The sequence below is a fragment of the Capricornis sumatraensis genome, chromosome 2 (genome assembly GCF_032405125.1).
Source record: "Capricornis sumatraensis isolate serow.1 chromosome 2, serow.2, whole genome shotgun sequence".
NCBI lineage: Eukaryota > Metazoa > Chordata > Mammalia > Artiodactyla > Bovidae > Capricornis > Capricornis sumatraensis.
In genome coordinates this window covers 4,110,395-4,182,483 of record NC_091070.1, presented here as the reverse complement: position 1 = coordinate 4,182,483, position 72,089 = coordinate 4,110,395, and positions in this window count along the sequence as shown.

Below are 72,089 nucleotides of genomic sequence, written 5' to 3'. Positions count from 1 at the left end.
AAACTTGCAGTTAAGGGAGGCAGTAAATTTTGTTTTGTTTCTTAGCTACTTTTGCCACTTGTACTTGAAAGACGCCTAACTCATAGAAAGACTGAATGCATTGTCAATTATGTGATCCATTGCCTCATACAACGTTAATGTGAAAATATCTTTGAAAATTCACAGACAGGGAGAAATTCTTCTTTCACGCTGAGCTTATTCTTATTTGGTTAAGGTAATGTCAGTTAGATAATATAGCATACTTCAATTTTTTTAGTTGCCATAATTAACGTTATAGCTTAATTTCTGGCCTGCTGCAATAAAATCTTGGTCTCAATTAGAGTCATCTTTGCACAATCTTATTTATTTCCCCATTATATTTTATTTTTTAAAAAATACACCCTCTGTGCCAATGCCTTCTACTGAAACTTACTTTAATGGAACTTTTTTTGTTTGTTTGCTTTTTACTTTACTTTTAAAAAAATTTTTATTGATATATAGTTGACTTGCAACGTTGTGTTAGTTTCTGCTGTAGAGCAAAGTGGTCGAGTTTTACATATGTATACATTCTGTTTCGTATTTTTTCCACTATGGTTTTTCATAGGATAGAGAACAGTTCCCTGTGCTGTGCAGTAGGACCTTGCTATTTATCCATATTCTCTAGAACTGCTAACCCCAAACTCTCAACGCACCCCCCCACCACCACCCCCCTTGGCAACAGCAAGTCTGTTTTCTATGTTCACAAATCTGTTTCTGTTTTGAAGATAGGCTCATTTGTCCCCCATTTTAGATTCAACATGTAAGTGCCATCATCTGGTATTTGCCTTTCTCTTTCTGACTTTCTTCAGTATGATAATCGCTAAGTCCCTGCACGTTGCCGCACAGGGCATCATTTCATTCTTTTTTATGGCTGTGTACTATTCCATGGTATACATGCGGCACAACTTCTTTATCATAAGGGCAGATGTTTAATTTTTCAGAATAAGATAGAATAAGTCCTCTAGATTTCTCCATTATTAGGAAATCTTCCCGGAGAAATGCCATTTGCACTACCGTAAAACCTTTGCATACTGAATAGTGAACATTCTGAACAAAATAACACTGGTAAAATTTAAGAGACAATCTGATTGTCAAAACTTTCCAGGAAATTACTCAGAATTATAGCAATGGGACTGCAAGATGACTCTGGACAAAATGAGCTCATTATTTTTAAATGAATAAATCAATTAAAGAAACATACTTTCTATATTAAGTTCTATATTGTCATGGGAAACTAGTGAATATATATTATACATATATACTATATGTATATATTCATACACTCCTCTATCCTACATAGATAATTGGGTTTTGTTTTTCAAACCAGTGAAAGGATAGAAATGTACCACAAGGAATAAGAGGGGAAGAAAAGGAAAGTCTGATGTCTCTTCTAGCCTCTCTTTTCACTGTGTGTACTGAGCAGGTGGACAACGGTGAAAGGCAATCCTGAAATAACAATATCAATTGCAGATTTGTTCCCAGGAAGGTAGAATAACTCCCCAGTCTCTCGCTGCATGGATAGATAAGCCTAGATGGTGTGAGCAGTGTCTAAACCCTGTATTGAAGTGATGGAGTAAGGTAATTGAAGCAGCAGAAACACAGTATGGGTAAACTCAGCCAAAAGAAGAAGTTTACTGAAAGGATAAGATGTGCAGAGGGTCAAAGAATATACAGAAGAACTAGAACTTGTATAAAACAGGCGCCTGTTTTAGTGAAAGTGTTAATCACTCAGTCGTGTCCAACTCTTTGGGACCCCGTGGACTGTAGCCCTCTAGGCTCTTCTGTCCATGGAATTCTCCAGGCCAAAATACTGGAGTGGGTTGCCATTCCTTTCTCCAGGGGATCTTCCCGACCAGGGATCAAACCCAAGTCTCCTGCATGCAGGCAGATTCTTTACCAACTGAGCCAACCAGGGAAGCCCCCCTGTTTTAAGGACCTACAAGAAATAAGTGGGCCAGTCCTCATTCCTCTTGAGGACCAGCTGAAGAGATGAATGCATCTACCATTTATCTACCCTATGTCTCTCAGATGCAGAGCTGATTCCTGGAGAGTCTGATGGCCATACTTCCCTCACTCACCCGCCCTAGGTTACGGAAGGTTGAGACTCTAGCAATGATTTGATGAGCACAGACTCTGGGAGAGTCTCTGTTTCTCAAAGGAATATCAGGGAGCTGCTTCTGAAAGACGTAGAGACGAATATTAATTAGCCCAAAAACATAATGTCCACTACACAGCCTAGGCTGACATTCAAATTGGTTTATAAAAAGAGAGGTAAAGTAAGAAGCTGACTGACGAGATAAAGACAGGTAAAGCCATCAATTCAAGTAAAACAACCCAAAGGAATGCTAGCATACCCTTTTCAAAGACAAACCCTAAGTCATAGCTTATGATGAGTAGTTATTTTCTAAGGGGCTGCTGCTGCTGCTAAGTCACTGCAGTCGTGTCTGACTCTGTGCGACCCCATAGACAGCAGCCCACCAGGCTCCACCATCCCTGGGATTCTCCAGGCAAGAACACTGGAGTGGGTTGCCATTTCCTTCTCCAATGCATGAAACTGAAAAGTGAAAGTGAAGTCACTCAGTTGTGTCTAACTGTTTGTGACCCCAGGGACTGCAGCCCACCAGGCTCCTCTGTCCATGGGATTGTCCAGGCAAGAGTACTGGAGTGGGTTGCTGTTGCCTTCAACATTTTCTAAGAGGAGAGCAGGTCAATTCTTCCTTTCTTTCTTTTTTTTCCAAATTTCCAAGATAGAGAAGCAAACACACTGTAATCTTTTTCAAACATTCAAGCCTAGAATAGGTTTACTTTCTTCAGACCCAGTCAGTGATACCAATTTTGTCCATTTATACAGCTTCTTAAGCCTTTACATCTTTATCTGTTTCCTATAAGACAATTTGCTGCCCTTGTGTGCCTAGTCCCAGGTGTTTTTTTTTTTTTCTGCCCTGAATTGCACAGATATATCCAAGTATTTCAAGGCTGTATATTGTCACCCTGCTTATTTAACATATATGCAGAGTACATCATGAGAAACGCTGGGCTGGAAGAAGCACAAGGTGGAACCAAGATTGCCAGGAGAAATATCAATAACCTCAGATATGCAGATGACACCACCCTTATGGCAGAAAGTGAAGAGGAACTAAAAAGTCTCTTGATGAGAGTGAAAGAGGAGAATGAAAAAGTTGGCTTAAAGCTCAAATTTCAGAAAACGAAGATCATGGCATCTGGTCCCATCACTTCATGGCAAATAGATGGGGAAACAGTGGAAACAGTGCCAGACTTTATATTTTGGGGCTCCAAAATCACTGCAGATGGTGACTGCAGCCATGAGATTAAAAGACGCTTACTCCTTGGAAGGAGGGTTATGACCAACCTAGACAGCGTATTAAAAAGCAGAGACATTACTCTGCCAACAAAAGTCCTTCTCGTCAAGGCTATTGTTTTTCCAGTGGTCATGTATGGATGTGAGAGTTGGACTGTGAAGAAAGCTGAGCCCCAAAGAATTGATGCTTTTGAACTGTGGTGTTGGAGAAGACTCCTGAGAGTCCCTTGAACTGCCAGGAGATCTAACTGGTCCATACTGAAGGAGATAGGTCCTGGGTGTTCACTGGAAGGACTGATGCTGAAGCCGAAACTCCAATACCTTGGCCACCTCATGCAAAGAGTTGGAAAAGACTCTGATGCTGGGAGAGATTGAGGGCAGGAGGAGAAAGGGACGACAGAGGATGAGATGGCTGGATGGCATCACTGACTCGATGGATGTGAATCTGAGTGAACTCCAGGAGTTGGTGATGGACAGGGAGGCCTGGCGTGCTGCGGTTCATGGGATAGCAAAGAGTCAGACAAGACTGAGTGACTGAACTGAACTGAACTGAACTGAACCAAGTATTTGAGGTTGTAGTATGTTTGTGATTATTTCTATTAATCAGCTGCACGTGCATTATAAAACTTACTTTTAGAATGAATGCCAGTACTACTCACATCTTCAAACCTAGAAGATGTGATGAACTTACATTATATGATAAGGCAGTATTTCTTGATCATCTATCTAATCTTAATATTTTCAGGAAAATGCTATGTCACAATTTTATCAGGGAAATAGTTTTTGCTGAGCCAGTTAGTCTTGTTACTGATTTGTTCCCCTAATCATTAAATAAGTCATAACATATTTTTCTGTTGGACACATGAACTTCATTATCTTTTATTTGTAAATTATCAGTGCTTTTATATTCACCAAGTTGTACAACCATTACCAATATCTAATTCCAGAACATTTTCATCACTTTAAAAAGAAACTCTGCACACTCACTACCCCTACCTTCATCCAGCCTCGGGAAAATGCTAATATATTTTCTATTTCTATTAATTTACCTTTTCTGGACATTTTGAAATGTCCAGAACCATAAATGGAGTTATAAAATGTGTAACCTTTTGTGCGGGGCCTTTACCATAATGTTTAAAAAGTTTGCCCCTGTTGTATCATGTATCAGTACATCACTTCTTTGTGTTTAAATAATATTCTATTGTATGCCTGTATTACATTTTGTCTACTTGTTAGCTGAATTTAGATCCTGTCCATACTTAAACTCTGATGAATAGTGATACTATGAACACCCATGTGCAAGTGGAAATATGTTTCCAATGCTCTGCAGCTGTGTACACAGAAGTCGTATTCTTGTCTCATACGGTAACTCTCAGTTCAGTTCAGTTCATTTTGGTCACTCAGTTGTGTCCGACTCTTTGTGACCCCATGAATTGCAGCATGCCAGGCTTCCATATCCATTCACCAACTTCTAGAATTTACCCAAACTCATGTTCATCCAGTCGGTGATACCATCCAGCCATCTTATCCTCTGTCGACCCCTTCTCCTCCTGCCCCCAATCCCTCCCAGCATCAGGGTCTTTTCCACTGAGTCAACTCTTCTCATTAGGTGGCCAAAGTATTGGAGTTTCAGCTTCAACATCAGTCCTTCCAATTAACACCCAGGACTGATCTTTAGGATGGACCGGTTGGATCTCCTGGCAGTCCAAGGGACTCTCAAGAGTCTTCTCCAACACCACAGTTCAAATGCATCAGTTCTTCGGTGCTCAGCTTTCTTCACAGTCCAACTCTCACATCCATACATGACCACAGGAAAAACCATAGCCTTGACGAGAAGGACCTTTGTTGGCAAAGTAATGTCTCTGCTTTTGAATATGCTATCTAGGTTGGTCATAACTTTCCTTCCAAGGAGTAAGCGTCTTTTAATTTCATGGCTGCAGTCACCATCTGCAGTGATTTTGGAGCCCCCCAAAATAAAGTCTGACACTGTTTCCCCATCTATTTTCCATGAAGTGATGAGACCAGATGCCATGACCTTCGTTTTCTGAATGTTGAGCTTTAAGCCAACTTTTCCACTCTCCTCTTTCACTTTCATCAAGAGGCTTTTTATTTCCTCTTCACCCTCTGCCATAAGGGCGGTGTCATCTGCATATCTGAGGTTATTGATATTTCTCCTGGCAATCTTGGTTCCACCTTGTGCTTCTTCCAGCCCAGCATTTCTCATGATGTACTCTGCATAAAAGTTAAATAAGCAGGGTGACAATATACAGCCTTGACGTACTCCTTTTCCTATTTGGAACCAGTCTGTTGTTCCATGTCCAGTTCTATCTGTTGCTTCCTGACCTGCATATAGGTTTCTCAAGAGGCAGGTCAGGTGTTATGGTGTTCCCATCTCTTTCAGAATTTTCCGCAGTTTATTGCGATCCACACAGTCAAAGGCTTTGGCATAGTCAACAAAGCAGAAGTAGATGTTTTTCTGGAACTCTATTGCTGTTTCCGTGATCCAGCACATGTTGGCAATTTGATCTCTGGTTCCTCTGCCTTTTTTAAAACCAGCTTGAACATCTGGAAGTTCATGATTCACGTATTGCTGAAGCCTGGCTTGGAGAATTTTGAGCATTACTTTACTAGTGTGTGAAAGTGAAAGTGAAGTCGCTCAGTCGTGTCTGACTCTTTGTGACCCCATGGACAGTAGCCTACCAGGCTCCACCGTCCATGGGATTTTCCAGGCAAGAATACTGGAGTGGGCTGCCATTTCCTTCTCCAGGGGATCTTCCCAACCCAGGGAACGGACCCAGGTCACCTGCATTGCAGAAAGACGGTTTACTATCTGAGCCACCAGGGAAGACTAGCATGTGAGATGAGTGCAATTGTGCGGTAGTTTGAGCATTCTTTGGCATTGCCTTTCTTTGGGATTGGAATGAAAACTGACCTTTTCCAGTCCTGTGGCCACTGCTGAGTTTTCCAAATTTGCTGGCCTGTTGAGTGCAGCACTTTCACAGCATCACCTTTCAGGATTTGAAATAGCTCTACCGGAATTCCATCACCTCCACTAGCTTTGTTCATAGTGATGCTTTCTAAGGCCCACTTCACTTCACATTCCAGGATGTCTGGCTCTAGGTGAGTGATCACACCGTAGTGATTATCTGGGTCATGAAGATCTTTTTTGTACAGTTCTTCTGTGTATTCTTGCCACCTCTTCTTAATATCTTCTGCTTCTGTTAGGTCCATACCATTTCTGTCCTTTATCAAGCCCATCTTTGCACGAAATGTTCCTTTGGTATCTCTAATTTTCTTGAAGAGATCTCTAGTCTTTCCCACTCTATATATAACTTTTTGAGGAATTACCAAACCACTTTCCCAAGCAGTTTTAGCAATTTACATTCTCACCAGAAATGTATAAGGGAATCAAGTTCTCTATATTCTCTCCAGCACTTGCCATTTTTGGTCTTTTTTTTAATAGCCATCACAGTGGATTTAAAGTGATATCTCACTGTGGTTTTGATTTGATTTTTCAATTTCTTAGTGACTTATGATGTTGAACATTTTCCCCTGGGCTTAATGATCCCTGGCATATAGTCTTTAGAAAGTATTCCCATTTTTTTGTTATGTTTTAAGTATGTTATTTTTATTTTGCTCCGATGATTGTGTCCTTTGCATATTGAGTACAAGAACTTTACCAGAGCACAAAGACTGACATATAGATCAATGGAACAAAATAGAAAGCCCAGAGATAAATCCACACACATATGGACACCTTATCTTTGACAAAGGAGGCAAGAATATACAATGGAGTAAAGACAATCTCTTTAACAAGTGGTGCTGGGAAAACTGGTCAACCACTTGTAAAAGAATGAAACTAGATCACTTTCTAACACCGCACACAAAAATAAACTCAAAATGGATTAAAGATCTAAATGTAAGACCAGAAACTATAAAACTCCTAGAGGAGAATATAGGCAAAACACTCTCAGACATAAATCACAGCAGGATCCTCTATGATCCACCTCCCAGAATTCTGGAAATAAAAGCAAAAATAAACAAATGGGATCTAATTAAAATTAAAAGCTTCTGCACAACAAAGGAAAATATACGCAAGGTGAAAAGACAGCCTTCTGAATGGGAGAAAATAATAGCAAATGAAGCAACTGACAAACAACTAATCTCAAAAATATACAAGCAACTTATGCAGCTCAATTCCAGAAAAATAAACGACCCAATCAAAAAATGGGCCAAAGAACTAAATAGACATTTCTCCAAAGAAGACATACGGATGGCTAACAAACACATGAAAAGATGCTCAACATCACTCATTATCAGAGAAATGCAAATCAAAACCACAATGAGGTACCACTTCACACCAGTCAGAATGGCTGCGATCCAAAAATCTGCAAGCAATAAATGCTGGAGAGGGTGTGGAGAAAAGGGAACCCTCCTACACTGTTGGTGGGAATGCAAACTAGTACAGCCACTATGGAGAACAGTGTGGAGATTCCTTAAAAAATTGCAAATAGAACTACCTTATGACCCAGCAATCCCACTGCTGGGTATACACACCGAGGAAACCAGAATTGAAAGAGACACATGTACCCCAATGTTCATCGCAGCACTGTTTATAATAGCCAGGACATGGAAACAACCTAGATGTCCATCAGCAGATGAATGGATAAGAAAGCTTTGGTACATGTACACAATGGAGTATTACTCAGCCGTTAAAAAGAATTCATTTGAATCAGTTCTGATGAGATGGATGAAACTGGAGCCAATTATACAGAGTGAAGTAAGCCAGAAAGAAAAACACCAATACAGTATACTAACACATATATATGGAATTTAGAAAGATGGCAATGACGACCCTGTATGCAAGACAGGAAAAAAGACACAGCTGTGTATAACGGACTTTTGGACTCAGAGAGAGAGGGAGAGGGTGGGATGATTTGGGAGAATGGCATTCTATAATGTATACTATCATGTAAGAATTGAATCGCCAGTCTATGTCTGACGCAGGATACAGCATGCTTGGGGCTGGTGCATGGGGATCACCCACAGAGATGTTATGGGGAGGGAGGTGGGAGGGGGGTTCATGTTTGGGAACACATGTAAGAATTAAAGATTTTAAAATTTAATAAAAAAAAAAAGGGGGAAAAAAAAAAAAAAAAAGAACTTTACCAGAAAAATAGTTTGCGAATCTATCTTTTTCTACTCTGTGGGTTTTCAATTCACTTTCTTACTGGCATGCTTTGAAACATGAAAGTTTTAAATTTTGACGAATCCCAGTTTCTTTCTTTCTTCTTGCCAGCGCTCTGTCTCCTTCTTGGGGTGGGGGGTGGGTGGGCGAGAATCACTGCCTAATGCAATGCTATGAAAATTTACATCTGAGTTTTCTTTTAAAAGTTTTATGATTTTGCTTTCACATTTAGATCTTTGAACCATTTGAAAATAATTTTGTATGTGTTTCAAATTCATTCTTTTGCACATAGAAAATGGTGGGCCAATTCTCTTCCATTTGAATTATCCTGGCACTCTTGTCAAAAATCATTTCATTACTGATTTTAGTCATTTCAGTCTTTGATTCTCCCTCTGGGTCAGTTTAGCTAAAAGTCGGTCGATTCCCCACCCCCACCCCCCCCACCCCACAAAGAGCCAATTTTTAAAAAATTATTTTTATTTTAATGTTTTTCTGTTCTCTCTTTCATTAATTTCTGCTCTACTCTTTATTTCCTTCATTTTGCTGTTTTGAGTTTACTTTGCTTTTTCTAATTTCTTAAGCCAGAAGTTTATTAACTTGATATTTCCTATACAGACATTTAAAACTATCATTTTCTCATTATTTTTGCTGCATTCTAGAAGTTTTTTTTTAATATATTGTTTCACCATTTTCTTTCATCTCAAAGCATTTTCTAATTTTCCTCTTGATTTCATTTTTGGATCATTATTTAGAAACATACTGCTTAATATCCAAATATTTGTGTACTTCTCAAGTTTTCTCAGCACTGATTTGTAATTTTTCTCACTATGATCTGAAAACATACTTTGTATAACTGTTTTTTTTAAATTTCAGACTCTTTTGTGATGTTGTCTTTATTTCTCATACGAGCCACCACTGCACTTCTACGTTTACATATGCAGAGCTGAACACGCTGCTTCATGTGGAAACTAGCTAACATTTCCAGACACTCAGTCTTGAAACTAAAAATCACTCAACACCATTTGTTGATATTTTTATGAATTACTGAGCTGTCTTATTATTGGCTGTCTTTACCTGAAAGTACAAGTATAGTCATTTCTGCAGCCTTTAGGCAATTTTAAAATGCTTCTTAACATTTGGAATATCAACTTTAGACAATAAATTCTTTGTCCACTTATTTGGTTATTCTATTTTTTATTTGTTGAGTTATAGGAGTCTTTTATATATTCTGAATATTTCCCCTCTTATGAGATATATGATTTGAAAATATTTTCTCCCCGTCTGTAGGCTGTCTTTTCTTTCTGTTGATTGTATCTCTTGATGCAGAAAAGTATTTAAATTCTACATAGTCCCATTTGTCTATTTATGCCTTTATGCATGTGCTTTTGGTGTCATAGTCAATAAGCCATAGCCAAGTTCAATGTCATGACGTTTTCTCTATTTTCTTCTGTAAGTCTGAGTTTTAGAGTTTGCATTTAAGTCTTGGCTACATTTCAAATTAAATTTCTATATATAAAATTATAAAACAAGTGTCCAACTTTATTCTTTTTCATTTGCATATTAAATGTGGACTTTTTTAGCTTCTCTTACTTGGAGTTTGTTAAGCTTCTTAAACATATATATACGTGTGTGTGTGTGTGTGTGTGTGTGCGTGCGCGTGTGTGTGTGTGTGTGTGCGTGCATATAAAATCATGTGTGGAAAGTTTTGTTTGTGTTGTTGTAATTTTCAATCCTAGAATTTGAATTCAACCCTTTATTCTGTGATTCTTATCTCTTTTTCTCTACTCTGTATTTTGTGAGACATCATTCTAATCTTTTCTTTTTATCCTTAGATGTTGCTTTTGTTAGTTCCTAGAACATATTTATAATAGTTGGTTTAAAATCTGTTTAGATAAGTCCAATGTGAAATCCTCAAGGGCAATTTCTGTTGACTATTATATTTCCCCCAGTGTATAGGTTGTATTTTCTTGTTTTTATCTTTTTTTTGATCTCGTGTTTTTGATCTAGAAGATGGAAATTCAAAATACTATAAAGTGGCGAATACAAATCTCCGATCATCCCCCCAGAAGTATTTTGTGTTGTAGTTTGCCGTTGTTGGTAGCAGTCGTATTTGTTTATTGACTTTTCTGAATTAATTCTGTAAAATCAAAATTCTTTGTCATATGTGTTCACTGAAGTGTCTGCTCAATTAGCAAATGATGAGCTAATCATCGATCAGAGATTTCCTTAAATGCTTTAAACCCACACTTTCCAGTCTGCTGAGGGCTTCTGTGTACAAGCCTTCAGATTCAGGCATGCGGTTTACAACGTTGCCTTTGCTTTTTGTTCCAGCACATGCAAAGCCTCCAGGTCAGGCAGTGATGAGAAAAATAATGTTCCTTCTGCCACTCCAGCATCTGTGAGGCTGTTGCTTACAAGGCTACCATGATTAAAAGACTTTTGTTTTCAAAACCACTTTAGAAAGGGATGGGGGCATGTTAAAATACAGCAAAGCTCACTGTTTTTATTGAGATTCAGTTATATTTCTCAAGTAGATGTTCCTTGGATTTTTTTAAGCCTTTGATTCTTTCAAGACTGTGATTCATTTTCAGAGTTCTGAAAAACTTAATTTGGACAATTTTGCCAGCCAGTATGTTCTCAGGTGGCCTCAGCTCGCAGCGACTTGCAGCAGGACCTGGGTTCCCAGCCATAGACTGAGGCTGGTGGGAGCGGTAAAAGCACTAACTCCTAACCGTCAGACCAGTGGTCAGTGACAAAGGCCCTGGTCCTTCGGCTTTGCAAAGAAGAGCTTCCACAAAGATGGAAAGTAATGAAGTGAGTAAAGAATTTATTAAGAGGAAGATGAGAACAGTGCACGTGGATAGACACTCGGGCAGACTCAGAGGGGGAGCCCCTGAATCGCGTCCTCATGGCAGCTTAAACCACTTATTTAGGACATTTCTTCTGGGTGTCCTTTGGCCAACTGTTTTGATTTGCCTGGTTCACAGTCACATTTATTATATCTCAGAATCCTCCCAAATGTTCACACACATCTCTTAGGCAAGATGGATTCTACCAAAGAGGCCTGTGGGTAGAACATCTCTTGACATCACTCACCTTTGACCCCCAAGGAGCTTTTCTGTGCATGTGTGATCGGGAAGGTCTCCTGGCTTCCAGAATAAAAAACATACGGTCTGGGCAGGGACCAGCTTCCTCCCTTAATTGTTTTGCTGTTTTCATCTTGGAATTTTGGTTCACAGGGAATGAGTCTCTGATTGCTTTACCCTGGGAGTCGGGGGTGGGCTTCTACCTCTGGCCTCAGCTATTCTCACCTTTTTTAATAAAGGGGCAGATTTTTGGAAGATTTTACTCTGTAATTCTCACACATTCACATATTTTAAACAGGGTCAATAGTCCCTTATTTAATAATTTAATGTACTTTGTTGGAGAAAGAAATGGCGACTCACCCCTTATTCTTGCCTGGAAAATCCTGTGGATTTTCTCCAGAGGAGTCTGATGGGCTACAGTCCAAAGGATCACAAATATGCTTATTGATCTTCAAACAATGAATATGTGGAGACCCTGCTCCATATTTTCCAAAGGATGAAACATGCACAGCTACATCGCTTCAAGGATCCCTCCCTCACTTACAAGTGTCACTGCAACTTCCTAGGCTTGGTTTCTGCCCAAATGGATTCTAGCGTCAATGGCTTGGGGTTTTTGATTAGGGGAAATTGTTTCCTACATTGACTGGACTCATAAATATTTTACACAACAATTTAAATTGCTTTTTGTAATAAATACTAACTCTGTTTACACTCTGAGTAAAAGAAAAACACTCTGAGCTTGATTTTAAAGGCTTTCCATGAGACATGCTCAAGCAGATTTGACAGCTCTTTTTATAAAAGTGGTTTTAACTGTCTCCCAGTTGCAATTATCATAAACCATAGATGTTCTCTTTATAACTTGGGGTTATATGTGTATGGGGAAATCATGCTCAATTACAAAGTCAGGAGTTTAAACCTCAAATTCTTAAATGCAAATTTCCCTTTTATACATATTATCTAAATAATCAGCATTTCACTGCAATAAGGCAAAAAGCACCAGATACACTTCTGTCTGTTTTCTATATGCAGGCACTAAACTTAAAATGCTAATTTCCATTGGATGAGCCTCAAAACTGATGTACATTAAATATAATACTCATTATTTAAGAAAACTTAAATAAATATTGAAAGAAAAGAGGATGTGAAGGATTTTGTGTGTTTAAATGTGTTTTCAATCTGGCTTTCAGAAGAGTTATTCATTTACAAATAAAATAGTTTATTGCTTATCTTGTAAACATATGTCCAAATAGACAAAAAACTTTTAGGAAAATCACTAATGTTACTAATGTTAAAACACACTCACCAGTTCATAAAGTACTTTGTGAAACTCTGGCTACAATTATAGAAAAAGAGCTTCTATAATATAAACATTATCAAGAAAATTTTGTTTTAAGGGAACTTCAAAGAAACAGCAATTTATAGGATTTTGGATTAAATTTATTGCTTCACTTAAGATACCTCTATGAATTCTCTGGTTGTTGTAAATATTAAAGAATTATCATCTACTGAAAGTTTATTAAATATTCTGCACATACAACTCAACAGGAAAAGAATAAACAATCCAGCTAAAGATTAAGCATGAGATCTGAATAGACGTTTAAAAAAAAATACAGATGACCAACAAGTATAAAACAATGTGCTCACAATCATTAATCATCAAGGAACTGCAAATCAAAACCACAATAAGCTATCGCCTCGCACCTATTAAAACTGTTGTCAAAAAGGCAAGAGGTGACAAGTGCTGCAAGGATGTGAAGAAAAGGGGAGACGTGTGCTGTTGGTGAGCACGCAAATTGATGCAGCCACTATGGAAAACAGTACGGAAGTCCCTCCAAAAGTCTACAAACCACTCTATGATTTCCATGATTCAGTAACTTCACTGCTGCTGAGTCGCTTCAGTCGTGTCCGACTCGGTGCGACCCCATAGACGGCAGCCCACCAGGCTCCCCCGTCCCTGGGATTCTCCAGGCAAGAATACTGGAGTGGGTTGCCATTTCCTTCTCTAATGTATGAAAGTGAAAAGTGAAAGTGAAGTCTTTCAGTCATGTCCGACTCTGTGCAACTCCATAGACGGCAGCCCACCAGGCTCCTCCGTCCATGGGATTTTCCAGGCAAGAGTACTGGAGTGGGGTGCCATTGCCTTCTCCACTGGGTATTTATCCAAAGGGAACAAAAGCAGTAACTTGTAAAAGATATAATCATTAAAATCATTAAAAGATATAATGGTCCCTATGTTCACTGCAGCATTACTTACAAAATCCAACACATGGAAACAACCTACATCCATGAATGAAGGTATGGAAAAAAATATGTGACATTTTACACACACACACATACATGCCCAGTGGAATATTGTTAATAGGCCTGGCATGCTGTGGTTCATGGGGTCACAAAGAGTCGGACACAACTGAGTGACTGAACTGAACTGAACTGCTCCTTTCTCCTGGGTCCTGGGGCACAAAGTTCTATTTGTGCTCTCTAAGAGTCTATTTCCCAGTCCTGTGAAAGTTCTATTGTGGGGTTATTGGTGACCTGCTCCAAGAGGGCTTACGCCAAACCCAGGTCTGCTGCACCCAGAGCCTCTGCCCCTGTGGCAGTCCACTGCTGACCCGGACCTCCACAGGAGATGCTCAAACACAGTTCTGTCTCAGCCTCTGTGGGGTCCCCATGTCCTAGTGCGCACAAGGTCTGTTTGAGCCCTCTGAGCACCTCTGGTGGGAATGGGGTTTGATTCTAAGGGCAAATCCGCCCCTCCTACTATCTTGCTGAGGCTTCTCCTTTGCCCTTGGACATGGGGTATCTCCTCATGGCCGGTCTACTGGAGTGCAGCCACTGCTCTTGACCTTAATTCTCCAAGCCAGGCTTCAACAATATGTGAACTGTGAACTTCCAGATGTTCAAGCTGGTTTCAGAAAAGGCAGAGGAACTAGAGATCAAATTGCCAACATCCGCTGGATCATCAAAACAGAAAGAGAGCTCCAGAAAAACATCTGTTTCTGCTTTATTGACTATAAAAGGCTTTGACTGTGTGGATCACAATAAACTGGAAAATTATTCAAGAGATGGGAATACCAGACCACCTGACCTGCCTCCTGAGAAATCTGTATGCAGGTCAGGAAGCAACAGTTAACACTGGACATGGAAAAACATACTGGTTCCAAATAGGAAAAGGCTGTATATTGTCACCCTGCTTATTTAACTTATATGCAGAGTACACTGGGCTGGAGGAAGAACAAGCTGGAATCAAGATTGCTGAGAGAAATATCAGTAACCTCAGATATTCAGATGACACCACCCTTATGGCAGAAAGTGAAGAAGAACTAAAAACCCTCTTGATGAAAGTGAAAGAGGAGAGTGAAAAAGTTGGCTTAAAGCTCAACATTCAGAAAATGAAGATCATGGCATCCAGTCCCATCATCTCATGAGAAATAGATGGGGAAACAGTGGAAACAGTGGCTGACTTTATTTTGGGGGGCTCCAAAATCACTGCAGACAGTGACAGCAGCCATGAAATTAAAAGACACTTTCTCTTTGGAAGGAGAGTTACGACCAACCTAGATAGCATATTAAAAAGCAGAGACATTACTTTGCCAACAAAGGTCTGTCTAGTCAAGGCTATGGTTTTTCCAGTAGTCATATATGCATGTGAGAGTTGAATTATAAAGAAAGCTGAGTGCAGAAGAATTGATGCTTTTGAACTGTGGTGTTGGAGAAGACTCTTGAGAGTCCCTTGGACTGCAAGGCAATCCAACCAGTCCATCTTAAAGGAGATCAGTCTTGAATATTCATTGGAAGGACTGATGTTGAAGCTGAAACTTCAGTTCTTTGGCCACCTGATGCGAAGAGCTGACTCATTGGAAAAGACCCTGATGCTGGAAAAGAATGAAGGCAGGAGGAGAAGGGGATGACAGAGGATGAGATGGTTGGATGTCATTACCGACTCAATGGGCATGAGTTTGAGTGAACTCCAGGAGTTGGTGATGGACAGGGAGGCCTGGCGTGCTGCAGTCCATGGGGTCCAAAGAGTTGGACATGAGTGAACAAATGAACTGAATCGACTTCCAGTTGCTGATAGTTGGAATAAAACTGTCCTAATTCAAGATACATTTAATTTATTTTCTAGTGAGAAAAATGGAAAAGGCTAATATTTTGAAGTATTAGTCTATGTATATCACACTTAGATTCCCTCAATTCCTTTTTCACTCTCTTATAATCCCTGTTATATTTTTGTCCAAGACACACAAGGCTTTGGTTTGTTCCAAGGAAATCTTATCATGTAGAACTGTTACTAACATCAAATTGTGTTTCTTTGGACTACATTCAAGTGAAAGTACAACTCAGAGAATACGTAACCAAAATCCTTCACCACCACCCAGGCTAGAAAAAGATGGTTTAACCTAAAAAAGAGAAACAAGGCTCAGAGGGGAACCAAGACTATTAGATGTTGGGGAAGCTGCAGCCAGAGCTCTTTGCTAAGAGGGGGAATAGAACCACAGAGAGATTTGGGTATTAAGAATGGAAGAATGTATACCCCATCCTGTCTGACTGCCTTGAGTATTGGCAAGCCTCCCTGTGTGCCTTCCCATTATGGCATTGATAAGTGGGATATGCATGACAGCATGGAGATCTCCGAGAGGTGGCTTGGAACAGCCCATGTCTAGTTCTCATACATGTTGTTGAAGGGGCTTTAACTGTCACCCATATCATCTCATTGAATCAGAGTGTTGCAGACAAGACACTATGAACCAGTCAAGTCATAGTAGTTTTTTCCTAGTAAGTAGAGTAAAGGTCATATGCCGACAATGAAATGGCAAAATATTTCTGCAGATATTGTCATAAAGTAGTTTAAGTCAATAATCAGATGCAAAGCTTGAGGACAGGATGATATGCACTCTTCCAAACCTCCAATTTAATGCTTCTGCAATGAGAAATGAAAGAAGAGCAGAATATGTTGCTTGAGTTTTCTTTCTGAAGCAAAAGAAAACATTGGAGTGGCTGTTTTCATCCCAAAAGAAGTACGAGTTTAAGATGGAGAGGAAATCGATTTATTTCAGACAAATAAAGTTACATTTATCATCTTTCCTCCAAACTCCCATGAAATATAAGCTTTGATGTTTTATACCTGTCTTTAATAATTATAAAAGCAGTCTACAGCTGCTATCGAAGACCTGCATAATGAATTTATGACAGGATTTAAATGAACACCTGATTAGATACATGAAAATATTTATACAGATTGAGTGCCTACTATGCTTCAGACATCATACTGGTCCTTTACAAATGCTTTCACTTTGTTCTTGTCCATAATCTTAAGAGATCTGCGACTCTACCAATATTAAACCTGAGGCTCAAAGAAACTGAATAATTTAAGCAAGCCTCATATAGCTTGTAACTGGCAAGGTTGGGTTTGAATGTGAGCCATTTACTTCAAAGTAGAAACTCTTTGGGATGTCAGAACACAGTCTTTCCCCTGCTAAACATCATTTGTTATCAGTTCCTACTCAAGCATGACTGAAATTTACAAGGATCTTCTAACACTCTTTCAACTTTATTTCAAGAATCCAAAGGCTTTGGCCAATGTCCCATTTCTGCAGAGGGAGCTTCTGCCTTCTTCAGCAGCTTTGGAATGAGGTCAGTTTGGGCATCAGTTTTTAGCTCTCCACTGCAAACTGAACACGCAAAACGTAGGGGCTGAAAATGTGGGGGTTTCTTTTTTTTTTTTTTTCACTCCCAATGAAAGGAGAAAGATCTACTGGATTTTTGACAAGTCTTGGGTTAGTAAAGACATTAATACTATAATGCCTCAGGATAAGTCACCTCAAGTCTTGAACACACATGTTTCTCTCATAAAGAGTAGAGATGCTGAAAGTGCATTTGGAATTAGACTTTAGGGCTGACCATAGAGTCCTCCCACTGTCTAGCTCAGGAGATGTCATTCAGGGTACTCTTGTTATCTTTTAATGGAGTCCTGACCAAATGGCATTCTTTCTGGCATTCTTCATATTTCTTATAAGTATTGTCTCTTAATCCTCCTTTACCATCACTGTAGAAATTATGGAAAAGTCTAATGGTTGGCATACACTAAATTATTCTTATCAACTGTGACTGCTGAAGCTTTCTTTTTTTCTTTTCTGCATGATTTTATGGCTATATCATTGGAAACTTTGAAGGGAAGGTCTCTGACAATTTAATTCACTCCATCATTTTTTCTAGAAGTTTCTTAGCAATTAATTTGTAATCTCTGCTGCCTGTTTTTGCTGCAAGAGCATTTCCTTAATTAACCTATGGGGATAGACATTTATTAAAAAAAAAAAAAAAGGCTGCCTTGAGAGCATTATTTCAGACTCACCACTGCCTAGGAAAATAAGAAGCTTTCTACAAAATTAAGAGAAAAGAATTTCAGGGGCTATTATTCCAATGTTAAGCATGGTCTGACAAAACAGATTAAATTGAATTGCCCACATTAGAATATCTCTTCTCTTGCTACTGATACTGAGGAATGGATTGGTAAATACCTTGATGAAATAGTCACAAAATGTAAATTTTATTGTGGAGAAAAATAGCTTGTCATAGATTGCAAACATGTTGTAATCAACATTTTACATATTACCTTTAAGACAAAAAAAAGAAAAAGAAAAACTATTTTGATGCCATACTATTATTGGTCCAAGAAAATGCTAGCCTTTTTTTAAAATCTTAGATGAAGTAAATATATTTTTCACCTTAAAAAAAATGAGACTGTGGAGAGTCTTTGCAGTATAATAACACATTCCAGTCACCATACCTGGAGGAAGGACTCCTAGAAACCTTTGAAATCTGTGGTCTTGTCAATTCAGATACTCTGTGAAAATGTTCTTAAATCCAAGAAATTTGTTTTTCTCTCTTGAGTCTGTTTCCAATGGCTGGAATCACATTTTTCCATTTATGAATGACTAATCCATTTTTTCTATAAGGGCTTATTCTATCCCTTTGAGCAGGGTAACTGAAGATATCACTAACTCTTATTTTGCTCATATTCATATAAGTATTTTGCCTTTCACGGGATTATCAAGGCAAGAATACTGAAATGGCTTGCCCTTCCCTTCTCCAGTGGACCACGTTTTGTCAGAGCTCTCCACCGTGACCCATCCATCTTGGGTGGCCTACACGGCATGGCTCATGGCTGCGCTGAGTTAGACGAGACTGTGGTCCATGTGATCAGATTGGTTAGTTTTCTGTGATTGTGGTGTCCATTCTGTCTGCCCTCTAATGATGAGGAGAAAAGGCTTGTGGAAACTTCCTGATGGGAGGCACTGGTTATGGAGGAATCTGAGTCTTGCTCTGATGGCTAGGGCCATGCTCAGTAAATCTTTAACCCGATTGTTTACTGATGGGTGGGTCTGTGCTCCCTCCCTGCAGTTTGGCCTGAAGACAAACCATGGTGGGGGTCATGGCAGTAGTGACAACCTCCTTCAGAAGGGCTGATGTGACGGCTGCTGCATTCAGTGCCCCTGATCCCATGGCAGCCACTGTCACCTCACGTGTCTGCTGGAGACTCCTGGACACTCAGGAATTCCAGCTGCGTTATTTTAAGCCCTAAAAGATGATGCTGTGGAAGTGCTACACTCAACCTGCCAGCAAATTTGGAAAACACAGCAGTGGCCACAAGATTGGAAAAGGTCAATTTTCACCCCAATCCCAAAGAAAGGTGATGCCCCAAAATGTTCAAACTACCGCACAATTGCACTCATCTCACACGCTAGCAAAGTAATGCTCAAAATTCTCCAAGCTCTGCTTCAACAGTACATGAACAGAGAACTTCCATATGTTCAAGCTGAATTTAGAAAAAGCAGAGTTATCAGAGATCAAATTGCCAACATTCATTGGATCAATAGAAAAAGCAAGAGAATACTAGAAAAAATCTACTTCTGTTTCAAAGCTTTTGACTGTGTGAGCCACAACAAACTGGAAAATTTTGAAAGAGATGGGAATATCAGACCACATTACCTGACTCCTGAGATATCTGCATGCGGGTCAGGATGCAACAGTTAAAATTGTACTTCAAACCAGCAGAGTACATCATGATGGATGAAGCACATGCTGGAATCATGATTTCTGGGAGAAATATCAATAACCTCAGATATGCAGATGACACCACCCTTATGGCAGATAGTGAAGAGGAACTAAGGAGCCTCTTGATGAAAGTGAAAGAGGAGAGTGAAAAAGCTGGCTTAAAACTCAACATTCAAAAAACAAAAGTCATGTCATCTGGTTCCATCACTACATGGCAAATAGATAGGAAGTAATGGAAAGAGTGACAGACTTTATTTTCTTGGGCTCCAAAATCACTGCAGATGGTGACTGCAGCCATGAAATTAAAAGACACTTGCTCCTTGGGAGAAAGGCAATGACAAACTTAGACAGTGCATTAAAAGCAGAGGTGTTACTTTGCCAACAAAAGTCTGTCTAGTCAAAGCTATGGTTTTTCCAGTGGTCATGTATGGATGTGAGAGTTGGACCATAAAGAAGGCTGAGTGCCAAAGAATTGATGCTTTTGAATTGAGGTGTTGGAGAAGACTCTTGAGAGTCCTTTGGATAGCATGGAAATCCAACCAGTCCATCCTAAAGGAAATAAGCCCTAAATATCCATTGAAAGGACTGATGCTGAAGCTGAAGGTCTAATACTTTGGCCACTTGTTGTGAAGAACCAACTCATTGGAAAAGACCCTGAAGCTGGGCAAGATTGAGTGCAGGAGGAGAAGGGGATGACAGAGGATGAGATGGTTGGATGGCATCATAGACTCAATGGACATGAATCTGAGTAAACTCCAGGAGTTAGTGATGGACAGAGAAGCCTGCCATGCTGCATTCCATGGGGTCACAAAGAGTCAGACATGTCTGAGTGACTGAACTGAACTGATAGTAGTATTTTAAGAAATTGTGGGAAATTATAAAATTTTATCCAAGATAACACAGTGTGCTGGAAAAAAAACCTAATTTTTTTCTTTTGTGATAATATAATTTGAAAATTAGAATAATTTTTTTGTAATAAGTATAGTATGTTACAATTTAAGCAATTTAATTTTAACCTCATCCTAATCATAGCCTTGACATTCTGATTTATTAATAAAATCTGGTCAATAAGCTAATGGTCTTTATGTTTCACTTAAAATCACACTCTGATTTTTAGAAACTTAGAGAAAAATTTTAGGACCTATAAGAAAGGTTTCTCTAAGAAACAATTTATCTTAAGTCCAGGACTGAAATACAAGGAGAGTTTTGACATTTTGAATCAGGTCCAAGGAACTGGCAGTGTAAAGCCACATGAAAATGCAAAGAACATTTTAAAGAAAAGGTTACTATAATCTTTTGCAGTAATACTAAAGATATATAGTTCACATTATGCCAGATTTAGATAGAATTACTTGGGGGAAAATGTTCTTATTCAACTGAAACTATCTTTCTTTTCCTCATCAATTAGATAACATATTAGGCATTAGTGATAGAAAGATATTTGAAAGCAATGCCATTTTAGCATAATCCTGATTAATGTCTATAAAGTTCTATAGGCTGAATTAAGAAAAACTCCATATTAAAAGAAAACTATGGCTTCACGTCTATAGCACAGGAAGAAATATGCTCAAAATCATGACCTTGAGATTCTCTATGGTAGTACACAATTGCTTTCCAAATCATCAAAGAATTTTTATAAATTATAATTTATAGTGTTAACAGTAACTTTTGCTGTACTTAGTTACTAATAATTAGTAACTTAGGGACAATCTATTGAAATTGTATCTTCTATTATTAGGCCAGTGATTCTATTATACTACAAGTTCAAAAGTTGGAGTATAAATATGAATACGCACAAAGCCAGTATTTGCATCTTCCTATTATGAAATCAAAAACCATGAATTGAGAACATCACTATGAAGACAGAACTTGATGGGAAATCTGGAAAATTAAATGCTTAGTTTCTGGGAAATCTGATCCACCTTAAGATATTTCTTTTTTTTTTTTTTTTTTAACCAGGTATTAACGTTCCTAAAGTGTGCTGAAAAAGTTTAGTGGTGTCTACCAGTCCATTCTGAAGGAGATCAGCCCTGGGATTTCTTTGGAAGGAATGATGCTAAAGCAGAAACTCCAGTACTTTGGCCACCTCATGCGAAGAGTTGACTCATTGGAAAAGACTCTGATGCTGGAAGGGACTGGGGGCAGAAGGAAAAGGGGACGACCGAGGATGGGATGGCTGGATGGCATCACTGACTCAATAGACGTGAGTCTGAGTGAACTCCGGGAGTTGGTGATGGACAGAGAGGCCTGGCGTGCTGTGATTCATGGGGTCGCAAAGAGTCGGACACGACTGAGTGACTGAACTGAACTGAAAGTGGCTTGACTTGGTCTCAGGTGGTCCCTGGGCGGTGGAATCTTGATGGAATGTCCATAATGATGCAGCAAGAGGCAAAGCATCTGCCATTCCAGGGACAGCACAAGCTGAATCTGAGGTGCACTTTCCAGACTAAAATATGCCTATAACAAACAGAAACCATTAGGGGTTTAATGACGAGTAGGGCCACGTCTGGACTTTCCTGGGGGCGCAGTGGTAAAGAGCCCGCCTTCAATGCAGGAGACGCAGGACACCTGGAATCGATCTCTGGGTTGGGAAGATCCCCTGGAGCAAAGAAGGACAACCCACTCCAGTATTCTTGCCTGGAAAATCTGATGGACAGAGAAGCTCAGTGGGCCACAGTCCATGGGGTCGCGAAGAGTTGGATACAATTGAATGACTAAACCACAACAAAGGGGCAGTCTCTTAGCAGCGTTCTTCCTCAGAGGTTCAAAACATTAAGATTAAAAAATGGAAACTGTTGGGAGGGAATCAAAAGAATGCTTCTCTTTTATCCATGTAACTGAATCTGATAAATACATGTTCTTTATGTTTATATCTTAAGAAACTAATCCATTCAGTCTCTCATGTCACACTTCTACATAAGGATATAAATTTTAACTGACACTGTTTTGAAAAGAAGCCGTATCTTCATCAGGATAGCAAAGTGAAAGTGTTAGTTGCTCAGTTGTGTGTGACTCCATGGCCTGCCAGGATCCTCTGTCCATAGAATTCTCCAGGCAAGAATAATGGAGTAGTTAACCATTCCTTTCTCCGGGGAATCTTCCCAACCCAAGGATCAAACCCGGGTCTCCTGCATCGCCGACAACTGCAGGCAGATTCTTTCCCATCTGAGCCCCCAGGGAAGCCACTCAAGACAGCAAATAAGGTGATCAAGTCCAATAAATTCAAGTGAATTATTAAATTAGGACAGTTTTAAGTAAGTTCATTTGCATTTTTTAAAGATTCCTTATGTAATGTGTCATTCTGTTATTTACGAAACAGAAATAGACCCATAGACGTTATGGTTTCCGGTGGCAGAGGAAAGAAAAATTAGGATGTTGGGATTAAAAGATATATGCAACTATGTATAAAATAGATAACCAATGAGGACCTACTGTATCGCACAGGGGATTATACTCAGCCTATAAGGGGAAAGAATCTGAAAAGGAGTGGACACACATACCTGAAACATGGTGCTGAACACCTGCAACTAGCGGGCATTGTACATCAACCATACTTCAGTTTTTCTAAAGCTACCTGAAAATTGTTTAATTTGATCAGCATAGTGAGTGTGTGTGTGTGTGTTCACGTGTGTGTCAGTGGGTGGGTGAATGGTGTGTGAAAGTGGTGTGTGTATGTGTTTGTGTGTAGTTAGCCTACTACTATATCAAGGAACAAATATGTAGTTGATATTTTAAGTATGTAAACACACTTATAGAAAACCAATTCTCTCCCACAAAGAGTTTAATCTAGACTACTGCATTAGCTAACTTGGGCTGCCATAACTAAGTGCCACTGGCTGAGTGGCTAAGATAACGTTGTTTTCTTATAGCTCCGGAGGCTAGAAGTATATGGTTGGTATGCCAGCGTTGTCAGGTTCTGGAAAGCATCCTCTTTCTAGTTTGCAAGCGGACGTCTTCTTGCTGTGTCTTCACAACACAAGAGACAGAGACCTCTCTAGCATCTCTTCTTATAAGGATGCTAATCTTAAAGGATCAAGTCCCTATTGTATAACAATTAGAGACAAACAAGATAGACACAAAAGAGGAAAGACAAAAGAGTATAAAATAATAGTATGAGAAAAAAACATAGATAAATTTCTGTGGATGTTTAGATGAGAGTCTGTTTTTAGAAAACTGTTCCTGGAGTATGTAGTATCGTATATAGAGGATATACACAGCAACCATGTAGTTTATTCTCCAAGGTTGAGTCCTTTCAAAATGAAAGAGCCACTATTAATCATTGCAGAATTGGCCACCCCAAAGGCAGCCCATGTCATAGTGCCTGGAGTCATTGAGTTTTACTGAAGAATAGAGGCTTCCCTAGTAGCTCAGATGGTAAAGCATCTGCCTGCAATGTGGGAGACCATGGTTCCATCCCCGGGTTGGGAAGGTCCCCTGGAGAAGGAAATAGCAACCCACTCCAGTATTCTTGCCTGGAGAATTCCATGGACAGAGGAGCCAGGTGGGCCACAGTCCACGGGGTCACAAAGAGTCAGGCACAACTGAGCATAAGAGGGACAAGGAAGGGAGGATTTCTTTGCACTGAAATCAGTGGAGAGGCAGCCTCAGGTTGGAAGTAAATGGAAGCCATGCAAAGCAGGAGCGCCCTGCTTAGAGCTGGGCTTCACTTTGATAAATTGAAAGCAGCACAAATGGGCTATATGGCAGATTTCATGAAAGGAGGTGGCTGTGGGGACAGAAGAGGATACAGGTGAGAAATGCAAAGACAGGCTTGGTAGAACATAGGGACGAGGAGGAGGATCCAGGCAGCTCAGGGCTACGGGAGCCGATGGCCTTTAGGCCCACTCTTTTCTCCCCGATCTGATGACGAGTCACATCCGACTCTTGCGACCCCATGGACTATTGCCGACCAGGCTCCTCCATCCACGGGATTATCCAGACAAAAATACTGGAATGGGTTGCCATTTCCTTCTCCATCTTTCCCCCTGCATGCTCCTTATTGTCTGCTCTGTTCTGCAGAGCTGGCACTAGATATTCAAAGCCCTCCCTTTACAGTATAGAAGCAGGCTATAAGTTCCAAACAGCATGAAACGCTGCTGCCCAGTTGAAAATCTGTGTGTGAACAGTAAGCACAGGTGACCTCTCAAAGGTAATATTTTCTATGGCACGAAAGCACACCCAGCATGTTAAAGGAGTAATATATTAAACACTGTTCTGCATGAGGGATCTTCCAAAATTCTCCAGGTGCCTCCTAGCTGAGATCTTTTCATCCTTCAAAATAAAAAGTAAAAGGCAATGCAGTCTGGGAATTAAAATGTTTCAAGATTTCTTACACTGCCCTTTAAAACAGAGTTAGGTAGGGTTTTAGATAAGAAAAAGTGAAAAGATGTTATGTTCTAAATCCTACACCACATGGTGGAAAGCATTCGGAACATGAATCGAAAAGCAAGCAAGTCACTCTTCTCCGCTTTCCATCCTCTCTACCCACTCCCACTGCCCAGCGGGGGCAAAGTCCATTTGAGAACTTATCAGTTTACCCAAAGCATAGTTAGGGTTTGCGTTTCTGGGTAGAAGGGCAGGAAAACAATGTCACACATGATTTTGTTCACTGATCAGACCAAAGTGTTATCATTTTGTTCTTGGTGACAGCTTTGAATATTTAGTTTTTATGGACTAGGATAGTATTTTTTTCTTTCTTTCTTTCTTTTTAAAACTTTCTTGCTGCATGTCAAAGACGTGCTGAGGAATGATTTTTTGAGACATTTATCCACAGACATACAGACAGAAATCTCTTCCATAAGAACTGCTGTAACCAGATGACCTTATGAGACTTTTTCAAAGACTTAGTATTCAGTTGTGATCATCACGTGCCTCAGAACAACTCACAGAAATATCACTCAACGATAACAATTTATGGCAGTCACTTACTTCTGAATCCATTGCTAGGCACTGGTCATACTCAGGAGTAATTAATCCTCAGCCTGATGAAAGCTGCTACTTCTTCTCTCAGGCAGGGAAAGAAAAGTGTCTTTTGTTTTGAGCTATGGATACAGGTTTCAGGCAATGCAAATGGGAAGTCTAGGCAGAGAGAGATAGCACAAGCACACACCAAGAAACCATAAAGACTTTGAAATAAGTAACCAAACATTTGAGAAAATATCAGATCTTGCAGTGAGATGAAATGTGTATATTTGGAATATTCTGGGGAGATCTGAAACCATCCCAGCTTTAATCATAAAGTGATTGACTCCTTTGTAGAATATGCTTAGGGCAAGCAAGATACCAGAAAGGCAGAGGAATTGAAACATGATACAAGGGAACAAAAGCAAAGCTGAAAAACACAAGCTTAGCATGTGGCCCAAATATACCAATATTTCAGAGAATTTCATAGAAATAAAGTTTAAAATACTAAAGATGTGCAGACATGCAGTCTTCATAGAATGTAGTCTACTTTCCCCAGGACTTGGACAACTGATGAGAAAAATAAGAGGCTGCAGAATGGAGCCAAAGTTTAAAAGTCAAGACCAGGTAATATAAGTCCAGGGACAGTGAGAAAGAGTTGTGACATTTTTCCTTGGAGGAAACAAGGGATTTCATTCCATCTTAATCTCAAGCTGGAGTTCAGAACCTTGAGAGAGGAAGGAAGGGACGGCAAGAGGGCCATGGGAGGAAACTTCTAGAAAAATAATGATCTTTTTCTCTAATTGCTGAACTCCCAAGGGAGGTTAAAATAAGAAGGAATGCCTGTGCTTCAGTGATACAGATGAAAGGAAAGTGAAGTCGCTCAGTCGTGTCCGACTCTTTGCGACCCCACAGACCGTAACCTACCAGGCTACTCTGTCCATGGGATTTTCCAGGCAGGAGTACTGGAGTGGGGTGCCATTGCCCTCTCAAGCATCATCTGAGACCCTTTCAAATTTCAAACAGGAGAGCTTTTGAAAGTAAGAATGCCCAGACTCTACTGCTAGCACATCTGATTTAGTTGATCTGGGCATTTTACTGAAAATGTATAAATCCCACAGAAGTTCCCAGATGACTCTGGAGATCACCTAGTTTTGGACCTTGCTACTCCAGGTTTGACCTGTAGACCAGCATCATTAGTGTCATTTTGGAGCTTGTTAGAAATGTAGAATCTCAGGCCCCACCCGAGACATCCTGAATCAGAATCTGCCTTTTCAAAAGATGTCCAAGTGATTCTTACCTATATTAAAGGTTGAAAGGAGCTGAGTTGTTGTACCCCACAAAATTCCTTGAAATAGGCTAACAATGCCTACGTGAGAATGTTACTGCAGAACAAACAGGGAGCAAGAGTTGAGGAAAAGATTAGCCTGTGACTTGATGAGAAGGAAAACACATGAATCTTGCCATGGCTCCCAAGGGAACAATATGTCTTAGGAGCAACCATTGTCCCCGAGATGGACCGTGACTCCTTCCAGTGAATAAGCAGGACCAATTTCCTTTACAATTGACTGGTTTGATCTCCTTGCTGTCCAAGGGATTCTCAAGAGTCTTCTCCAACACCACAGTTCAAAAGCATCAATTCTTCGGCACTCAGCTTTCTTTATAGTCCAACTCTTACACCCACAGATGACTACTAGAAAAACCATAGCTTTGACTGGACAGACCTTTGTTGGTAAAGTAATGTCCCTGCTCTTTAATATGCTGTCTTGCTTGGTCAGAGCTTTTCTTCCAAGGAGCAAGTGTCTTTTAATTTCATGGCTGTAGTCACCACCTGCAGTAATTTTGGAGCCCCCCAAAATAAAGTCTCTCACTATTTCCATTGTTTCCCCATCTATTTGCCATGAAGTGATGGGACTGGATGCCATGAACTTAGTGTTTTGAATGTTAAGTTTTAACATTCAAAGCTTTTTCACTCTCCTCTCTCACTTTGATCAAGAGTCTCTTTAGTTCCACTTCACTTTCTTCCATAAGGGTCATATCCTCTGTGTATCTGAAGTTATTGATATTTCTCCCAGCAATCTTGATTCCAACTTCTGCTTCATCTATCCCAGCAAGAAGTTAAATAAACAGGTGACAATATACAGCTTTGACATACTCCTTTCCCAATTTGGAACAAGTCAATTGTTCCATGTCCAATTTTAACTGTCTCTTCTTGACCTGCATACAGATTTCTCAGGAGTCAGGTCAAGTGGTCTGGTATTCTCCTCTCTTTAAGAATTTTCCACAGTTTCTTGTGATCCACACAATCAAAGGCTTCGTCATAGTCAATAAGGCAGAAATAGATGTTTTTCTGAAACTCTTTTGCTTTTTTGATGATCCACAAGATGCTGGCAATTTGATCTCTGGTTCCTGGGCCTTTTCTAAATCCAGCTTGAACATCTGGAGGTTCTTCGTTCATATACTGTTGAAGCCTGGCTTGGAGAATTTTAATCATTACTTGGCTAGCTTGTGAGATGAGTGCAACTGTGCCATAGTTTGAACATTCTTTGACATTGCCTTTCTTCGGGATTAGAATGAAAACTGGCCTTTTCCAGTCCTGTGGCCAGTGCTGAGTTTTCCGAATTTGCTGGCATATTGAGTGCAGCACTTTCACAGCATCCTCTTTTAGGATTTGAAACAGCTCAGCTGGAATTCCATCACCCCCACTAGCTTTGTTCATAGTGATGCTGCCTAAGGCCCACTTGACTTCTCATTCCAGGATGTCTGGCTCTAGGTGAGTGATCGCACCATGTTGGTTATTGGGTCATGAAGATCTTTCTCTATAGTTCTGTGTATTCTTGCCACCTCTTCTTAATATTGTCTCCTTCTGTTAGGTCCATAATGTTTCTGTCCTTTATTGTGCCCTTATTTTCGTGAAATATTCCCTCGGTATCTCTGATTTTCTTGACGAGATCTCTAGTCTGCCCCATTGTGTTGTTTTCCTCTGTTTCTTTGCACTGATCACTGAGGAAGGCTTTCTTATCTCTCCTTGTGATTTTTTTGATTTCTGCACTCAGATGGGTACACCTTTCTTTTTTCTCCTTTGCCTATAGCTTCTCTTCTTTTCACAGCTCTTTGCAAGGCCTCTTCAGACAACCATCTTGCCTTTTTGCATCTTTCTCTTGGGGATGGTCTTGACCCCTGTCTTGATCCCTGCCTCCTAAATGTAGTTTTTCTGGAACACTCTGTCTATCAGATCCAGTCCCTTGAATCTACTTCTCACTTCCATTGTATAATTATAAGGGATTTGGTTTAGGTCATACCTGAATGGTCTAATGGTTTTCCCCCACTTTCTTCAATTTAAGTCTGAATTTGGGATCTGAGCCACAGTCAGCTCCCAGTCTTGTTTTTGCTGACTATATAGAGCTTCTCCTTTTCTGGCTGCAAAGAATATAACCAATCTGATTTTGGTTTGACCGTCTGGTGATGTCCTTGTGTAGAGTTGTTTCTTGTGTTTTTGTAAGAAGGTGTTTGCTATGACCAGTGTGTTCTCTTGGCAAAACTCTCAGCCTTTGCCCCGCTTCACTTTGTACTCCAGGGCCAAACATGTCTGTTACTCCAGATATCTCCGGACATCCTACTTTTCATTCCAGTTTCCTATGATGAAAATTGCATCTCTCCTTCTTTTCTTTTGTCTTAGCTCTAGATAGTCTTGTCTGTCATCATAGAACCTTTCAACTTCAGCCTCTTTGGTGTTACTGGTTGGGGCATAGACCTGGATTACCATGATATTGAATGGTTTGCCTTGGAAACAAACAGAGAGCATTATGTCATTTTTGAAATTGTATCCAAGTACTGCATTTTGGACTCTTTTGTTGACTATAGGGCTACTTCATTTCCTCTGCGTACTTCCCTAGTGGCTCAGATGGTAAAGCGTCTGTCTGCAATGCGGGAGACCTGGGTTCGATCCCTGGATTGGGAAGATCTGCTGGGGAAGGAAATGGCAATCCACTCCAGTGCTATTGCCTGGAAAATCCCATGGACAGAGGAGCCTGGTAGGTTACAGTCTGTGGGATCGCAAAGAGTCGGACACGACTGAGTGACTTCACTTTCACTTTCATTTCCTCTAAGGGATTCCTGCCCACAGTAGTAGATATAATGGTCATTTGAGTTAAATTCACCCATTCCAGTCCATTTTAGTTCTCTGATTCCTAGAATGTCGATTTTCACTCTTGCCATCTCCTGTTGACTACTTAAAATTTACCTTGATTTGTGGACCCAACATTCCAGGTTCCTATGCAATATTGTTCTTTAGAGCATCGGAGTTTACTTCCATCACCAGTCACATCTACCACTGGGCACTGTCTTTGCTTCGGCTCTGTCTCTTCATTCTTTCTGGAGTTATTTCTCACTCTTCTCCAGTAGCATATTGGGCAACTTCTGACCTGGGGAGTTCATCTTTCAGTGTCATATATTTTTGCCTTTTTGTAATATCTGTGCTCAGGAGTTTCAAATAGTCTTCCCTGAAGTTCGGTTACTCTGATCAGTACTTAAATACGACAGAGTGTTCATTTGCCTGCCTCCCAGATTTTTTCTGTTCTGTAGAGAAACAGAAGTTAATTACATTGGTTAAAAGTTGTAGCCATTATGTCTGAATGGAACTTCCTTCTTAAATTTGCAATAAATAAATGAATAAAAATAAAATGATTATGTTATTGTGGCAGTAGGTAAAAAAGAAAAGACAGCAAATAGCACAGTTTTGTTGTAGAAGATTTTAAGAGTTGTGACATTTATTCACCTTGATTTAAAATACTTGCAAATAATGAGCTTGAAAGAAGCATTACAATGCGTAAAATTTTTGCAAAGTTGGTTCAGTTTTTATGACTTTGTTCATAAGATGAAGAACTGGCTTGCTAATACAGTGGAAAAAAATGTTATAGCAGTTGTAAAAAAAATGGGTAAAACTGGAATTCAGTTTACTTTCCATTAAAATAGATTTTTATTTTTTCTAATTTGTGTCTTCTGTATATTTTCCTTGGATAATAAACATTTTTTATATGGTGAGAGCTTTTACAATTTTCATGACTTTTTTTGCATGCTCTTGAACTCAGTATTTTATCAAGTCATTTCTGGAAAAACTAGAAACTTCAGACAGTAAAGAACTTGCCTGCATTGTAAGAGACCCAGGTTCGATCCCTGGTGAGGAAGATCCCCTGGAGAAGGGCAAGGCAACCCACTCCAGTAGTCTTGCCTGGAGAATTCCATGGGCAGAGGAGCCTGGTAGACTACAGTCCATGGGGTCGCAAAGACTATATGTTAGTGACAGGACTGAGTCACTAACATTTTCACTTTAGAAACCTTAAAATTCTTTGTTGCTTGGTGGAAAGAAAGCAAGTGTTTATCTTAAATAAAACATGTTTATCTTAAATATTACCTTAAACTTGTTCTTTATACACCTATGACATATCCCATGTTTTTTTCTGCTTTCATAATTGCTTTGATATTACCTTTTTCAAGTTAAGACCCCCAAATCACAGTAATTAGCTATCTTGTACCCTCAACTTAACCTTAGAGTTGCCCAAACTACCTCCAAGCAATGCCAAAGATAAGCTTGCTCATCTTACAAAATGAAAAGGATAGGAATATGTAGATATGTTTGGCATCTTTTCATGTTTTTAATTTACTCAACATTATTGTGAGAGCTGTCCTATTCATCAAACCCTCAATGTGAGAAGAGCTAGAAAAATCAAAAGACAAACTCAATCTCTGCAGGTTAATTATATACAAGTGAAATGATATCAATAGGCATGCATTTGCACAAACATGTGCTTTTCAAGTTGGACAGAAGTAAAATCATGTTCAAGTACAAAGACTGGTGGAATAACTGTCAACAAATTGATTTTTTAAATATTTTATGTCTAAGTTTAAATAGAATTTTTATTTATGAACACTCTCTGGGGAATTGCTTCTACAATGAATACTAATCCAATTGGAAAAAATGGTACAAAAATCTGTTGTTGATTTTAGATGAAGCCATCAATGAAATCACCCCTGAAAGGCATTCAGATCAACTTCGACTCACTGGCCAATATTGTTATGGGTGACAGAATGTGTCTAGACTTCCTTCTCGTGGGTTACGGTGTAGTCTGTGTGTGTTGATTGCTGTTGTGTCCAGCTCTTTATGACCCCATGGACTGTAGCCTGCCAAGCTCCTCCGTCCATGGAATTCTCCAGCAAGAATACTGGAAAGGGTAGCCATTCTCTTCTCCAGGGAACTTCCCAACCCAGGGATCAAACCCAAGTCTCCCTTGTTGCAGGTGCATTATTTACTGTCTGAGCCACCTGTGAAGCCAAAGGTGTAGTCTATGTAATTGCTAATACATCCTGTTGCTGCTGCTGCTAAATCACTTCAGTCATGTCTGACTCTTAGAGACTCCATGGACTGCAGCCTACCAGGCTCCTCCATCTATGAGATTTTCCAAGTAAGAGTACTGGAGTGGGGTACCACTGCCTTCTCCAACTAATACATCCTATGGTACCTCAATTAATGCCTTGAACCAAGTGGAAAAATCAATAAAGAAATGTAAGGAAAATTCAGTCTGACTTTGCAAGATAGACTGATGGCTTTAGGGGTTTGTTTAGCCAGCTGGGTCAGCCCGTTACACTGATTGGCATAGTTGAGGGCAATACTGCAGACTGGGTTTTTCCAAGCAGGGTTCCTTCTTGGAACCCTGTTGATTGTAGTCTTAATTAACACTGTATGAGACAAAGTGAATGGATTTGTAGCCAACCTTTGTTAACTACATAAAAATCAAAGTGGCTAACAGAGTAGCCTATACCCATGGGAAGGTTTGCTGAGAGCAAAAACAGTCAAGAAGATAGATGTGGGTTTCTCAGAGACACAAATTTATATGTGTTTCTTGAAATTCTGCACCGTGTTCAAGCAAAGCACACATTTGTGTTGTTGTTGTTGTAAATGATATTTTCAAAAATATTTTATAAAAAAGCCTTGGAAGATAGTGACAATGTCTCATTCAGGATTCAGGCAAGAGATTTTTTTAATGCTCAATGTAATAAATACTATATTTCCCTTTGGTTCAATGGATCGATTTACTGGTAGTCTATTTAAAAAGATTTGGTTTCCTTAATTTTGGGGTCCCTCATCTTTTACAAAAACATCATTCACCATTGTCCTTTTGCACTGCCCCACAAGACATATGGACCATTGCCCCACAAGACATACGGACCAGAGAAACGGACACAAACATGACGTCGGTGCTGCCTCCTGTGCTGTCAGTAATATGGTCTATTTTCTCTGCTCCAGTAATCCTGTCTCCAGTAATTCAAATCCATGAACTGTGGCAAGTACAGTTCAGTTCAGTTCAGTTCAGTCTCTCAGTCGTGTCTGACTCTTTGTGACCCCATGAATTGCAGCTCACCAGGCCTCCCTGTCCATCACCAACTCCCGGAGTTCACTCAGACTCACATCCATCGAGTCCGTGATGCCATCCAGCCATCTCATCCTCTGTCGTCCCCTTCTCCTCCTGCCCCCAATCCCTCCCAGCATCAGAGTCTTTTCCAATGAGTCAACTCTTTGCATGAGGTGGCCAAAGTACTGGAGTTTCAGCTTTAGCATCATTCCTTCCAAAGAAATCCCAGGGCTGATCTCCTTCAGAATGGACTGGTTGGATCTTGCAGTCCAAGGGACTCTCAAGAGTCTTCTCCAACATCACACTTCAAAAGTATCAATTCTTCGGAACTCAGCCTTCTTCACAGTTCAACTCTCACATCCATACATGACCACTGGAAAAACCATAGCCTTTACTAGATGGACCTTAGTCGGCAAAGTAATGTCTCTGCTTTTCAATATGCTATCTAGGTTGCTCATAACTTTTCTTCCAAGGAGTAAGCGTCTTTTAATTTCATGGTGGCAGTCACCATCTGCAGTGATTTTGAAGCCCATAAAAATAAAGTCTGACACTCTTTCCACTGTTTCCCCATCTATTTCCCATGAAGTGATGGGACCGGATGCCATGATCTTCATTTTTTGAATGTTGAGCTTTAAGCCAACTTTTTCACTCTCCTCTTTTACTTTCAAGAGGCTTTTAAGTTCCTCTTCACTGTCTGCCATAAAGGTGGTGTCATCTGCATATCTGAGGTGATTGATATTTCTCCCGGCAATCTTGGTTTCAGCTTGTGCTTCTTCCAGTCCAGCGTGTCTCATGATGTACTCTGCATATACGCTAAATTAGCAGGGTGACAATATACAGCCTTGATGTCCTCCTTTTCCTATTTGGAACCAGTCTGTTGTTCCATGTCCAGTTCTAACTGTTGTTTCCTGGCCTGCATACAGATTTCTCAAGAGGCAGGTCAGGTGGTCTGGTATTCCCATCTCTCTCAGAATTTTCCACAGCTTATTGTGATCCACACAATAAAGTACCATAAACTCTCATAATTCTTGAATTCAGTTCTTTTAAAATAAATACTAAGATTATGAAAGAAAGAATCATTTTGAAAACATGTTTCAGATGAAAAAAGACTAAAGAGACCTAACAACTAAATACAGTATATCCTCTTTAATTGTGTCTCTGAACATAGGAAATGTTAGTGAAGCCCTTGGTGAACTGGGACTAGAGTGTGTCAACTAGATAATAGTATAGTATCAATGATCATTTTCTGAATGTGATCATTGCTTCATGTTGTATTCAAGTACACAAATGTATTTTGTAGTAAAGAGGAATCATGTCTGCAACTTATTCTCAAAAGTCTCAGAAAAATATGAAGAGAAGGGAAGAGAAAAAATAAGAGAGAATGAAAGAGTAATAATGGTACTGTAAATGTTTCCAAGTAGGGAATCTGGGTGAAGGGAATACAGGAATTTCTTAGTTTCACAGCTCTCTGGCATGTTTAAAATTATTCTTAAAAAAACCATTCTGTTTTAAATAGTGGAAAATCCTAAAGGGAGAATAACAAGATTTCTTTTAAAAATAAATCCCAAGGACAAATGTGATGGTGGGGGAAGATATTATTTAAGAGTAGTTTAAGTCCTATAACCTTACATCAGTTCAGTTCAGTTGCTCAGTTGTGTCTGACTCTTTGCAACCCCAAGAATCACAGCACGCCAGGCCTCCCTGTCCATTATCAACTCCCGGAGTTCACCCAAACTCATGTGCATTGAGTTGGTGATGTCATTCAGCCCTCTCATCCTTTGTAATTCCCTTCTCTTCCTGCCCCCAATCCCTCCCAGCATCAGGGTCTTTTCCAATGAGTCAACTCTTCACATGAGGTGGACAAAGTATTGGAGTTTCAGCTTCAGCATCATTCCTTCCAATGAACACCCAGGACTGGTCTCCTTTAGGGTGGAATGGTTGGATCTCCTTGCAGTCCAAGGGACTTGCAAGAGTCTTCTCCAACACCACAGTTCAAAAGCAGCAATTCTTTGTTGCTCAGCTTTCTTCACAGTCCAACTCTCACATCCATACATTACCACTGATAAAACCTTACATCAACCAATTACAAATAGATCAATTTTATTAGATCTTAATTCAAGCACACTACAAAATTTTAAAATTAAGGTAAATTTGAATGTTGAGTGAATATTTAATAATGCTAAAGAAAATTTTAAGCATGACATGTTGGTGTAGATACATGTCAAAAGAAAAGATTTCCTTTTCTCTCAGAGGTTCATATGGAAATAGTTACAGATGGAATTAGCTTCCAAATAATTCAATGGTGGTAGAGAACAGATGGGGTATAAATAGAACAAGAATGACCAAACATTCATAAAACTAAGGAATTGTTACATAGGAGTTCACTATGCTATTTTTTTTACTTTTGCCTATGCTTGAAAGTTATATATACACTTAAATAACTATGGAAATGCAGGAGGCAAAAGAGCAAAGAAAATCTCTAAGAATGCTTTAGGATTCATTACATTGGATAAGAAAACTAGTAAAGATAACTAATTAAAACAGTGTGGTATTAATGGAAAGATAAACGTATCGAGAAACAGTCCCTCTAAATACAAGCAATTATTATATGCAAAAAATAGTTCTACAGAGCAGCAGAGAACAGATTGATTTGAAATAAATTATGTGTGGTATTCGTTAATTGGATATCCAGATAGAGAAAAATTACATTTCCTCCTCCCTCTCAATGAACACAAAAACCAATTCCAGTGAATCACAGATAGAAATGAGAAAAAAATAAAGCAAAACCAGAAAATAGGAAAATATCTTCATAGCCTTAAGGTGGGGAAGATTTTTAAAATTATGCCACAAATACACTAACAAAAATTAAAATATGGATAGATTGCTTTATGTTAACTTCCAAATATTAAAAAGTTACATCGGATTCATGTTGATGTATGGCAAAACCAATACAATATTTAAAGTAAAAATAAATAAATAAATAAATAAAAAGTAACATTAAGACAGTGAAAAGGAAACTTCAGCATGATAAAAGATATTATGCATTGATAGTGGCAATGGTTTAGTTGCTAAGTCATGTCCAACTCTTGTGACCCCATGGACTGTTGCCTGCCAGACTCCTCTGTCCACGGGATTTTCCAAGTAAGAATACTGGATTGGTTTTCCATTTCCTTCTCCAGGGGATTTTCCTGACCCAGGGATCAAACCCCAGTCTCTTGCATTGCAGGCAGCCTCTTTACCAATTGAGCCACCAGGGAAGCCCCACTACTATGCAGTACATAGACCAAAATAGAACTTGTACCAAGAATATATAAGAAACTGGGGCTTCCCTGGTGGCTTAGATTGTCTCATTAAATCCCCCTATTCTAAGTCGTATAATGTAGGCATAATTATTTTTCTCATTTTCATGTGGAGAAGCTGAGTCTTAGGTTGAATAAATCACCAGTTCATAATCATAAACCTAGCAGAACCATGACTGAAATGTAGGTTGCCCTACTCTGTACTCCTTGAGCTTATCCCAATGTTACACTACCACTAAAACCGTCCAGACATGGGTTGCCTGTGACCCACTGCAAGGGAAAAATCAGAGAAACCAATGCAGAGAATTGCCCCAGTGCTAAAGTACACTGAGCACTGAGAAGCAATTGCTAGGCAAAGGGGTGTTAGTAGAAACATTTCTTTTTTTACAGGAGTGAGACCGCTGCATTTAGTCAGAGCAGGTCATGAAGTTCAAGCAAAAGTTCATTGAATAAAAGGCACATATTGTTTATCTCACAAAATAACTGGAGGGTTTTCCAGAGAGAGTGAAGCAAAAGGTAAATTACCTAGTGGAAATGTCAGCAGGACGGCACTGCACACTAGGGTGTTTTCATGTACAACTGACAGCAGCTGAAGGTAACCTGAGTATGGCGATGGTTCCCCATGCTCCAGTAGACCCTGGATGCTACTTTCATTCTCATAAGCACTTGAATGAAGTATTTAAATTCTTTCTGCTTTTAGACTGGTATTCATGGGCACGAGAGATATATTATTAAATATTTTGCTTTGCCCTAGCTTCCAATAGCTGTCATTAATAGCTAGTGGGTAAATACTGGGTCTACCATTAAAAGCACAGGACATTTGAGCCATCTGGTTGTTAGAAGTGAAGGCCCACCTTCTGCCATCCACACTCCATTTCTGCTTCCCAGAGACAGATGCAAAGGTAAGACTCCTGGCTGAGGGAAAGGTGTGCAGACTGAAATCATAAAAGGAAACTAAGCCGTGTCTGTGAGAAGTGATTTTGTGATGGTGCCAAGTGGCCATGAACTGGAAGAGAAACAGGAAGGAAAAAGTAATAAGTTAATGATTAAAAATAATATTGTCCTAGTGAGAAGCTGAAATCAAAATAATAAAATCAACTGTTTCTGAGGTCTATTTAAAAAAGCAAAATCATTAGGAAAATATACAAATAGTTTTGCTTTTAAGTTTCTTAAAGATCCAGGCCACATTTTCGGTGTTTTTCTCCCCACAGTGCTTTGCACATTTTGTCATATTTATATCAAATTTAATCAGAGCTTATTATTGTTAAGAATTGCATACTTCTTAAAGAAGTCTAACATTAAAGGAAATAAAAAGCTGTTCTTTCTCATGTGTAAGCAAAAATTGTTCTAAGGGTTTTACCAACATCTCCTCAGTTAATCCCACAATAAATTAGGTACCAGTATTGCCCACATTTTACAAATAGAAGTCACTAAGACATTATTTAGATTTTTGAGGTTATACAACTAGCGACGGGCAAAGCTGGGATTTGAGTCAGCTGTCTTTAACTCTGTAGTTGAGAGGGTTATCAAAATATCCTGAGTAGTTTGGAGTTTCTTGTTCATGATGTGAAAAGTTGAGGAGATCACTTAGCAGAATATTTATGTTGATACGTTTAAAAAGCATGTCTAGCCATTTAATATCTAGCCAACTGACATTATAGATATTAAATTAATATAGTAGAATAGTGGATGGAACTTAGTGTATCCTTTTTCTACATTTTTGGGAAAAAAAAGAATTCACCCAGGAAATATTAATCTGCCTAAATAGGAATAGATCTAAACCACTGGAAGAGTCACAAACAACTAACCAACTTACTCATTCTTATTTCCTATAGAATCACCTACGCAGCTACAATTTAAACAATGCAGATAAAAACAGCATACCCACAATTATCATTAGGTGTTTGTTAAACTTGTGCAATATGTATAACTTTTAAAAACGTAAATACCAATGACGAATCCTGGGAAAACCAGTGTAGAAGAATAAATTCCCTTACAATTTGTGTTTAAATCTCAGGGACATTTGAGTAAAGTCCTAGTAGTCAATGCAGGAGTATGTGCTAAGTTGCTTCACTTGTGTCTGACTCTTTGCCGCCCTATGGACTGTAGCCCACCAGACTTCTCTGTCTGTGGTGCTCTCCAGGTGAGAATCCTGGAGTGGGTCACCATGCTCTCTCCTGGGGGTCTTCCCAACCCAGGCATTGAACCAGCCTCTCTTATTCTTCCGCATTGGCAATCCGCATTTCTCTCCCACTCATGAAAACTGGGAAACCCCCAGTTCAAGAGAGGAGACGCAAAAAATGAGTGAACCTGTAAAAACAGATTTGTTAACACCAAAGCCTACATAGCAGATTCTCTGCTTGTGAATGGTTCTCAGAGACATGAGTGCGTGTGTGTATGTACGTGTGAATGGTAAGACTCAGAAGAGAGACTGAAAAGGTGTCACAGGAGAGGTCTAAGAGCAGGAACCAAGAAATCAGGGGACAAAGGCTTAAAAAAGACGAAATGAGGAAAGGGCATCCACATGAATTAGGAACTATGGGATCTAATCCCAGATACTTGTTGTATCTCTGGGCTGACTATTTATTTCCCTGGGATACGTTTTCCGTGAGTAAAATGGGATTGTAAGGTTGCATAATTTCTGTGACTTCTTCCAACTCTTTCATAAATGCCATCTTGCGAGTAGGAGGGATCAAGAGCACTAAATGTCCTAATGGAGGAAAAGAGAATGAAGCACACTCACTTAAGTGGGAATAAGCTCCTTGTGATCTTTTAAAAAGCCATCTCCTCACTTATATAAGCATGGAATGGATGGTAAGTCACCATACCCTAATCTTAAGCAATTGGAATGCTGCTGCTGATGGCTAAATTGCTTTAGTCATGTCTGACTGTGACCCTAGGAACTGTAGCCCACCAGGCTCCTCTGTTCAAGGGATTCTCCAGGCAAGAATACTGGAGTGGGCTGCCATTTCCTCCTTTAGGGCATCTTCCCAGGAACTGAACCTGTGTCTCTTATTTTTTCTGCATTGGCAGGCAGGTTCCTTACCTCTAGCGCCATGAGGAAGATCAGCAACCGGAATAAGCTCCTTTAACATGCACTAGAGCCCCAATTTATAAAGACGGCCAGTGAGACTACTGTGTCTGAGTCAAGAAGTCAGTTCAGGAGGCCAAAAATGAATATGACTACAATCTAAAGGAACTTTGGATAAGGAAAAGCAAAGGTTGGAATCTGGGTAGGATGGAAAGGGAACCAAGACAAGCGCTTTGGGGAGTTCAACATAAGTAAGATTTCTCGCATGCACGTGTAGGATGGCAAGATGGACAGCTGTGGCCTGAAGTAGACCACTGACAGCAGATGTCTAAGCTCTAACTTTTTAAAGAGCTTTCCTTGCACTCGGAGCCTGTCACGTGAATAGGACTCAGAAAGACCGCATCATTTATCACAGTTCCTCCGTCTTCAGTGGGTCATGTGAGATAGTCTGGCTTACGGTCATGTATTGCAGAACTTTCAGTAGGTTCAGTTATATTCTGTAAACTCTAAGAAGATAGGAAGGAGATTAATATAGCTGAGAAAACTGTCTTTTAAAAGAATGCTAATTACTTTAAGGTTTCATACCAAGGGAGTGACCTTCAGCATTCAGAAAATCAAGTTATGCAGAACATATCATGGGGAAGAAAGAAGATACTAGGTGAATTACATCTTCCATGGCACCAAATGATGGTTTCCATAAATTTCACAAAGAATTGACACATTCATCTTGATTTCTTCACCTACAATAAACCTGGTGTTGAAAACTTACCTTGTGCCTATCTGGGTGTTTCCTAATTGGTATTCAACTCTCTCTGCCTCCCGTGATGCTTATTCACAGGCTGTTCCATACTGGTTTTCATATGCTTTCTTCCTGCCTTGGACCAGTGAAGCAATAAATAAACAGGAAAAAAAAAAAAAAGGTAGGTCTCTCTAAACAGCCTCAGAGCAGTGGCGCAGGAAATAGAAAGCAACTCCCAGAAGAAGCAAATACACTCATAGCAAATTCCACCAGCAAACGAGTAATGCCATCCAGCTAATTATATGTAATTGTCCCCTATATTGAAACAATAAATAATGTAGGAGGCCAGTACTGCTTGTTGGAGATTACAGCTCTATATAAATAGCAGCAAAACAAATGAGGAAAGCTGAAAATAGGTGGTGTATACTAAAACTGTTGTCAAAGGCATTTTATAGTATTGCCCACTGGCATAAAATTTTCTGTATGCATCCATTAAATACTACATCTTGGTATGTCAAAGTCAGAATGGAACTTGTAATTTTTCCAAACTCTAGGGTGACTCTGAGCATGCCACCTAATATGAATAAGTGGCCAAAATTATGGTTAATATTCTAGTCTTATTAACATGGCCACTTGGCCAGGGTTAACAATATCTCAGAATTGCTTAGGCATTCTGAATATATTGTCTTAAAAGGTGAATATATTGTCTTAAAATATGGCATGAGAAAAATCATTGAACCCTACTACTATCATGCGTGTGACCAAAACATTCATTGGTAACCATTCCCCTGTAACACAGACACACATACGCTGAAAGGATCTCCATGACTTACAAGAAAAAGTCCAAATGAGAGCAGCAAAGCCACTAGCTCAATGCTATGGCAGCCAGTTCTGATGATAAAGCCGCTCACTATTTCCTATAAGTCGTCCTGAACTGCCCAAGTCCACACCTCTGTGCAAAAAGAGGCAGCTCCTTGCCTGTTCCACAGTTTCAGTTTAAGCATGGACGTGTCTTTCTCTGTTCATCTGGAGCCTCTTGTTTAAGGCAAAGACCTAAATCCTTCCTACTCTTCTCTAATCCCAATAGACCAAGGCCAAGATTATAACCAGACATTAAGAGAAACACGGCCCATCATCAATTGCCTGTATTCCAAGTAGAGGAGACAAGATTCAAGCGAAGCGATAGCAGGGTCCTGGAAGGCTAGACCCCCTGTAATTGTCACTGCCATACGTTTATTTTCCTCACTGTCTTTGATAATCCAAAATAGTATTGTTTTAGACTTATTTATCATCCCTGTGTACATCCATGTAGCCACTTGTTTACTTTTTTCCTTTCATTAAAAGAGTGTGTGTTGAGTACTTAATATGCAGGAGGTCCCTGATGGGTTCCTGAGAGAGAAAGATAAATTACATCTTCCCTTAGAGCATTTCGGCTTCCCTGGTGGCTCAGATGGCAAAGCGTCTGCCTGCAATGTGGGAGACCCGGGTTCGATTCCTGGGTTGGGAAGATCCCCTGGAGAAGGAAACGGCAATCCACTCCAGCACTCTTGCCTGGAAAATCCCATGGATGGAGGAGCCTGATAGGCTACAGTCCATGGGGTCGCAAAGAGTCAGACACGACTGAGCGACTTCACTTAGAGCATTTAGACTGAAGAAAATGAACTGAAATGCCATTTTTTTCCACAATAACAGTTCAAACCAGTTCATAATAACTCAGATATAGAAGGCAGAGAAAGAAGAAGCTATCAAAAGATACATAAATCAAGTGCTGTATGTCCAACCAGCTTGCAGTTCTATCAATAAGAGTGAAAGAAATACAGCAGATATGACAAAATGCTGAAATAAAATCTATAGGAAAATTCACAGTAATCTATATGAAAATTCAGACTTCTCTTCTGTGTCATTAGAAAACTTTTTGTCTAATTTCCAGGTCCACCTGAAATAACCATTGGCAGTGTTGAGAGGGAAAGAGATTTCAAGAGTAGCTGGGATGGTAGTCATCTGCTTTAAGCTGGAAACTGCGACAGCTGATCTAAGATTCCTTGAGAGGTTTACTAGACTGCCTTTGTTGCTGTTAAGTCTCTAAGTAATGTCCAGCTACTCGTGACCCCATGGACTGCAGCACAACAGGCTCCCTTGTCCTTCACTATCTGCTGGAGTTTGCTCAAATTCATGGCTATTGAGTCAGTGATGCCATCCAACCATCTCTTTCTCTGTCATCCCTTTCTTCTCCTACCCTCAACCTTTCCTAGCATCAGGGTCTTTTCCAATGAGTTGACTCTTAGCATTAGGTGGCCAAAGGATTGGAGCTTGTTTCAGCATCAGTCCTTCCAATGAATATTCAGGACCGATTTCCTTTAGGATGGACTGGTTGTATCTCCTTATAGTTCAAGGGACTCTCTAGAGTCTGCCTTAGCCAGGCATTTCTATTCCATACTATATGAGCCAGGCAAGGTTCTTGGGAGTCTGCCTAAGTGAGATTATCCCTCCAAAAGCATATCAACATTTTGTTGGCAATTACCTTAAAGATATGAGTTCGAAATCTGGGCAGACACTTCTCTCCCACTTAAATTTTCTTTTGTGTTGTTAAATCAGCACCAGATAGCATGCATTCTTTGTTTCTAGATACAATCTTGTCTTGAAATCGCCCTGATAATGGTTTGTTCCCTCCCTTCTTATATAGGAAGAATTCACTTAAAAGACATTGTGTTTCTTTCTTATCTTGCTTGTTTGCTTGCTTTGAGACTGGGAAATCAGTTAGGAAGAATGTAATGTCTATCAATGTATGTTTTAATAAAAAAGAGCTTTAGAAAATTTTATAAGTTAGTGTATATTTGAGAAGTTTTGTATGAGTGACTACTATGGAAAAAAAAAGTCCATCTGATACATTGAGGAGGACAATGAATAAGAAGAGAAATATAAAGGTCAAACATGAGTGACAGGAAAGCCTATTCATTACATAGACAGCTACAAATCTGCTGTGATAAATTACTGAAGGCTCCCCTTTACAAAATGCATACCCCTTCTACATAAAAATTGCTAATATATGACAGCCCACTCTTGAAGGGTTATTTCTTCTGATAAACATTTAGTCATCTGATATAACGCAAATGAAGTTCTACAATGAAAACAGGACTGATTTTGCAGCTGGCGGTTTTTTGCTCCGATACCACTTTTACTAAGCCAAACCCAGCATGTAAGTGTTCATATAATAATAAAGAGTCAAATGAATAAATAAAGAATCCAAAATTAGAAGAGTAGGAGGAGCAAATAAACATAGCAACAGCAACGAAAAACTAAATAAAACAGAGCAAATATACCCAGCGGATCAATACGAATGTCTAAATTGGTTACGTGTAAGAACACAAAATGCCATTGCTAGTAGAAGTTTCCTTAGGGAATGTTTTCATAGACGATGGATTTGGAGTTTATTTTAAAGGCCTGAGGAAAAATGAAATGGTGGAAGGCAACGCATGGGCTCTACCCTGTGAGTTTTCTTTTGACACGTGAATACCTTTAAAAATAGCCTGATGGACCACAGGCCCCAGGAACTAGCTGTTCATAGCTAATTATCCAAAGACTTGAAGATTCCAAGCTGAGCAAAGTCAATTCGACTTTGCCTAGTACAGCCTGAAGCTACTTTAGTTAAACCTCAGTCACAGTGTTTCTAATGAAAGGGGCAAAATAGAATAAAAATTGCAAACCCAATTCAATACAAGTGAATAAAACTGTGAGAGGTAAAGGCACACAGCAGCCAATAATTAAGACTACCAGGGCTATTGTTTCTCTAGAAGCCCAGACTATAAAAAGAGAATAATTTAGTCTTATACTAAATTCAAAAATAAAACTCATTTGATTGGGACTCAAGTTTACAACTTACTCAAAAAGATGTTGCTCTGTAGTCACAAAGAAAGCATGTCAAAGAAAAAAGTTAAGTGCTCATTAAAAATAAAATCTTCAATAAATTTTATAGAATTGTGTGTGTTAGTCACTAAGTTGTGTCTGACTCTTTGCCACCCCAAGGACTGTAGCCTACCAGGTTCCTCTGTCCATGGAATTCTCCAAGCAAGAATACTGGAGTGGGTTGCCATTTCTTTCTCCAGGGGATCTTCCCAACCCAGGGATACAAGCCAGGTCTCCTGCATTGCAGGCAGCTTCTTTACCATCTGAGCCACCAGAGAAGCCCATTTATAGAATTAAGACACAGAAGGAAAAAAAAAAATTGTCCACAATATATCAGTAAGTGAATAATAAGGATATAATAGGATCAGAAATCTTGACATATCTTCATCAAGGCTAATTTAGCCATGAGTTTTAGTGAATGACTCAGTAGTAAAGAATCCGCCTGCCAAATCAGGATATGCAGGAGACGTGGGCTCAATCCGAGTCAGGAAGATCCCCTAGAGGAGAAAATAACAACCTGTTTCAGTATTCTTGCCCAGAAAATTCCATGGACAGAGGAGAACAGTGGGCTACAGTTCATGAGGTCGCAGAGTAGGGCGTGACCGAGCACAGACACGCATTCTGGATAAGCATTTGCTTTCCATGCCTAGAATGTTTCTGCTGTCCTGTAGACTTCTAAGGTTATTTTACTCATTATCAGGACATTCCCATCAACATTGCCTCTAGCATAAGGATTCATATCAACAAAGAAGCATGACTATAGGCTCATGCCCAAAGAGTTTATTCTAATTACCTATAAGGTATCTCCTTGCACAGAAGCAGCTGGACTGGCACAATAGTGAAACAGCCTTGTGAAGATTTAGATGCAGTGCTAATGGGGATAAAAAGCCCTGAAATATTAGCAGAATATTTTAAAGAATGGGTTATGTGTTTGCATCAGTTCAGTTCAGTCGCTCAGTCGTGTCCAACTCTTTGCGACCCCATGAATCACAGCACGCCAGGCCTCCCTGTCCATCACCATCTCCTGGAGTTCACTCAGACTCACGTCCATCGAGTCAGTGATGCCATCCAGCCATCTCATCCTCTGTCGTCCCCTTTTCCTCCTGCCCCCAATCCCGCCAAGCATCAGAGTCTTTTCCAATGAGTCAACTGTTTGCATGAGGTGGCCAAAGTACTGGAGTTTCCGCTTTAGCATCATTCCTTCCAAAGAAATCCCAGGGCTGATCTCCTTCAGAATGGACTGGTTGGATCTCCTTGCAGTCCAAGGGACTCTCAAGAGTCTTCTCCAACATGACAGTTCAAAAGCATCAATTCTTCAATGCTCAGCCTTCTTCACAGTCCAACTCTCACATCCATACATGACCACTGGAAAACCATAGCCTTGACTAGACGGACCTTAGTCGGCAAAGTAATGTCTCTGCTGTTGAATATGCTATCTAGGTTGGTTTTTGCATAAACCACCACAATAAGGGGATCAAACCAGTCCATCCTAAAGGAAATCAGTCCTGAATATTCGTTGGAAGGACTGATGCTGAAGCTGAAGTTCCAATCCTTTGCCACCTGATGCAAAGAGCTGACTCATTGGAAAAGACCCTGATGCTGGGAAAGATTGAAGACAGGAGGAGAAGGGGATGACAGAGGATGAGATGTTGGATGGCATCACCTACTCGATGGACATGAGTTTGAGTAAGCTCTGGGAGTTGGTGATGGACAAGGAGGCCTGGTGTGCCGCAGTCCATGGGGTCACAAAGAGTCAGACACAAATGAGTGACTGAACAACAAGCTCAATAATGGGGCTATTTCTCTCTTAGCCAGAATTCATAAGTAGCAGAAAGAACGGATGGAAATAGGAGTGACTTCTTTCACTCTTTTACTTAATAACTGTGATTTTACAATAAGAAATATATGTTTTTATCCCATTCTTGGCACAGAGTTCTTAATATCTTGGGATTTCCCAAGTGATAAGAGCAATACATATGTCTTGATATTCATTCTAAACCCTTTTCAACTACAACTGAGTTTATGTAAATAAGCTTGATAATATTTAAGGGTGGAAACTGGTTTCCAGGAGAACAAATCATGTGCTTAGAAGGTTGGAATTTTCAGTTCCATCCCCAGAGAGGGGCTTGAGTTGAGTTAGTTGCCAGTGGTTTAAACATTAGCATCTAAGTAATGAAACCTCCACATTCTGGGTTAGTGAAGCCATGAAGATGAGGTGAGAGCTGTCGGCCCAGAGCAAGCAGGAGAGCAAGACTCGTCCTCACATACCTTGCCCTATGCTTCTCTTTCATCTTGCCATTCCTTGACTATAGCCTTTTAAAATAAGATGGTAATGGAGAAAGTGAAATGTTTCTCTGAGTTCTGTGAGACACTCAATCAAATTAATCAAACCTAAGGAGGAGGTCATGGAAACCCCAACTATAGCCACCTGATCAGAAGCACAGGTGACCATCTGGACTTGCAACTGGTGTCTCAGTTTGGGTGTGGAGAATATTCTTGTAAGACTGAACCCTTTACCTGTAGCATCTGACACTATCTCCAGGTCTATCTGTTAAATTATAGGATACCCAGTCAGTTCCCAGAGAAGGCAATGGCAACCCACTCCAGTACTCTTGCCTGGAAAATCCCATGGGTGGAAGAGCCTGGTAGACTGCAGTCCATGGGGTCGCTAAGAGTCGGACACGACTGAGCAACTTAGCAGCAGCAGTAGCAGCAGCAGCAGCCAGTTCCACTGAGTGTTGGAGAACTGCTTGATGGTGGTGGAAAGCAAAACACACACATACAGCAATGACCCCCTTACAAATTTTTTTTTTTCCTAGAATCTTTGGATTCTATGGGTTGACTTCACTCAGTCCTCAAGGGCAGAATGCTGCCAACAGGTGATATAACAGTTCATTTGAGTTGAAAATTGAATTTGACAGTTGATAATTTTGTGTTTCTTATGCCACAGCACCAATAAGTTTACAGTATTTGCTGAAGGATTGACAAAGAGAAAGCTGGGTTGTTACCACTCTGAAAGGTTGGGAAAATATGTGTCTAGAGTCCAGAGGATTCCCTAGGGTGCCTCTTAGTATCCCAGTGTCTCCATAGTGAAAGCTAGTGAAAAACTGGAGAAACCCAATAAAAAACGAAACTAATAAGAATTAGACACTCTAGGACTGATGGTTTGGCCGTTTTACCACATATAAAGTCAAGAAAAATGGAAGCTAAAGTCAAACGACAAAGGTGATGTACCTATTTTACTGTATAGTAAAACCCAGTAAATTTACTGGGTACAGTATCCAGTAAAAATAGAAATGAACACATAATATAGCCTTACAATTAGCTACAGAAATGATAAAAACATGAGAGTTATAGCAATTATATGCATATAATTGTCATAGAAATTGTGGGGGGTGCCTTATATTGATTGACACAAATAATATAATTCCTCTCTTTTCAATTTTTTTGCATATTATTTTATATAAGAATAGTTGCTGATACCTTCATAATTGAATGTTTGTGATAAAGAATATCCAAATAATTCTGTGGCTGAATTAAAAGAAAAATTGTGCTGCGACTCATGGGGTCGCAAAGAGTCGGACACGACTGAGCGACTGAACTGAACTGAACTGAACTGACCTCTCTTTGTGACTTGGTTCCTACCTTGGTTGGAGGTGTGATGAGAGAATCTCCATGTATCCAAAGAGATTTGCATCTTATTTGGCAGAGGAGGTCTCTTATTTTGTTATTCAGTTCAGTTCAGTTGCTCAGTCACGTCCGACTCTTTGCAGCCCCATGGACTGCAGCGCACCAGGTCTCCCTGTCCATCACCAACACGCAGAGTTTGCTCAAACTCATGTCCTTTGAGTCGGTGATGCCATCCAACCATCTCATCCTCAGTCGTCCCCTTCTTCTCCTGCCTTGAATCTTTCCCAGCATCGGGGTCTTTTCCAGTGAGTTGGGGCTTCGTATCAAGTGGCCAAAGTGTTGGAGCTTTAGCTTCAGCATCAGTCCTTCCAATGAATATTTAGGACTGATTTCCTTTAGGACTTGACTGGTTTATCTTGCTGTATGAAGAGTCAAATATGTATAGTATGACATGTAAGTTTTCTGAGCAGCCAAGAAGGTATAGACTGTGCTGGTATACTTACCTATTGCCTCTGATGCCCAAATTCACCAACTCAATGGACATGAGTTTAAACAAGCTCCAGAAGTTGGTTGTGGACAGGGAAGCTTGGTTAGCCACAGTCTATGGGGTCACAAAGAGTTGAAATTGACTTGAGCGACTGAACTGGACTGACTCTCCTTGACAGAACTAGAACTAGAATTCTGTAAGCTGTGCATGCCAGACATGGTTGCCAACTGGTTTACTTTTAGATTTTTCCAGCAGAACAACAGAATATAGGAGAAAAGTGGGGGGAACGGACACCCTTGTTAATGTGTACACATGTACATGTATTTTGCATTCAGCATTTCCATCAGTGATGCTCCATTAGTGGACACTGGCTTCAACTTCCAGCTTCTTCTGGTGCTTCTGTAACCAGCCTCACTGTGTCTCAAGTCATACCAAAAAAGTCAGACAGAGCTCCCTCCTCAAAACCCGATAACATGCTTTGTAAGGCCCTCTATTCAGATCCTAAAATACCACCTACAGATAAGTAGCACCTCCTTCCCAGAGGTCTGAAAACTCAAGAAATTTTAGTCTAAACATATAGGTCCTAGTGACTCCCCATTCGGTGGAACAAGTGTCTAGTTGAGGTAATGGCTCATAAAAGAAGTTACTTATATCACTCATGAGACATACCTTATAATTGGCAGTACAGAAATGCAGTACTTGGATGCAATCTCAAAAGAGACAGAATGATCTGTGTTCATTTCTAAGGAAAATCATTCAATATAACAGTAATCCAAGTCTATGCCCTGACCAGTAATGTTGAAGAAGCTGAAGTTCAATGGTTCTATAAAGACCTACAAAACCTTCTAGAACTAACACCCCAGAAAGATGTCCTTTTTATGATGGGGACAGGAATGTGAAAGTAGGAAGTCAAGAGATACCTGGAGTAACAGGCAAGTTTGGCTATGGAGTACAGAATGAAGCAGGCTAACAGACTTTTGCCAAGAGACACACTGGTCATAGCAAACACCCACTTCCAACAACACAGGAGAAGACTCTACACATGGACATCACCAGATGAGCAATACTGAAATCAGATTGATTATATTCTTTGCAGCCAAAAATGGAAAACTCTATACAGTCAGAAAACACAAGACCAGGAGCTGACTGTGGCTCAGATCATGAACTCCTTATTGACAAACTCAGACTTAAACTGAAGAAATCAGGGAAAAATCACTAGACCTAAAACAAATCCTATATGATTAAACAGTGGAAGTGACAAATAGATTCAAGGAATTAGATATGATAGACAGAGTGCCTGAAGAAATATGGAAAGAGGTTCATGACACTGTACAAGAGACATTGATCAAGACCATTCCCAAGAAAAGGAAATGCAAAAAGACAAAATGGTTGTCTGAGGAGGGCTTACAATAGCTGAGAAAAGAAGTGAAGCAAAAGGCAAAGGAGAAAATGAAAGATATACCCATTTGAATGCAGAGTTCCAAAGAATAGCAAGGAGAGATAAGAAAGCCTTCCTCGGTGGTCAATGCAAAGAAATACAGGAAAACAACAGAATGGGAAAGACTAGAAATCTCTTCAAGAAAATTAGAGATACCAAGGGAATGTTTCATGCAAAGATGGACTCAAGGACAGAAATGGTAAGGACCTAACAGAAGCAGAAGATATTAAGAAGAGGTGACAAGAATACACAGAAGAACTGTACAAAAAAGATCTTCATGATCCAGATAATCACAATAGTGTGATCACTCACCTAGAACCAGACATCCTGGAATGTGAAGTCAAGTGGGCCTTAGAAAGCATCACTATGAACAAAGCTAGTGGAGGTGATGGAATTCCAGTTGAGCTATTTCAAATCCTAAAAAATGATGCTGTGAAAGTGCTGTACTCAATATGCTAGCAAATTTGGAAAACTCAGCAGTGGCCACAGGACTGGAAAAGGTCAATTTTCATTCCAATCCCAAAAAAGGCAATGTCAAAGAATACTCAAACTACTGCAAAATTGCACTCATCTCACACACTAGCAAATAATGCTCAAAATTCTCCAAGCCAGGCTTTAACAGTATGTGAATCATGAAATTCCAGATGTTCAAGCTGGATGTAGAAAAGGCAGAGGAACCAGAGATCAAATTGCCAACATCTGCTGGATCATTGAAAAAGCAAGAGAGTTCCAGAAAAACATCTACTTCTGCTTTATTGACTATGCCAAAGCCTTTGACTATGTGGCTCACAACAAACTGTGGAAAATTCTAAAGAGAATTTAAAAGAGATGGAAATACCAGACCACCTGACCTGCCTTCTGAGAAATCTGTATGCGTCAAAAAGCAACAGCTAGAAATGGACATGGAAGAACAGACTGGTTCCAAATAGGAAAAGGAGTACGTCAAGGCTGTATATTGTCACCCTGCTTATTTAACTTATATGCAGAGTACATCATGAGAAACGCTGGACTGGAAGAAACACCAGCTAGAATCAAGATTGCCGGGAGAAATATCAATCACCTCAGATATGCAGATGACACCACCCTTATGGCAGACAGCAAAGAAGAATTAAAGAGCCTCATGATGGAAGTGAAAGAGGAGAGTAAAAACATTGGCTTAAAACTCAACATTCAGAAAACTAAGATCATGGCATCTGTTCCCATCACTTCATGGCAAATAAATGGGGAAACAATGGAAACAGTGAGAACATTTATTTTTGGGGGCTCCAAGGTACTGTAGCCATGAAATTAAAAGCCGCTTGCTCCTTGGAAGGAAGGTTATGACCAGCCTAGATAGCATGTTAAAAAGCAGGGACATTACTTTGCCAACAAAGGTCCATCTAGTCAAAGCTATGGTTTTTCCAGTAGTCATGTAAAGATATGAGAGTTGGACTCTAAAGAAAGCTGAGTACCGAAGAATCGATGCTTTTGAACTGTGATGTTGGAGAAGACTCTTGAGAGTCCCTTGGACTGCAACATCAAACCAGCCCGTCCTAAAGGAAATCAGCCCTGAATTTTCACTGGAAGGGCTGATGTTGAAGCTGAAACTCCAATACTTTGGCCACCTGATGCGAAGAGCTGACTGACTGGAAAAGCTCCTGATGCTGGGTGAGACTGAAGGCAGGAGCAGAGCGTTGCAGAGGATGAGATGGCTGGATGGCATCACCGACCTGATGGACATGTGTTTGAGTAAACTCTGGAAGTTAGTGATGGACAGGGAAGATTGGTGTGCTGCGTCCCATGGGATCGCAGAGTTGAACACAACTGAGTGACTTAATTGAACAGGATTTTCCCGTCTTATTCCTTGCTGCAGTGACATTGAAAATGCTCCATGCAGCAACAGGAGAGACAGCAGATCCAGTCCAGCTCAGCTCAGTCGCTCAGTCGTCTCTGACTCTCTGCGACCCCATGAATCGCAGTACACCAGGGCTCCCTGTCCATCACCGTCTCCCGGAGTTCACTCAGACTCACGTCCATTGAGTCCGTGATGCCATTCAGCCATCTCATTCTCTGTCGTCCCCTTTTCCTCCTGCCCCCAATCTCTCCCAGCATCAGAGTCTTTTCCAATGAGTCAACTCTTCACATGAGGTGGCCAAAGTACTGGAGTTTCAGCTTTAGCATCATTCCTTCCAAAGAACACCCAGGGCTGATCTCCTTCAGAATGGACTGGTTGGATCTCCTTGCAGTCCAAGGGACTCTCAAGAGTCTTCTCCAACACCACAGTTCAAAAGCATCAATGAAGAGTCTTCTCCAGCACCATAGTTCAAAAGCATCAAATGTTGAACCCCTTCCTATTGGTCAGTTGCTGTAGAGAGCTGCCCTAAATTGATGTGAATGAAATACAGTTTCATGTGGTTGCTGACATTTTGTTAGTAACTGCAACATGACTAGTCTCTCCTGACCAATATAGAAATCAGCCAAAAGAGAAAGACACGCAACCACGACAAACATTAAAATATGCAGTGTTGGCATGGTGGACCTGGAGAGGAAACTGACAGGAAACACATGCTGGAATAATGATGATCCATGTAGTGCCTTGGCAAAGCATGAAAAAAGTGTGGCCTGCAACAACTTGAGAAGCAAATGCTTCAGGAACCCGCGGTTTCAAGGTAAGAGATTAGGAAACAGAACTTCTGGAGTATGTGTGTGTATTATTTGTTATTGTGTTTTATTATATCAAATGGAATACATATATATATACATATATGTTTCCCCATACAATATGATGTGTATATATATATGTACATATACATATATATGTCTGTATACAGCAAGCATTTATCATATGAAAATGTCAAAGAGATAAAAGCTGAGGCTATAAAGATGAATGAGATATAACCGGTGCAATCCACAAACTTTCATTGGGTCTGTCTATCCAATTCACTTGCCTTTAATACAGTCGGCTTCCTTGAGCGCCATACCATAGTAAGAATATAAGGACCAGCCACAGATAGATAGGTTCTCTCTCATAAATTTTACCGGAATTTTACAAAGGCTTGCTCTCCGCTGCCTACTCTTGTGCCCGTAATATTGCGGTGTCTTGGATATGCTAGCCTTCTGCCCAGTGCGTCTGGCCCTGAACACTGCATTTGTGTAGGTCACTGGACTGCACTCTGAATTAGCAACTTTGTTTCCCTACTCAGCTCCCAGCTAGGTAGACTTCATTACTTTGCGCAATTTTCAGAGAATCCAGACCTCTGAGTAGCATACCTTCTGCCAACTCCCCCAGCCTTCTGTCAGAGGGAATTTTTTAAACGAGAGTATGAGCATGCTTTTCACACAAATATAAAATGAACTGTTGTCAAAGATTTTGCATAACCCACTCACTAATGAGGGCACTGGTAAACGTTAGAACCATCCAAATGAGGATCTGACTTACAGAGTTTTATCTTGCCGACCAGAAAAGATCTTTCTGTACTTCTATGAGTAGCAGTTATTTGTAAATAACTATGGACAGCAAACACGTGCATAGCTGCCAGTTTTCAGTAGTTACCTCTTCTCTCGACAGAGTGGTGGAATAACCTGGTCACACAATCAAAGGCAAAGCGAGCTGTAGAACCAGATAATCCCAGCACTGCCCGCTAGACAACACCCAGCACTGAAGGAAGGGAAGGTGCAAGAATCTCTTTCGCCCACTTCGAAGTCTTCCACGTTTATTCCTGATGCACAGTTAATTAAACTCTTGCCTCCGTGAGTCACCTCTTTCCAAAAGGAAATAAAACTTTACATATAGCAAAAGAGTCTTATGTACAAATAAATATTTGAACTTTGGCGACCTAGAAAAGGAATTTTATATTCCATGTGCAAACATACTTTTGAGTGAGTTGGATTTACTAATATGTTATCAGGAAACAGCTATTCTTTTCCACTACTACTTATTTCAGTTCACTTTTTAAATCTATCCTTCCTCCTTCCTAACTATGGATGGCAGCTTTACCAATGACTGTCAGGCAATCTGCGAAGACTCTTTCTTCTTCTGGTAATAAAATCTAGATCCAGACATCACAAAACCTCTACATGTCATCAAAATGAAATGTTTTTCCCTTTCCTGTATCAGGCCTGATTTTGAGTTGGAAATCTCTGGAAGAGAAACAGAAAGTGATCAGTTTTACCTCTATTTTCTGCTCCTCTTTCTCTTGTATTTGGTAGGTGATGCTTTGGGTCTTATGTGTTGAAGGCAGGGAAGCTCAAGAAAGAAGTGCGCCTGACTGATAAGAACTGGAATCCGGTGTTGGAAAGTTGTGGGCATGATGCATTGCAATTTCGCATCTTGTGATGGGGGTCTTGTCACTTCCACCTTGCCTCTTTTGTCCTCTCCAGTTCTTGGTTTCCAGAAGTTTCCTTTTATTTTAGAGGCATCCTAATTCCTAGATGTTATTCTAAGGAAGAGACCCTCTCAGTAGACAAACAAACCCTTTGCTGTGATGGCCACATCTGCCTTCCTGGAGGCCAGTGCAGCATTCAGAATCCTAGTACCATTCTCAACGCAAGCCCTTCTCTCTGCTGTTTCCAAATCGGGTTCTTTAGCCACACCTTCCTACCATTAGACTTCTCGGACAAATTGTAGATGCCAGATTCTCTGTCTTTCAATCTCCAGGGAAAGCATGTCAAGCATTCAGTTCTTTTGAAAACCCCACTTACTTGACTTGAAGTGGCAAAAAATAATAACAAGCATAATTTTTTGCAAACTTGCAGTGAAGCATCCTCAGTCCAATCTCTTCACTCTCTGCCAGTGCTCTATTAATACTTGTTTGTGCTGCTAGGTTGTAAATGAGGAGCTAGTCTGCAGCCAATTCCACTAAAAGTCCTGAATAGATGATCTAGGTAATCTCATGTTAGGATAAGAGTATACCAACTATTTTGTTCTTGACTGTTGAAGTGTTTGTTAAAATACCAATACAACATGAAGAGTTACATCTAACAGCTTGTTACATATATTATCCACAAAGACGATGGTGTGTGTTAGGAAGCTATGCATGCTAAGTCGCCTCAGTCCTGTCTGACTCTGTAGGACCCCGTGGACTGTATAGCCCACCAGCCTCCTCTGTCCATGGAATTTCTCAGGCATGAATAGCGCAGTGAGTTCCATTTCCTTCTCTAGGGGATCTTCCCAACCCAGCGATCAAACCCTTGTCTCTTATATCTCCTGCCCTGGTAGGTGGGTTCTTTACTACTAGTGCCGCCTGGGAAGGCAGCTATGTTTGAGCTCAACATGAGATATGATGTTTTAAAGGAAGAAAGCTAACCAAATATGACATAGGCTTCCTCATGAGATGATAGATCTCCTGTAAATTGTAATGTTTAAGCAGAGACAAGATGACTATTTATTCAAATATTATTAAATGTTCATTGAATAAGTTGACTTCCCACCCTATATGTTATGAGTATTGGGGTTAGATAGCACACCCAGCAAAGGTCCATACAGTCAAGGCTGTGGTCTTCCCAGTGGTACATATGGTTGTAAGACCTATATCGTAAAGAAGGTGGAGTACCACCTTCAAACTGTGATGCATTCAAACATTGATGCCTTCAAACTGTGATGGCGGAGAAGACTCGTGAGAGTCCCTTGGACCCCAAGGGGGCCAAACCAGTAAATCTTTAAGGAAATGATCCCTGCATATTTGTTAGAAGGACTGATGCTGAGACTGAAGCTCCAGTATTTTGGTCATCTGGTGAGAAGAGCTGACTCATTGGAAAAGTCCCTGATGCTGGGAAAAATTGAAAGCAGGAGGAGAAGAGGGCATCAGAGGATGAGATGGCTGGATGGCATCATTGATGCAGTGAATATGAGCTTGGACAAGCTTTGGGAGATGGTGAGGGGGACAGGGAGACCTGGCGTGCTGCAGTCATGGGGTCACAACGAGTCGGACGCGACTGGGAGAGGGGACAGCAACAACAAGCACACCCAGCTTTGTTCTATTTTGTTTTGTTTTTACGTATTTAGAAACAAAAGTCTTGTGAAATCAAATATCATTCAATTAGACTTCCCTGGTGGCTCAGATGGTAAAGCGTCTGTCTACAATTCGGGAGACCCGGGTTCAGTCCCTGGATGGGGAAGATCCCCTGGAGAAGGAAATGGCAACCCACTCCAGTACTATTGCCTGGAAAATCCCGTGGACAGAGGAGCCTGGTAGGCTATATTCCATGGGGTCGCAAAGACTCAGACACTGCTGAGCGTTCATTCAATTACACTCAGCAAATACTTTTTGAGGGCCTAGTATGTGTAAGGCACTCTGCTAGGTGCTGAAGAAGTTGAGGAGGAAGATGTTGTCCCTGTGGTCACAAACCTCATAGTGGCAGGATGAGGGAGAGGGCTGAACCTCCCCTGGGTATTTCCACTCCACAATACTATCTTATCTTGCCTACTTAAAGTTCCTCATTTGAAATGGACCATAAACCAAAATAATTTTTTTCCATAGATAATTTAAAATGACAAATCACTGGCAATTTAATGTAAATCAATTTAGTAACAGTAATTAATTCATACGTGTCACATTTCATATACTAGAATGTAATTCACTTATTACACGTTGTCACGATTCAAAGAGCTGCCTGCACATGCAGTTTCCACTGAGCTGTACCCCGTCTTAATGAAAGTGCTCTTTTTTCAGTCCTGGAGAAAACAGAAGGCACACCAACGTAAACTTAGCCTGAACTGCTTAAGACACAGCATGTTAAACGCTATGCACTTTCTATTTGCAAAGTATTCAAATGCCTTTACCAGGAAAGTCAGTTAGGAAGGAAGGACTGCCTGCAGAATTAAGAGCAGAGTGTAGCTGTGCAGTTTTCTTTCAGTTGGTTAACTGAAAATCAATTTCCTATTTTAAAAGCAGACCCATCAAAGGCAAGTGTCCAATTTTAAGCTAAGCTCTACACTATGCTTTTCAATAAAATGTCTCTCTGCCTCTTTCCCTTTTCTCATTTCAACGTCCTGTTACATATTTCTGAAAGCCTGCCTTTCAAAGTTGGTGTATGCTATGATTGTGTGGAATGAAAAGCTCTGAAAGGCCACAAAGAAAAGTATCACTTGCCTCCATCTCTGAGGAGACGGCCCTTTGAATTAAGACTGATTCCACCTGCGAAGCCTGATTGAGCCTGAATTGATAATGCCTGCGTGTTGTGGGTTTTCTCGCTTTATTTCCCTTTGCATTCGTTTTCATTCCAGGATGTATTGTGGGCCATTATCCGATTTTCATAGCAGCATGAGTGATTACTAACATGCTATGAAAGAGAAACTAAATCCTTAAAAAGAGGCGTTCATCGAAGGCTCCTAGGAATCATACGCCAGTATTCTCTGCTGATTATTGGGATTCAAAACAGAACATTGGAAACATCCAAAGGAATTTAACTATACCTCACAAAGATTTTTCTTTTCCTTTCCTTAAATGCTTAGAGTTCTTGAGACTGAGGGGTTTCCATTTAGGTTTATGTCCTCACTGTCATTCGTCTTTACTTTTATGTATTAATACAATGTTGTCTGGCAAAAGAACAAGATAAATATAGGTAAAATTTTACTCAAATAACTGCTCTTTCTCCAACCCCCCCCCCCAAAATCCATATCTAGACCTCACCTCTGCAAAGCATGTGGCCTTTGCACTAGGAATTGTAAAGGGTGAGTTTTAAGCAGACTGTGACTTAAACAATCTGCCAGTAATAAGAAAAAAAGTGCAAGTGGCTAGAATCAGTGCAAAAAATGCAAAGAGCCTGTTTAGAAGTTTGGTGGCTTCACAGGTGGTGCACAGGTAAAGAATCCACCTGCCAGTGCAGGAACAGAAAGAGACACAGGTTCAATTCCTAGAGGAGGAAATGGCAACCCACTCAATATTCTTGCCTAAAAATTCCTTCGACAGAGGATCCTAGCAGACTACAGTCCATGGGGTTACAAAGAGTGACTGAGCGTGCACACACACACAGACTGTAATTACTGATGATCTGGCAGAACTAGGCTACAGGCATATAAAAGTGAATCAGACACACATCTTTCCCTGTTCATGATTCACGACTATGTCACAAGCTGTAAAGTAGGTATAAGTGTTATATGAAAAAGATGAATATTAAGATATTATGAAAGACAACCCAAATGCCCATACACATTTAATTGCACAAACGAAATGTGACATATCCACCCAATGGGATAATATTCAGTGATAAAAAGGAACAAAGTTCTAATGCATACCACAGCATGGATGAACCTCAGAACCATTGTGGTAAGTGAAAGAAGCCAGACACAGAAGACAACGTAGAGTGTGATTTCACGTACATGAGGTGTCCAGAAAAGGCAAACCCACAGGAACAAGAAATAGACTGCCAATTGTCTGTGGCTGAGGCTGGGAGTGGGAATAACCTGGGAGTGATCAGAATTATCCAAGACTAGTTTACAGTGATCTTGCATAACTTGGTAGATTTACTAATAGTCATTTAATTGCACATGCTCAATTTTATAATATATAAATTGCATGTCAGTAAAGCTGTTGTAGACATTACCTTGCCAACAAAGGTCTGTCTAGTCAAGGCTATGGTTTTTCCAGTAGTCACGTATGGACGTGAGAGTTGGACTATAAAGAAAGCTGAGCATGGAAGAATTCATGCTTTTAAACTGTGGTGTTGGAGAAGACTTTTGAGAGTCCCTTGGACTGCAAGGAGATCCAACCAGTCTAACCTAAAGGAGATCAGTCCTCGGTGTTCATTGGAAGGACTAATGCTGGAGCTGAAACTCCAATACTTTGGCCACCTGATGCAAAGAGCTGACTCACTGGAAAAGACCCTGATGCTGGGAGGGATTGGGGCAGGAGGAGACAGGGATGACAGAGGATAAGATGGCTAGATGGCATCACCGACTTGATGGACGTGAGTTTGAGTGAACCCCGGGAGCTGGTGATGGACAGGGAGGCCTGGCGTGCTGTGGTCCATGGGGTCACAAAGAGTTGGACACGACTGAGCTAAGCTGAACTGAAAGGTGTTGTAAAGTAAATTTCCACACGAGGTAGGGGGATGGGAGGACAGAAGGAGGAAGAGCTTCTAGAGGGCATCTGCATCATGTTCATAGTGCTGTGGGAACAGATTAACGCAAATTTGGTTTCATTAGGCAACATAAATGTACTCATTTCCACTGCTGGTGTTCAGAACCTGAAATCAGTGTCATTGCCCTAAAGTCAAGATATTGGTAGAGGTGATTCCCTCCAGAGGCTCTGAGGGGAGAACCGACTTCCCTGCCTTTCCCAGCTTCTAGCGACTGACTCTGTTCTTTAGCAGGTGGCCCCTACATCCTTCCTCGAGTTGCATCACCAACATCTGCTTTCCTCATTATATCTCCTTCTCTCTGACTCTTTCTGCATCTTTCTTATCAGGACGGCTTCAATCACATTAGACCCACCTGGGGTAATCTCTTCATCCCAAGATCCTTGACTTCTGCAAAGTCACTGTCGTAACATTTCCAGGTTCTGGAGATTAAGATGTAAACATATTTGAAGACCCATTTTTCAGAACAACATCAGGCCCATTTCTTTTCGGATAGAAATTTTGAATTGGATCTTGAAGAATGGATGCTTTTCATGTAGAAAAAAGTGAAGAAATTCACTCCAAGTAGATATAATGTTGTCAGGAAAGGAATAAAGAAAGAAAGCTGCATATAACCTGTGAGATCAGACAACAACAGTTGGATTTGGTTATTCATCATCTGTTTCCCAATTAGCTGGTTAGATTGAGATTCAAATGCGCTACAATTCTCTCCAGCCTTTAGATATTCTTCCTCGCCTACACAACCTCCTTCAGTCACCACCCAAATGCTTTGTTTCCTTATTGCAATATTTTCACAAACGTTTCAACAGTGTTTCTACACTCACTGTTTTCTCTTCCTTTCTTGCCAATATCTCTGAAATTCATACCATTTTGGCTTTGCCCTTACCACTCCACTTTCATTGCACTACAAGCTCGGCAGTGACCTCAGCATTCCCAAATCCAGCGGTCCATTTCATCTTCATCTTATGGGACTCATCAGCTGTGAGTGACTTACCTGATCATCCTCCTTTTAGAGAATATGTCTTCTCTTGGACTTCCCTGGTAGCTCAGCTGGTAAAGAATCCACCCGCAGTGTGGAAGACCTAGGTTCGGTTCCTGGCCTGGGAAAATATGATGGAGAAGGGATAGGCTACCCACTCCGGTCTACTTGGGCTTCCCTGCTGGCTCTGCTTGTGAAGAATCTGCCTGCATTGCAGGAGACCTGGGTTCAATCCCTGAGTTGGGAAGATCGCCCGGAGAAGGGAACAAACTGCTACCCACCCCAGTATTCTGGCCTGGTGGATTCCATGGACTGCATAGTACCTGGGGTCACATACAGTCGGACTGAGTGACTTTCACTTTCATTGGCTTTTAGAACAATACTGTCCCGTGCGATTCTTCTACATCATTGTATCTTTCACGTTTTCCTTATCTCCAAATATAGGTACTTCACTTCTTTGATCTTCATCGTTTTCTCTCTCTACACTCTTGTCCTAGATTATATCAGCCAACTCATGGTTCTAAATGCTGTTTTCACTACGATGACTGCATTTATAATTTTATGACTCCTATTTTTATATCTACAGCCTCAACCCTTCTCCTAAAACCCACACTTGTAATTCAACAACCTCTCTGACTTCTCTACTTGGATGCATAAACTTTATATATTTCATCCAGAATACTAGATTCCTCTTGCTCCAAATTGGCCCCTCTACCAGTCTTCTCTTTCTTGGTGTTACCACCATCTATTTGGTTTCTTAGGCCAAACTTAAGCCTGCCTTTAATTCCTCTAATTCTCACAGTTCACATCTGCTCCATCAGGTTATACCTTCAAAATATGCATATAGCTTGATCACTTATCACTTCCCTGGTGGCTCAGATGATAAAGCATCTGCCTGCAATGCAGGAGACCTAGGTTTTATCCCTGGGTTGGAAAGATCCCCTGGAGAAGGAAATGACAACCCACTCCAGTATTCTTGCCTGGAAAATTCCATGGACGGAGGAGCCTGGTAAGCTATAGTCCATGGGGTCGCAAAGAGTCAGACATGACTGAACGGCTTCATTTTCTTTGATCACTTATTAACACCATAATTTCTACAGCCCTTGTTCAAGTAACAATTTATTATCTACTTCTCCAATTTCAGCAGCCTTGGATTTGATCTACTTGTTTGCACTCTTGATCGTCTCCATTTTATTTTTTACAAAGCAACCAGTAGGGTTATTATGTGTATGTAAGTCAGCTCACTGTATATACTTGCTCAAAATTCTTCCTGTGCACCCCCGCAGTGGTCCCCAATAATGTCACACCCTAGTCTTCGCCCCTTTATAGGATTCCTTCTCATGTTGCATCAAGGTCTGGTTCATGTGACCATTAGTGATGGTACATCACGTCCAAAATAAGATTATATTGATAAAAGGCTATGGATTCTGTTTGATAAAAGACTATGGATTCTCTCTTTTTCCTCCTGTTCCCCACTTCCCTTCACCTCTCTCACATCACCCGTCTGAGGGGAGCCAGGCCATAGACAGAAGTCCTAGGCAGAGGCACAGATACTGAGGAGTCATAACCTTCTCTTAACAGCCGTGTGAGTTCAGAGATTGATCATCCAGATCCAGTTAAATCTCAGATGACTGCAACCCTGGCTGAAACTTTCATTGCTGCTACATGAGAGATCCTGAGAGAAGACCATCTAAATAACTGCCCTGATTCATGACTCAACTGGGAGATCAGAAAAGAAAAAGTACCTATTGTTTTAAGCTTTTTAAGCTGCTAATGTTTGGAGCAATTTATTATGCATCAGTAGATAACTAATTTCTAGTAAATGGAAAAATAATGGCTTTAGATTTTCTATTTGGAAAACAAAACGGAAAGGTGAGATATATTTGCCATCTGATGTTTTCCCATCTCTGATGGCTTCTTGTGAGTTTTGGAGAACTCAAACTCACTTTTGAATTAATGGCTGAAATAAAGGCCATTTAGGAGACTTCTATCTCAGGACTATTTAAAAAGCAGCCATGGAATAATTGTCTATTCATTTAGTTTGGTGACCCAGCCCAGTAAATTAAGTATGTAGCCAAGAAGAGTAAAGTGGAATAGAGGCGTGCAAGAGGCCACTTTTTGTAATTAGAAGCAAGGCAAGAAGAGTGGCTCTGTGGCCCCTCATTGACTCATTTAGTCCTTTCTGTTAATGGATGAGTGTGACACACTATCTTGGAGCTGACACTGAGGGTCTAGTAGTTAACAAGGCATAATCCTTATCCTCAAGGTAGAGAGATATAGAAAGGCAATTTTGAAACACCACAGTAGATACATGCCACAGTGAACTACTCAATATAAAGACCAGTTTTCATTAGAGTCACAGCAATCGAGGGACATGAATTTTTTAGATTGTGCAGTTGATGCTTCAACATAAGCAAGACATAATCATACTAGGAGAAATCAACCCTCTTTTAGACTCCCATACACTTACTGTATGATTCAACATCATTTTCATTTTTAAATTAAACATGATGATTTAGCATGGAACTGTACACTTTCTAGTGCTTGGGGCTTCTAAGATCCAAATCCAGAAATAAGTACGTGATCAGAATAAGTACACACTGCATGGAGCAAAGATGTATAAGAAGTGAAAGTGAAGTCATTCAGTCATGTCCGACACTTTGTGACCACATGGACTGTAGCCTACCGGGGTCCTCGATCCATGGGGTTTTCTGGGCAAGGGTACTGGAGTGGGTTGCCATTTCCTTCTCCAGAGGATCTTCCCAACCCAGGGGTCAAACCCAGGTCTCCCACATTGCAGGCAGATGCTTTACCCTCTGAGTCAACAGGGAAGCTCAAAGAAGCTGCCAACCTCCCCATCATGAAATTGAACCCCAGTCTCCCGCCTGACAGATGAGGATACTAACCACTATAAAAAGGCCACTGTTAGGAGATAAATAGAAGTTATGTTATTCTAAGGCAAAGAGAGAAAGACAGCAGTCAGTCAAAAATTTGTAAAAGGGCGTTCTAGGGAGTACAACATTGACAAGCAAAAGAAAGATGAGGAAAGTCCTAACCTTTTAATAAAATAGTAATATTGACATATGAGACCAGAGAGTGCACAGGGCTAGATAAGTAATCAAGCGTGTGTGCTATGCTTTGTGGAAGCTGCATTGTGTCCTGAGACCAGCAGGAAAGATTCGCAGTAAAAGAGCAACGCGATTAGGTTTGTGGTTTTTGGAATATGCATCTGCTGCTCTGTGTGTAGCATAAGGGGGGCCAGGTGACGAGAGCAATTATGGTGTAATAATACAGAAGAATAACTATGACGGCCGTCTTGTCTTAAATAGTAACGTGGAGGATGGAGAAAAATGAATATATTCAGTGCATATTGAATAGGTCTTAGAGAAGTTTGTCATTTAGTACAAGTGACATAGGGAGGGTGTCTTGAGAGTTATGGATAATATCCATGTTTCTCCCTCATGCAACTTGGAAAGTTTTTGCACTCTGTTGAGATAGGGAACACAAGAGGCATAAAATTGCATTATTATATAGACTTCCCAAGTAACCAGTTCAAAGCATACAAAAGCTATCATCACACTAGTTTTAATGGTTCAGTTATGTCCAACTCTTTGCAACCCCAAGGACTGTAGCAAGGAATTCTCCAGGCAATAATACTGGAGAAGAGTTGTCTTTCCCTTTTCTGGGGATCTTTTTCAAAGTGTGATGCCCAAATTGTACACCTGGCTTAGCAGTCTACACTGGGAGGAGGCCAGGGAGGATTAGAAAGACACAACCAAAAGGTCATCGTATGCTTCACAAGATGCCCACTTCAGTGTCTTTCAGGAAAGCAATTCTTATTTTTAGTTTTTTTTTTTTTTTTTTTTTTTTTAATAATTTGTGCTTCACTGGGATGACCCAGAGGGATGGGATGGGGAGGGAGGTGGGAGGGGGCTCAGGACGGGGGACACATGTACCCCTATGGGGACTGTTTCTGGGGTTTTTTTGTTTGTTTTCAGTTTTGCATTTTTAATAAAGCATCATTAATGCACATTGCAGGGCTTTGCCAAACAGCCCAAATTGTCTACATTACAATCATGAAACATTCTTGTTTAAAAAAAAAAAATAATAGTTTGTGCTTTGTACACTATATGTGTGTGTGTGTATAAATCTGTTTGTCAATATTAAGTCACAGTGACAAAATGAATGTCATATAAGCAACACTCTTCTGTGGAATTAGACTGCTATCAGTTACTTTCATGTATACAGACTTGAGGGCTACGTCCATATCCCACCACTTTTCATTTTCCTGAGTAGAAAAAACTTAACAAGAATCTGCCATTCACTTGTTTTATGTTCATATTATTTCCATATATATCTCATGACAGGCTTGTTTTGAGACTTATAATACGGGTACCATATTATAAGCAACCTAACAATGGAAACAGTGACAGACTTAATTTTCTTGGGCTCCAATATCACTGCAGATGATGATTGCAGCCATGAAATTAAAAAAAACCTTGCTTTTTGGAAGAAAAGCTATGACAAACCTAGACATGTATTAAAATGTAAAGACATTACTTTGCCAACAACGGTCCATATAGTCAAAGCTATGGTTTTTCTAGTAGTCATGTGACCGAGGATGAGATGGCTGGATGGCATCATGGACTCGATGGACATAAGTCTGAGTGAACTCTGGGAGATGGTGATGAACAGGGAGGCCTGGCGTGCTGCGATTCATGGGGTCGCAAAGATTCGGACACGACTGAGCGGCTGAACTAAACTGAACTGATGTGTGGATATGAGAGTTGGACCATAAGCAAGACTGAACACTGAAGAATTGTTGCTTTTGAGCTGTGGTGTTGGAAAAGACTCTTTAGAGTCCCTTGAACTACAAAGAGATAAAACCAGTCAGTCCTAAAGGAAATCAATTCTGAATATTCATTAGAAGGATTGATGCTGAAGTTCAAGCTCCAATACTTCGGCCACCTGATGAGTCAGGCTGATTGATTTGAAAAGACTCTGATGCTGGGAAAATTGAAGGCAGGAGAAGGGGACAACAGAGGAGGAGATGGTTGGATGGTATCCCTGACTCAATGGACATGAGTTTGAGCAAAGTCTGGGAGATGGTGAAGGACAGGGAAGCCTGGCATGCTACAGCCCATGGGGTCTCAAAGAGTCCGACATGACTGAGCAACTGAACAACAACAAAAACCTGCTTATTTTCTTCATTATAGCTTTAGCTGTTGTCTGTTAAGAGCAACCTTTGACATGGTTCTAGATGCCCAAGAATAAGTGTTTCTATGCCTACATATGGAGTCAAGGGATACACAAAGGGATATGCAAATGTTCAACTTTGCAAGATAGCAGAAAATTATTTTCCAAAGTGGTTACACCAAATCATAATCCTTCTGGTACTGTGTAAAAGTTCCTATTCATGCCTGCTCTTGGGACCTTGAGATTTCTTTGTGTCCACCTGCAAATGCTGGGTGATATCAGCTATTAATACATCAGGGAAGCTGGGACAAATGTTGGCTTGCCCTTACCTGCTGTTTCACTCCAGACAGTGGTGGCTCATGCAGTAATCTTGACCTTGTTAAATGTTTTCACTTCTTCCCTGCCACACTTCTACTATTCCCTCACCCTTGTTTATCTGGGACTACACCCACTAATAAACATTAGGTCATCAGTATTTTTAAGAAACTCAGGCTAAGCAACGGATAATCTTATTTTTCCCTGACAATGGAAACAGAGACAGACTTTATTTTCTTGGGCTCCAAAATCACAACAGACGGTGACTGCAGCCATGAAAAATTAAAAGATGCTTGCTCCTTGGAAGAAAAGCTGTGACAAACCTAGACAACACATTAAAAAGCAGAGACATTACTTTGCCAACAAAGGTCCATCTAGTCAAAGGTATGGTTTTTCCAGTAGTCATATATGGATATGAGAGTTGGACTATACAGAAAGCTGATTGCCACAGAATTGATGCTTTTGAACTGTGGTGTCAGGGAAGACTCTTGAGAGTTTGGACTGCAAGGAGATGTAGCCAGTCCATCCTAAAGTAAATCAGTCCTGAATATTCATTGGAAGGAATGATGTTGAAGCTGAAGCTCTGATACTTTGGCTACCTGATGCGAAGAATTGACTCTTTGGAGAAGACATGATGCTGGGCAAGACTGAAGGCAGGAAGAGAAGGGGACAACAAAGGATGAGATGGTTGGATGACATCACCAGCTCAGTGGACATGAGTTTGAGTAAGCTCTGGGAGTTGGTGATTGACAGAGAAACCTGGCGTGCTGCAGTCCATGGGGTCACAAACAGTTGGACACAATGGAGCGACTGAACTGAACTGATTCTTGGGGTTTGTTCTTTTCATTGTCTTTTATATTCGGCTTATCCTCAAAACCATGATTGATTTTTATTGAAATTGAATGAAACCTATGAAGTTATTGAGGGAGAAAGGACAATTATTCATATATTTTATCAGTCCATGATTACACATGATCATGATAAAGCTCTCATTTGTTTATGTCATTTTTACCTTTTGCAGTTAATTTGCTGCAAATACACATTTTGTTAGCTTTTTTAAGCACTTTAATTGGCTTTATTATATAGCCTATTCTTCATAGATTATGTCCAGAATCCAGGCATTCTTTTTTTTTTTTTTAACTTGATTCAATTTTCATATGATACATTTTTCTAGGAATTTGAATACTTCCTTTAAATTTTGTTTATTGGCCACAAAGAGACATATTCAGATTTGTAACCAATATAATATTAAGGGAAATAATAGGAAATCTGCTGAGCATTGCAGCAATATTTCAACATAATCCTCTGTAATTTCCAATCACCTTAATTTGAAAGTAATTATTAACATATTCAGCCAAGCAAATATATCATTGATTATAATCACTGTATGTATTATAATGTGATACAGCTAAAGATTCAACCCTAAAGAGATTAGAGTTCAATTAAAAACAGATTAACAAATAATTTCAAATAACTAAAATTTAAAGTAGAAGATGCCTCATGGTCTCTGAGGGGCACAGAGAAAGCAGCATGAACATTGGCAGGAAGATGGGTAGCTGTCAGATGAGGGTTTGGGGAATTCTTTGATCTGACTTCCTGCAGTAGTCACACGTAGTCCAGATCTCACTGTTTCATTAGCGTTGCTTCTAGGCTACAATGAATATTCATGGCCAGAACTGTGGCAACAGCACCCTGGAAGTGAAGCCCCAGGCCCACCGGGCTGAGGAGGTGTGTTTGGCCAGCAGCGAGTGCAAACGGCTCCCGTAAAACGAGCTGGCTTGAGCCAAACGTGAGCAGGGCTGGTGGCAGCGTTATAAGGAAATGATTAAACAATAAGGAAAATTATCTGCCAACTCCTGAAGGAGCAGTTTGATGCTTAGAAAGTAGCTATTTTGAATAAGGACATGAAAACTGGCAAATAATAACAAAACTGACTTGTTGTTGTGATGCAGGTGCCTGCTAGGTATTTTATAAATAGAATTTCATTTAGATGGAAAGGAGGTAGACGTGATCATCTCATTTTACTAAATGGATATACAGGCATGTTTTCAGTGCCAGCCCAGGAAGCCAAATCTGGTTAACTTAAACAGCAAAGCAGTTGGCAAGAAAGCTGGGAGAACTTACTCTAAAAAGTGGATGGAAATCAAAAGTGTCTAGATGTCAGACCCAAAGCAAAGTTTACCCCGCAGGGTAAGCGTGCCCCTTTGCTCAGCACTCAGGCCCCTAGAGACCTTTCCAAACTTCCCTGGTGGCTCAGACAGTAAAGCGTCTGCCTACAATGCAGGAGACCCTGGTTCAATCCCTGGGTTGGGAAGATGTTCTGGAGAAGGAAATGGCAACCCACTCCAGTACTCTGGCAGGAAAACCCCATGGACAGAGGAGCCTAGTAGGCTACAGTCCATGGGATCACAAAGGCTTCACAAAGACTGAGCGACTTCACTTTCTTTCTTTTCTTTCACTTTCATGCCCCTAAGCTCTGGACAATCACCCCAGCTGCCCCTGAACACTAGGCAAGGAAATCATCATCAACTGTTCCTTCATCTCACTGACACCTACTGAGGATCCAGAGTGATAGGTGAAGGTATTTGATAATCCATGGGCTGTTGGCCCAGAGTCAGGAGGAAGAGAGTATTAGCTCTTCTTCAGCTCTCCAAATAGGAAGAAGCTTCATGCCTCCCACATAGACTCTCAAGAATTGCATATCAACCCCAGTTTAGAAAAGATTTCAGGTGGTCATGAGCATGGGAATGGACGTCATTGTCAAGATGTCAGGACTAGTGAACAGAGGCTTTTCACGCTCAGGTCTTGTCTGAATCAAAGCTACACAATCTTTACATGGATCTCAGTCAGTGGCAATATATTCTTCAGAAAGTTTCATTATAGAAGTGCATAATTTTTAGAACAACATGGTCTGAGTAGGTCTCCCATTGAACATCTACAGTATAAGAAGATGCTAAGCAAGATAGACTAGGAGATTGCACTCTTATATTCTTAGAATTTATGGTCTATTAGAAATCATGCTTAGAAAAAAAAAAAAAAAAAAGAGTACTCATTGCCCAGTGAGTGTCAGGGCTGAAAGAGCTATGGTCGTTAAAGTTTGGGAGATAATTGTGTGAGATGAGATACTCCAGAAAAGTTACAGGGAGGAGGGCTGGGATCCAGATATACAGGGGATAATATTTTGGTCCAGGGAGAATTTGCTTATGCAACAGTGTTTGTAGGCACAAATCCATCAGATTGAAATGCAGAACTTTCTGGATTAAATGCATGATGCCATTAAGGAAACAAAAGAGCTAATCATTGTAGCTGCTGCTCTTTACCTATAAACCAAAACCCAGTCATCAGAATAATAGATAGGCTTATAGGAAGTCAGGAGCTAACTGCCAAGTTTTTCAGTTTGAAGGGATCCTCTTTCTGGAGGAAACAAGAATTGAATGCAAGCCTGCAGTGATTATAAATACCCATGAGGAAAATGGGAAGCTGTATCTCCAGCCAAGATATGCTCTTGTTATCGACCCAGAGAGGAGGTTGTTGACTGACAAAAGAGAATGGGCGGCTTTGGGTGAAAGTCACTTGTGACAGGTCTGGAATATAAACACATCTAAACCCTGTGTTTTGTTGCTTCAGGCTAGAGTTCCATTTACACTGGCTTTGACCTTATGAAAACATTGTGAGTGGCCTTGGAGCAAAATGAAGTAAAGCCAAGAATGATGTTTCAATAAAGAGCTGTAACACAAATTCTCAACCAAGGCTGAATCTTAGAAACGTGGACAGTAATTCAAATCTAAAGACATCAGGAGGTCACCTGGTAAAGGACATGCCTCGTTGGACCAATGACGCTGGCAGGAGTATTGAATTCCCTACATCTTCTATAGGGAAAGCTTTCATTCCTTTATAATTAACTAAACATAAATATCCTCACTTATCAGAAGTCCTTTGCTGCTGGGCTGCACAGTTGCAAACCAATATGAGCTTGTTGAAAGGAGGATCAACAGCAGTAAATTCCAGACGACATGAACTTCTCCTTCCATTTGCACACATTCTCTGCTCTAGTGTCATGCAGGTATCCACTGCTCACCGCTGCCCTCCTCCCCAGTCTGTACCACCCTTCATCCCTCCCCGGGTACAGCTCTCTCAGTAGCCCCCCACAACGCTAGCTTCTTTCTAGTTTTAAAGTCTTGGTTTTAATGGCACCTTCTGAGAGATGCTTCCCTGACCTGTCCAGCTAATACAGGTTGGATTTTTCTATCATAGAATCTTATTTCCCCTAGAAAAATTTTCTTGTCGTTTACTATTTAATAGCTCAGCAGTGTCCAACTCTTTTGTGACCCCGTGGACTGTAACTTGCCAGGCTCCTCTGTCCATGGGATTTTCCAGGCAAGAATACTAGAGTGGGTTATCATTTCCTTCTTCAGGGGATCTTCCCAACTCAGGGATCAAACCCAAATATTTCCTACACTGTAGGCAGATTCTTTACCACTGAGCCACCTGGGAAGCCCAAAATGCTTACCAAATATTTGCATTCATTTACTTATCTCCTTGTTTGTTTCCGGCCTGTCTTTCCAGGCTGTTAATTTCAAAAGTCTCCTTCATTCGCCACTGCATCATCCAAGAACTGACCAATAGAAAACACCTAAAAATTGAACAAACAAATGAGGATTTGAAATATTTCCTGAAGTTTTCTTTTGAAGCCCTCAAACAGATATTAGTAGATATCACATAGGTCTTTTCTTTCCTTCCTGCACAAAGAAAAAGTAGATCCAAAGGGATCTTAGGAATCTGACTTTGAGCCAAGTAGTCTGGTTCTCTTGATTTTTGCATTACACATGCAAATGAATGGCAGAAGTTTTTTGCTATTTATGTAACTTAATGAGTATTGCTATCCAAGGAACAACTCCATTTTTCAGCATCACACAGTACACTGTTTTAGATAGCAAGCTATTGGTATTATTTATTGCATAGATATTTGAATGATTAGATGATTACATAAATGAATGTAAAATTAAGAGTTATATAATAATGCACAGAATCAAGGGATTTTCTTTGGGCTATGTATCAAATAACCAAAGTGCAAGTATGAAAATGATCTTGCTCTGAATATGGCAGGTTTTAATTAATATTTATTAGATAGGGAGTAGAGTCTCTGGCTAGGAATTTAACAAGCAGACGGTTTCTCTAATGTTGAAAGTGAAGACGGGAATTTTCTAACCCAGTTAACATCAGTCAGCTCCATAGGTCCATATTCTATCTACGTTGTTCACACAAAATTGAGATATTTTTGCTACAAGCAGTACTAGAAGGGGCAGGCTGCTGCTTCTGCTGCTGAGTCGCTTCAGTTGTGTTCAGCTCTGTGCGACCCCATAGACGGCAGCCCACCAGGCTCCCCTGTCCCTGGGATTCTCCAGGCAAGAACACTGGAGTGGGTTGCCATTTCCTTCTCCAATGCAGGAAAGTGAAAAGTGAAAGTCAAGTCTCTCAGTCATGTCTGACTCTTCCCTACCCCATGGACTGCAGCCTACCAGGCTCCTCCGTCCATGGGATTTTCCAGTGGAGAGTGCTGGAGTGGGTTGCCATTGCCTTCTCCAATGCATGAAAGTGAAAAGTGAAAGGGAACATGAAAAGCTTTATCACAGCCTGGGGACAGCTCTTTGTTCATTGTTACCCTGACATGTAGGAAATCAATGCTGTAAAGATGAATTTAAGGACAGTACTATTTTATTCTGCATGATAAAATAACTGTGGTAAGTTAGAAACTTTTGTTATGTTTTAGCCTTCATGGAACTCTGCTAGGAAGCCTAATGCATTTATTGCATTTTCACTCTAGGAAAAAGAGTGTCTGATTATTTCTAAAGTCTTATTGAAGCTTTACTTTGATTGTGTTATGGATGTAAAATGCCTTGCACATAATGCTTGGAATGTAGTAAACTCTTGATAGAAGTCCATTTCTTTCCTCCCCATAACACTTAAAAATGATAATATGCTTATGAATTTTAATAGTTATTTATGAAGCACTCAATTTATCTCCTACATTGTCTGAGTGCTTTACAGGCATTATTCTGCTTAATCCCCATCCATTCCATGTGAGACAGGGACTATGAGTCTCCCCATTTTTTACTGTACACAAGTAAGTCAGGATGATAACTAGTAATCCATGTCTGTCTTATCTCAAAATCTATGCTAGTGTTTTACTACTAAATTAAGCATGTTCACCACTTTAAAAGCATCAGTACTTTTGCAGCCCTGATTACAAGACTTCTATTGTGATTTATATGAGTTTGTGTAAAGTACTTTATATTTTTAGTTACTGACAAACTCTGTTAAGAATGAGAACTGTTTAATTCATATATCCTAATTTTTTCCCCAATGCTTGAGATAGAAATTCTGTTTGATAGATATTTGGTGAGATAGTGAGTGTATGATTCCAGAAGAAATACATAACAAGAACATGCTGCTTGTGAAATCTCAGTCTCTCCCTCTTAGAACTGCTCAGGCTGAAGCTGTGTGGTCACCTGTCATGGATGATTTGGAAAGAATTACTAAATCATGGGAAAATTTGTCCTGGATGACGATGTGAGCAATTTGTGCAAATGAAATAATTGTCAACTTGTTTCTACAAGCGTCAAGAGATTTAGAATGTTACTTGTGTTATCCTCAAGTAACTTTTCTAACCCTAAAAAGTATAAATATGAATCTGAGAGAGAAAGAAAAATCCATGCTATCATCCCATCACTCTTTCAAACTTCAGAGAATCTTTTTCTGTTCCCAAAACCCTACTCCAACAAAGTATAATCTCCCACCTTGTTGTTTTAGTTTGTTTGAGCTGCTATAACAAAATACCACAGACTGGATGGCTTATAAACAACAGAAGTCCATGATCAGGGTGCCAGAATGCTCAGATTCTGGTGAAGGCTGTCTTCTGGGTTATAAATTCCTAACTTTTCACTTTATCCTCAAGTGGTGGGAGGGGCTGGAACTTGGTGAGGCCTCTTCTATAAGACTGGTTCAGTAGTAAAGAATTCACTTGCCAATGCAGGACACACAG